Genomic DNA, 72,089 nt, shown 5'->3' with positions numbered 1-72,089 from the left:
TAAAAAAAATAAAAAATTAATTTTTAATGATCCATTTATGATCTTTATTATTTTAACAATTATCCTCAGCAACGTGGTATTTATATCATTCTCAGTGCAACTAACCTCCTATGAAGTAACCATATGGTGTTCTAAGGTAAAAACACCCTACCCAATTAGAAAAAAAAAGAAAGGAAAAAGAAACATAATTTCAATAAAGGGGACTCACGGACTATAATCATAAATCCAATTTAAGTTTTGCTCACATCTCGAATGAATTCAAGGACATTTTCAAAGAAATTCAGATCTCCTGTTAAAATGATTTGTGGATGCTGAACATCTACAATGCAAGAAGTGATAAGCACTTGGACATGGACTTGAAAGTCTCTTAATTTCCTACAGAAATGCTAGCCTACTTTTACACTAGATATATCATACAAACCCTTTAGTATTAGTATGTTGATGGAATATAATAGAATATTACCCCCTTATTCTCATATATATATATATATATATATATATATATATAAAAGCTTATGTGCATCGACGTATAACAAGAAGTAGACAAATGTCCTCAAGGGTGACCATGGTATTTTCGACCGAGCAACTGAGATCTCATGTTAACATTTTTTTTTTTTAATAATTGAAATCCCTTCTCAATAATTATTAAGATTTTAATAATTAAATTGGTGTTTGATTAGTTGTTGAAAGGTAGTTTAAAGTTCTAAAATTTTAATAATTACATCAATTTGTTGATGGCATTAAGAAATCATCAGTTGATGACTGTTTGAGCACTCAATAATTAATTATTCTAAAAATTATATTTTAAGTTTTCTTATGAAATGATAATTACTTTGATTTTATTTTTTATTTATTTTTAAAGATCTATTAAAATTTATTAATGTTATACGCCTAATCATATTAGATCAAACATATTAACCTATAATTAACATTGTGTTACTGGTCTATATTTAATTATATGTTAGCCATGAATTAACATAAAATTTACGGTCTAAATGTACCTGGATTGTAGATAATTCTCAAAGAAATTATAGAGAATAAAACACATAATGAAAACACCTTAATAGAACCAAAATCATACCAAGAAAAAACACGAATATGGAATCATAAACAAAATATCATTTTTCTATATTTTGTGTCACCGAAATTATACCAAAGAATGTAAATCTATTTTTTTTCTCTTTTTTTTTATTTATATATAACTCTATTTTCTTATTTAGTGTGGACTTGTATTGTTCTATTACTACACACAGTAGAAGTGGAGAGAATTACTCCATGTAATTTTTATTCCTATAGGAAATCTACTCATAATGGGCTCTTATGACTATAAAGTTCTAAACCTTACATTTTGGGTTTACTTAAATAGAGCCCATCATTATTGTTCATGCCTTCAATTAATAACAAAATTAAATTTACTTAAAATTTATTTTATATCATAAAATCTGTTCTTACCGTTATGAATAATAAATAATTATTAAATTATTATATATAATTTTTCGAATAATTGTAATAAATAAGTATAAGAAAAATTTTATTTATTACAATATGTAAAAAAAATAAATGTAATTTTTTAATTATCATTTTTAATTTATTATTTTTATTTTAAAAAAAAATATAACGTACACATGTTTCAAAATATATAAATTATATTATTTTGCCAAAAAAATAAATCATGGTATTTATAATCATTTGAAACATCAATACCAACATCAAATGATATTTTATCAAATAATTAATAATTATAAGCTAGTATTAGTTATATTAAGGTTTTGTTGGTTGCGCGAAAAATAACTTTGTACATCAAAAATGTTTTTCATTAAAAAAATATTTTTATAAAATATATTTTTTATTATTTAATTATAATATTAAATTAATGGTATATGTTTATATTATTTATATATAAGTATTTTTATATTTTAATAAGATTATCAAAATTTAAGAAATATAAAATAACTTAATTTTTTTTTTGACAAGAAAAATATTTTCAATTGACCTATTTTTTTTGAACGTCACAAATGCTAAATGCGGAAAATATTTTCCAATAAAATATTTTACCTAAATACTAAATATGTACTACCTTAATCTGCTACTTAAAAAAAAGAAAAAAAAAATTCTAACTACCGCAACAACTATTAATTATCACCACCAAGAAGAACTAAACAAACACATAATAAATATGTCAATTAAATTAATGATACTCTGAATTTCCATTTTTTTAAGAGAAGATTAAAAAAGTAAAAATTCGAATATAAATCTATTAAGTAAATAATATGCTCTTAATCATTGAACCAAGTTAAGCTAAACTTTCAAATAATTACTAATTTAAAATTAAATGAATGAAAAAAAAAAAAACTTCTTGGCTTGTCTCCTTTATGAATATAAAGTAGCAAAAATAAAAAAAAGTATTCGGAAAATTGATTGAACGCGTTGTCTATATATATGGGGATCGTGAATTGCAGCTAATTAAGTAAATCAAGTCAATAACATTAAGGAAGGAATGAAATAAAAATTATAAGTAAAAATTAATAAATGTAATGAAGATTACTTAAGTTACATTGCTTAAAAATTAATTAAATTGGTACAATAAAAGGAGATATTATATAGTATAATAGTGATTTCATGACAAATGGAATGACAAATCGATTATAAAATAACAATTAAATATAAAATGATATTTATCATTTAAAAAAAATATTTTTAACACAAATAAAATTAAATTTTATAAAATTCATTATAATTTAATTGTTACTCTACGTATTCTATATGAATTCACCATTATATAATATAATTTTTCCCAAAAGAGGATGCCATTTTTAAAAGCTTGGAAAGCAAAAGGAATCTTCATCAAGAATGACAAGAACTGACTGGCGAGGACAGCACAGTTGATTTCGTCTCTCCTTTCTTATTTATATTAATCTGTAATATGGACTCAGAATTAATTAAGAGAAGCTTTTTTATAATAAAAAGAAAAGAAAGTTTTGATAATTTAAAAGGAAAAAATATAAATAATTAAAATTTTTTATTCAAAAATATTTAAACAGAGAAAAATAACTTTTCGAAAAGTAATTTGTTTTTTTTTTTATTTAAAACGATTAAAGAAATTTTTTATAATATTATTTTTTTAAAATTTATTATCTTTATAGCCACACAAGAAATTAAATACCAAATATCAATAAAGGAACATGCCAAATTAAGAAAAGCTCCGAAGCTTGTTGCCTTGTTTGTCAATTTTTCATTCTATGGAATATAGCTAGAACTTTTGTTATTTAATCGAATAGGATTATGCTATATAATAAAATCAAGCTGTTGCCTAGCTCAAGAGGTGTATGGATCGAGCCAAATCTAAAATGATTATTTATTATTCATAGGGATTATTAACCTATTTAATTACAACACCCAAATCGATTTTTTTTTTTTTAATAGAATGATGATGACAAAAACAAAAGCTAGCAATGAGGAAATCAGCAAGAAGCTAATAAGAAGAATCCTTCGAAGAAAGAGTGGACCAAAAATAACCAAAACGAGATCAATAGAACGAATCTTATGTGTTAAGAGTATAACAATAAAATTAGTCTTCCGAGGATATTGACCAACTGCACATTCTCAGGCCTTAGCTATAATGCCATAGCAACCTAAAATGACAGACATTAGTAAGTTGAGGAATAATATCACCTGAATTCATCGGTTGACCGATTATAGAGGACAATTATAATATATTTTCGATAAATATAAAAATAGTATTCTTTTTTATAAAAATTATAGATTCTTCATAAATGATATGAAATATAGGCTATATATGATTTCTAAGAGATAATGTATATGCGTCAAAGGCACCTAATAATCTCTAAAAAAAAAAAATAAAGTTTCATAGTAACAAAGCAGAACCACCCTCCGAAGATAAACATAAACCATGACAGATAGCAAGTAATTTTAAATTAATATTATTTTAAATTAAAATTTTAAATTTTTTAAAAAATAATTTTATTTATTCTTTTAAATTATATATATATATATATATATATATTTACGAAAAAAAAAGCATATGAAATTAAAATAGACAATCGAAGCAATTTTCATTTTTCAATTTTGATTGATAATTAAATACAAAGGGTAAGAATTCTACCAAAAAAAAAGAGACAAAGTTAGTCACATTTTATCTCTTTTATTTTTTCTTAATTTTTCTCATCACATATTTCATTATTTTATACTTCCTCACTTTCATTACAGTGTAGTTCCTAATATTCTGACTTTCCGGGGTAAGCATTAGCCATCAGAACAGTAGGACGTACTACTGAACATAGGGGTGTTACAATTCTTCCCCCCCTTAAAATAAATTTCGTTTGTGAAATTTTACCCAATAGTTGTCTTACAATATTCACACGTTTATTTCCTCCTTTCTATATGATCGTATAATCTTCTTTCCTCTGAATTTGTGTAAGACTTTTAACAATCTAATATAACATTTACTTTGTTTATACAACACTAATCTTTTTTTACTATCGTTCCATCTAATATTTCGATTCATGTTCCCTTTTTGAAAGACCATTGAGGTTATATTAGAATTACTTATCTAGTCATGGGTCCTTTGACCATTCTAGTCAACAATCTTACTCATATTCGTAACATTTTTTTGTTATATTTGAATTAGCTATTCAAATTTTTACTTCCACAACTCTTTTATTTATCAATATTCTATAACTTACTTCCTTTTGTACTGAACTATAACCTTTCGATAATCTAATTTTTGAGTTTTAACTCCCTAAGTAGGATTTCCAAACTCATTTCTAACAATAAAATTTTGTCCTAACATAACTATACCAATACAGATGCCATTGGCAACTATTCTCATCTTGGTGTATTATCGAGTAGTACATAGCTCTACACAATAATCTTAAGTCAGTACTGTAATCTGCAGCTTACAGTATAAACATCAAGAACATTGCATAGTTACTATGATACATCCCAATAGATCAAATTTTCCTATATTTTATCCTTTTCGAATTTACTGATATTCGAATCTTATTCTGATTACAATATCCATTAACAATTACTAACAGTAACATCTTTGCCCTCATCTAGAGCAATTCTATTACTGTAATTTACTTTTACGTCCTCTTGCCTTACATTAAGTAGGCTTGCCGTTTAGCTTTATAATTTATGGTGTGTTAGAAAATAACTTTCGCCGATAAACTCTTCCAGAACTAATTTCACTTATTATCACATTCCTTATCTTAAAGGACTAATCACTAATGCATTAAAATTTATTCCCCTGTAAAGGAATAACAATAGAACATATAGTTCTAACACTAACATACAACTAAGTAGTGCTGGGATCAAACAAAAATAATTAATTGTTTCTTTCAAAAATTAATAACTTACCAGCAGCTACATCCAAAGTTTCTGTTCTTTCCCCTTGGCGCATAGTAGACGCTCTAACTAATGCGCTACTATGTTCGGGTTGATTCACTATGTTATGGTTATGAGGAGTACCAACTCTATTTCTATCTCGACCTCTACTGACTGTCTGTGAACTTTTGAGAGTAGATCGAGGTACTCTAGTACAATTTCTAACAAATTGTCCAAGCTTTCCACAATTGTAACAGGCTCCAGAGGCCTTACGACAAATACCTCCATGTAGCTTATCACAAACATGGTAGAAACGAGCAGAATAGGAACTTCTGGTTATTCAATGACTAGATCTGGGTGGTCTCTACCCTGATGATCCGCCTTTGTCATATTCCTGAGCTCGAGGCTCCTCAAATTCTTTTCTCTTCCTCAAATTACTGCTCGTGCTCTGACCCATAGGTTTCTCCCTCTTCTCTATTTCACACTGCCCTTGTGAGGGTTGGGTTTGTGCTTGAGCTTGAGCTGACAGAGTATCAGCCATTTGTTGAAAGAAAGTGGCCATTTGCTTGGTCATTTGTGCAATAATTTGTACCGGTAAAACTGGTACAGTCGGGCCTTCGACACTTTGTGGAGCTGGGGCCTCAACTTGTACTTCTGCCATCACAGAATGTTCTATTGTCTCATCCTTCTCTTCCATATCTTTTCACAGGATTTTCTATTCCTGTACAACCAACACAAGGAGATTTCTCTCCATTAGTTCATATTTATGATGTAAATGCACTATATGTATCAAACATTTGAGCAGTTGTATTTACCAGCAAAAAGATTTCAAATTCACAGTTTGAAATTTACTTTAAAACCATTGCTCTGATACCATAAAACATGTCACACCCTGCTCCTCTGTAAGATGTAACATGATCCCGTAGTACACCTAATGAATTACCGTACTTCACGTACTGGTAACCCATTAAATATACTATAAGGGATTTTAAATCAATTTCCGTAAAATTTAAATCATTGATTAAAATCTGGTATTATAAAAAATTTTTAAAATTTCGATAGAGTGCCAGCTGTATTATGAGAAAACAGTTCTTCAAACCTGAAAAAGAAAACACTCCCAATATGTTTTCTCAAATACAACTCTAATAAACTTCATTTCATCTCACAATTCAATCTCAATAATCAAATCATTTCATTTTCAAACCAACCTCATTATAAAAGAAACATTTCATTGATTACAAGACTCAAAAATTAATATTACAAAATTATACAGGTAAATGAAATCTCAAATTTATATTTACAATAATTTACATTTAATTACATACAAAAATATTTTACAAGAGTTTTTATACAACTACTCAAATAATTTACATAAATATATTTATATGCATACATCAAAACCTACGTACATGGGTATACCTATGATATACCTGGAGCTTATTTGAATGTGTCTTAAAAGAAGCTTACTCAATTTCTCTATGCTCTTCTCACCTGCGACAGCATACAAAGCTATCGCTGAGTGGTGAACTCAGTGGTGCACAACTATAATTTAAAACATAGTACAATATACCTTAACAAAAATTACAGCAAATAATTTGGAAATCTGGATACTCATTAAATTCCAAAACTCAAAATATTCATTGCCAATAATATAAATTATTTGTATAAAATGAATTTGATCACGAAATTCAATTTATCAAATCATAACTAATCATTTAAGGTAATTCCAACAATTTATTAGAAATAAAGATTAATTCCAATAAAATCAATTATACATAAATCCCATTTGAAATCGAAATTCTTTACTATTCAATAACCATTCTTTATTTCGAAAACCATTCTTTATCTCAAAAGCCATTCTTTATCTCAAAAACCATTCTTTATCTCAAAAGCCATTCTTTATCTCACTAACTATGCAAGACTAATCCGAAAGGGCTATCTTCAGGGTGATTCTAACTCCCTATGGTCGGGGAGGTCGAATCATCGTGCACAGTACACATTACAATAATGAATCTTCCGAAAGGGCCATAACATAAAACTTAGATCTAACCTCTAATAAGAGAAGAATATAAGCCTGTGCACGTACCATGGTAATCAAAACACAACTAACTCCATTGTCTTCTCAACAAATGAGAGAGACAGGTAATAACCTAGTCAAGCATCTATAGTGAGATATAAAACAATATCACAATCCTTTTAGTGAGCATAAATCACAATACAATTCGATTCAAAGTCAATTCTAATATCCAAAAATTTTTTTATGCTCATCACAATTCAAATCATAAATTTGCATTTTTCCATGCAAATTGCCCATCACAATTTAAAACATGTTCTATCACAATTTTCCAAAACATAATTTATTCAATCCACAACCATGCTTAATACTTATGAAAATACCATTTCACAAAGCTAAATTCATACATACTATAATAATTTTAATAATCATTGAATTAAATCCAATGCTTGTTAAACATAATACATAAGAAAAATATGTCTTTTAATCATATGAAATATTCAGAACAAAATCAGTTAAAAACTAGTTGTGCACAAACCTGATTTGAGTTGCTCCTAGGCCTTGACTCAATGTTCTTTATGCTTCTCAATATCCTTATCAACTGAAACACACAATTTAAAGTGTTTTAATACTCAATGAATTTGTTTCCAACCATAAAATCTAATATCTAAATTTTCTTGATACTATTCCCTTCAATTCATTTCATTAGTCAACTTATAATGTTGACCCTTGATGCACTCTAAGTGAGTCAATTCTAATGTTACCAATATGTCACATTTTATAGCCCTTTAGTGTTGGTATATGTTACCAATTTCATTTCCAAGTGTATTGCATTTTATTGCAATTTACCAGATTGCGGTGTACTATTTTGACCTAGCCAGACGACCTAGTTTCCTCGGTTTTCGGGTCTCGGTCCAAACTACAAACTTGTAGGTCTATGTCTTATTGCACGCGAGGCAAAATTTCAGGTCATTCTGAGTTGTGTAGACCAAGATATGGTCAATTTACCAATTCTGGACAGAATGCACTAAAATGGTAGACTTAGGTCATTTTTAGATCATTTTCACTTCGGCCAGTTTTGGTACCCGAACTTGTGCAAGCTATTTGGCTTGGTTCTGGCAATTTCTGGGCTTTGGTGTCTTCATAAGAATTGTAGATATATGTCTGAACTATTCATAGTAAAAAGTTCAGGTCAATTGGACTTGTTTTGAGTGAGTTATGGTCAAAACACTAACTACTGCTCAAATGGTCAATTTTCAAGCTTTCAAGTTACTAATCCGGATTTGGTCATTTTTCAAGTCACCTTCTAGGCAGAATTTATGTAAGCTTCCTTCATGAAAGTTGGCACATTTTGTGCCTAGTTTCACCTCCAATTGGTCTCATACCAATTGGAGTCACACACTTAAGGTTCTAAGCTAAAATATACACTGCCCTATTACACATTGTTCATCACTTACCAATTACACATTCTATACTTACCAAGTTAACCTTTCATGCCAATTCTGATTTGGTACCATACCATTAGCACACATTACATCACATTTTGGTTATTTTGAGCAGCTTGTAACCATTCTCAATATACACATTATAACTCAGAATTTTCAAAGTCCAATTACAATAATTTAACCACATGAACATACCTCATTTACATGTCTAAATCCAAACAATTATACACATACACATGCTGTAACCATAAGCACCATAATTCAACAAACCATTCCATGAAACAACCCATTTCTAACCACACTTTAAAGTTGCGAAATTACCCCATTGAACATATCTCCTTCAAATTGTTTCAAACCATAATTTAAATTTCTCAATTTCAATGAATTCAATTCCTATCACTTCCCATACATATATCCATATCAAACATCATCTTTAAACTCATCTACATAATTTAAACACATCAAAATCCCATGAATTTCTTAGCTACCGAAATGAAGGGCTCACCAAATATACATTAATTTATTCAATTTCTTCACAAATCAACTCACCCAAAGCTCAAAACAAGATCTAATGAAAGAAAATGGGGAGATTAAGCACTAACCTCAACTTGAGCTTCACAAATCCATGGAATTTCCTCTTTTTTTTTTTGCTGCTCACATACTGCCCATGGATTTACATGTCTAAATCCAAACAATTATACACATACACATGCTGTCACCATAAGCACCATAATTCAACAAACCATTCCATGAAACAACCTATTTCTAACCACACTTTAAAGTTGCGAAATTACCCCATTGAACATATCTCCTTCAAATTGTTTCAAACCATAATTTAAATTTCTCAATTTCAATCAATTCAATTCCTATCACTTCCCATACATATATCCATATCAAACATCATCTTTAAACTCATCTACATAATTTAAACACATCAAAATCCCATGAATTTCTTGGCTGCCGAAATGAGGGGCTCACCAAATATACATTAATTTATTCAATTTCTTTCACAAATCAACTCACCCAAAGCTCAAAAAAAGATCTAATGAAAGAAAATGGGGAGATTAAGTACTAACCTCAACTTGAGCTTCACAAATCCATGGAATTTACTCTTTTTTTTTTTTGCTACCCACATACTTCCCATGGTGTGAGGACCACTTTTAATGAAGGGAGTTTGAAGAAATATGGCTTGAATCATGGTAGATTTGAGCTTATGCATGAATGGCCATGGAGGAAGCTGGGAGGAAAATCACATTCGGCAAAGAAAAAGAATGAAGAAGAAGATGAATCTTTTAGTGGAAAAAAATCTGTCCTAGTGGTCCTTATATACTCCACTAATGCCCCACTAATCACAATTAAAAATTTGATTAATTTAAGATTTCCTTTAATTGCAATTATGCCCTCTAATTCCCTTAAATTACATGTTATCTTGAATTTCATTTTTCATTAAATTTTCAAAATATAATACCACTTATTTTTCATGGACATTTAGGTCAAAAGTCAACTCTAGGTGTCAAATGACCAAAATGCCCCTCTTTGGGTCAAATTCAGACTTTTTCGGTAACACCGATTTAATCCTTGTCCCGCCGATTTTCTTAAATTTTTGTTTTTATTTTTACTGACTTACTAATTTTTCTTTGACATTTCCAATGTCAATTATACCTCAGTAGACCTTTAATTATGTCTCGAAAATATTTTCCCGAGTTTCCCGCGGTCCAAGGCTAGTCAACGGTCCTCGCCGTAACTTCCCGGTGCGGTCACCCATCGTTACTGGTTTGGCTCATTTAACTTAGTCACATTTTATCTCTTTTATTTTTCCTTAATTTTTCACATCACATATTTCATTATTTTATACTTTCTCACTGTCATTACAGTGTAGTTCCAGACATTATGACTTTCTGGGGTAGGCATTAGCCGTTGGAACAGTAGGACGTACTACCGAACATAGGGGTGTTACAATTACTGTGTTCCTAGCATTTCTGTACCAACTCTTTAGTGTCCTATACTATGGTGCCCCAGAAGAATCGTTGCCTGAATGCTTTCTTAGCAATCGTTCTTGCTCCCTTATGGGCGCCACACAGTCCTTTGTAGATCTTAAGCAAGATTAATAAGCCATCTTCTCTGTTGATGCATTTTAGCCATGGTTAGAGGTAGGATCTTCTGTATAGCCAACCATTGAGTATGTTATACCTTGCTGATCTTTGCACTATCTTTTTGGCTTTAAGTTGATTTTCTACAAGTATACCTTGGTCGAGGTAGCAAAAAATAGGTGTCATCCATATCTCTCCAATTTCAATTAGAAATGTTTCTTCCTTTCTATTTATAATTGGTATTGCTATCTCTTCTAAAGGGATGGGTTAGGAAAAGTGTTGTTTGCCTACTACTACTATAGCCAGACTATCACCTTCTTGATTTTCCTTCCTCGGTATTTGGAGGATGTTTACATCTCCTCCATCTTCTTGGATTTGTGCTAGCATTTCTTGGATATGTAACTCATATCTTCCCAAGTTCTAGTCTCTTACTTGGAAATTTCCCTACAGTTGATTCGTAATGCCATGAAGATGGCTTCGTATTCGGCTACATTATTTATTGCTTGGAATGTTAGCTTTGCTGCATACTTTAACTTTGCTTTGTGTGATCATTCTAATATTACACCTATTCCTATGTCGGAAGAGCTTCATGCTCCATTTGACCATATGTTCCACTATTTCATGAGTTCATCTTCTCTTTCGCGAACTAAAGTTAGCTCAGCCATAAAATTTGCAAGTATTTGTGCCTTTAGTGCTGTCCTTGGCATGTATTTGATGCATATGCTCCAAGAATGACTGACCATGGTGCTAAATGTCCAGACGTCTCTGGTCTGTGTAAGATATTTCGTAATGGTAATTTGTTCGGACTTCTACGGTGTAGGCTTCAAAGTAAGGCTTTAATTTGATTGCTCTGATAAGACTACATAGTGAGCTTTTCCAAGATTGTTTAATATCATCATAGATACTACACTTTAATGGACTCAAGCTCCTTCAAACATGCTCTCTTTCCACTAATTTTACTATAAGGAATACATAGCTTAGCTATAGAAATTAACAATGTATTCAATAATTTTTCAAACAGATTTAAAATGAGCTATAATGAATTAGTTTCCATCACTAAATTTTGCAAAAAAAAAAAAAAAGAAAGAAAAGCAAAATTTTGGATTAGCACCAAAATTTATCAAGTTCAGACATAGGTCTATTTAATTTATTTTTAATTAAGACCTATTGAAGATCGGAAATGATAAGAGATCAGCGCGAATAAATAGAAGGAACTACATACTCAGCAAAACAGAGTTGTTACAAACTAAGAGATTAGGGGATCAACTCTAACTTTTTCATTCACATGTAGGTCTTGAGACCCACAAACCCTTTCATCCTCATTATCACTCTCATCCCCTACTCTAGGAGCTAGTTTTTCCAACCAGGTGAAATCTTCAATGGAATAATGTTTGATCACTGAACCTAAAGATTGAAACTAGGGGAGGGTAGTAATCATATACTTTACTCCAAAATCCAATCTCTAGTAGGTCAAATTCACTAGATCCAAACCCAATCCAAAGTAGATTAGACCTAGCCACAAACTAGCTCAAGCAGGGCATCAGTTCAAGTTTAATCATCTCCAAGCTCATGGAGATCGGTAAGATCATCAGATTATCTCTGAGTTCATAGAGATCGACTAGATTATCTAACTAGGTAGTAGCTTGGATGATTACAAATTGATAAGCAAGAGACTAGTGCTATAGAATTAAGCTCAGAATGACATGGCCTCAAAACAAATGCTATTGAGTATGGTTGACATGATCCTCACTGGGAATAACACAGAACAACTCCATTGTGTATGGCAAAATAAGAACTTGAGATTGACTAATAGAATCCTAGGATTAGCGCTAGCTGTCTCCTATCACTGTATAAACAGGCTTCAATGCCTACTCAGGTATGCTTTACATTCTCTCACAATTCTCCTATTTTATGGTTAAAGCTTTCACTGCACTCTCTAATTTGAACGTCGAAGTGGTTGCCATTAGGCCACCACCTCACTTTCCTTGTGATTTCAGGCAACCCGAGACCCATCTACTAGCATCTGGCAACCCAAGGAACCATGGCAGTATTAGCTATCTTTATGACTCACATAAGAAAGTAAACTATCAAACATCAATGGAGGAAAAGACTGCACTAATAGACTTTATTGATAGAAAATCATTATCTATACTTAAAGATTCAAAAATCTTTCATCAAAAGGAATCAACAATTTATGTTATATTTCAAACTACAAAAGAGCCCATCAAATATAGCAAAAATATAAACAAAATCTCGCTAATGACAATAAAATAGGATCTTGGGGAGTAAGACCCTAATATTAGGGAAGAAAATGTAGATCCATTCCTAATAAATATAGATATGAGGGGATAAACATAAAATTGTGAAAAAAAATTAATAAAAGATAATAAAATAAATAAAGAAAATCAATATGGGTACCCAGTCAAAGAAGAAATTAAAAGAGAAAAGGAAAAGAGAGGATAGGAGGGGAGAGAAGGAAGGGAGAGAGTAAGCCGCTAAATCTTTAAAGCAAGTATATAATTAATGGCTTTTGGGTGGTGAGAATTTTGACTTATTCTTTCATTCAGGGAGATTCTTTACTTAAGAATTAAGTTAAGCTTCTCTGATATTAATATTATACTTACTATTTTTTTTTTTAATATTATCATATGCATCTAAACATATAAATTATTGGATTCTATTTGATTCAAATGATTATTAGCCATCCTGCTTCAGAATTGATGGGAAATTCTCATATTTGTCCGCTTAAGGATCCTATAATTTAAGAATGCATATATTCCTTTTCTTAGCAAATGGACTTGATGCTGAGAGAAAGTAGATAATTCTTTTGTATTATTGTATTTTTATAATTAATTGTTAATTAATCCTCAAACGAAATTCTACCTCTATTTTTCCTTTATTCTTAACTAGTTTTATCGCTATAATTAATGATATTCCTATGATTTTCACTGGTTTTTACTTTCTAAATTATTATCACTTTCTTTTAATAGGTTGGTAAAAAAAATAGTAAAGTAAACCGTGAGTTAATATTATCTTTAATGAATTATTCGAATAAACTTGTAACAAGAGTGCATGAGAAACAGACCCTAAGAGGGAGCAGAGTCTGAAAACACAACATAAGACACTTGTGGGGGAAGTTCCTCCATCCAAATGACTGCTCCGACATCAAAACTAAGAGCCAATTTGGCAAGGTAGTGAGCCACATTATTAGCCTCGTGGTACACATGAGACCAAGAGAACAAGGAGCAACTCTGTGAGAGATCCAATATTTGCAAGATTCGAGTCGCATAATAAGAAGACAATAACGTTTCTGTCTCTCGGACAATGTTTTTGAAACCAGCCTCCAATGCTCTACCGAGACCAACAAGGCTGCTTCTGCTTCGGCATCATCAACAGGGACAGTGAAGCTAGCTTACAACAGCCAGTCATTAAAACATCACCACCAGAATTATGTGCAACCATACCGAAGCCACCGAAACCATCTCCTTGGATTGCTGCATATCTGTGTTAAGTTTCACCATATCAGGCGGTGGTGGCACCCACTTGACATTCTCCCGGGACAGTGTTAAGGCCTTAGAACCACCATTAAACTGCTTGAATACTTGCAATGGCGTTTTATATATTACTGCTATTGTCCTCAAGTGGGATCCCAACATTTCCATTTATTTGAACTTGTGGTGTATCTATATATATATATATATTTATTTATTTATTTATTGAATAACTCCTTTTTTTTATAAATTTAATAATTTTGTTTTATTTGTTGAGAATCGATTTTCATTAAATTTAAAATTACCATTGTAGTACATTAATTGTTTTTCGATCATTGAGCTTTAATTGTATAATAAATAAATAAAAAATAGCCATTTTAAATTCCTCAAGGGGTGGGCCAATTTGAGCCCAATTTTATGATATGACTTTGAACTAGGCCTATTGTGAAGGTATTGGATCAGCTAATGTAATTCTCACCTTTATTGAGAAGAGAAAAAAAAGAAAAAAAATTGGAAGAGCAAGAGTGACCAAATACCCAAAGAGCAAGAGTGACCAAAGTTGGCGCACAAGCTACTCCGCACGCAAATTTCCTTCCCAAATTACACTTTAATAATTTACTCAAAAATAATTATTGACAAAGTAAACTTTACTTTATAAAAACTAAAAATTATGATAGAAAATCCATATCTAAGTTAAAATAACAACAAAAATAAATTGTCTTTTATATATTAATTAGTTGAAAATCTCATCAATATTTTTTAATTTACTTTTTTTAATAAAATTATTAAGAAGGAAAGCATATATATATATAACGTGTATTGCACATTATGTTACTTAATATATAGATTCATGATTTAATTTTTTTTTATATAATTTTTTGCAAATTTTTATATATGATATATAATTTTATTATAGTGTTATAAATATTATATTTAATTATTTAAATTAAAATATGAATTTTAATGTTATTTTAATTAATTATATAAATAAAATATTTATTAATTCAAGAATTATTTTTTTTATTGGAAAGTTATGTGTTATTTTATTAATATATAAAACTAACTTAATTACAAAATTAAATGTAATATATAAAAAATTATAATAAGAAGTTTTAAAAAATAAATATGTGAAAATACTTAAAAATTTTAATTCATTCAAGCTCTATTATTTTAATTTTAAAAAAAAAGTTTGATTTACTAACTTAATTACAAAATTAAATGTAATATATAAAAAAATTATAATAATAAGTTTTAAAAAATAAATGGGTGAAAATACTTAAAACTTATAATTCATTCAAACTCTATTATTTTACTTAAAAAAATTTGATTTACCTATATTTTGTTGCGAAAGAAAATTATTTATATAATTAAAAAAATTATAAGATTTAAAACTTATTTTGTAGTTTAGTACATTATCATTATAAAATTTTTATTTTCATTAAATTGATTTTTATATTATCATATTGTTTAATATAAATAATTTTAAAATTTATTTAATATGTTATATAATATATTTAATAAATATTTTTTTAAATTATAGATTATATTATATATATTATAAATATATTATAGATTAAAACATAAATATAAGTTTAATAATGTATTTTTAATTATTTATAATAATTATAAATTTTATACTCCCATGTAGTGATTTTTTTTCCCTTTTTTATCTTTCTCTCATTTTTATTATTTTAAAAATTTAAAACATAATAACGTAAAATTAATATTGAGAGGAATATAATTTCTTACATAAATATATGTAAAAAAATAATTAAGTTTTCTTATAATCTCATCGTCAAAATCAACAATTTATCTAAGGTTGACTAATTAATTTAAAAAATGAAAAATATGTTTATACACATAAAAACATTAACAATTTATAATTAATCTACATTTAAACTAAATAGAATGAAAAAAATTAAAATCTCATACCATCTCATATAAAATGCACTTTCATGATATTAATCATCCAAACATTATTGGATGTGTCAATATTAAACAAGAAATGGAAAAATAATATATTTTAATTTATATAAATACTATTAAATTTGCAAGGATGTCATTTGATATTGGCAATAATTACAAAATCCTTATAATCATATTCACATATAACTATATTCATAAGAGTAATACCTATGACATACAAAAATTCAAAAAATTTAAAAACTTACAAATAAATTTTGCTCCTCAGATAAAAAAGACACATAAATATAGTGAGAAAAAAATCACATTATAATAAATATTAAGTAAAATTTATCTGTTACTAATTTTTTTTAAGCTACAAATTTATAATGAATAAAATATTTATCACTGAATAAAATTAGAATTTCATATTAACTAATAATAATTTTTATTGGAAGTGAGTTTCTCTCATTTTCTATATATATATATATATATATATATATTTTATCACTCCTTTAAACCAAAAACAGATTTCATGGCTCTCTTTTCCTTTTGTTTCCTCTAATTTACGAGAATTTTTTGCCAACACCAAGGTGTATACACTCATCCAATGAATAAATAACACATTATTAAAATAATGGTGAATCCCACCATAAAACACCCTGGTGCAACTAAGAATTTTCATTCATATATATATGCATATACACAAATTTTTTTTTCTTCCAAAAATAGGCTATAGCAGGTCATAGAGCAAGAACACATCCACACCCAAGTAATAAATCCATTGGAAATGCAAATTATGCACTTATACATCCGTGCCAAAGTCACAAGAAAAAAAAAATCACAAGAGTTAATAATAATATTCTCAAGACTTGATAAATATGTGTATGTGTACAGATAAATCGATCCAACACGATATATAGCAATCCCAAACTCCAACACATGATTATCATTCAAAAGGGGAAGTATCTCAAATTTGCTCATTAAGAAGTGTTGGCTTTGGAAATTTGATCAAGGGTTATTTCTTCAGACAGTACACCCACAACTTCAGACATTGTAGGCCTGAGAGTAGCGGAGTGATTGATGCACGTGATTGCTAAATTTAGCACAGTGATAGCTTGCTTTCTATCATAATTGGATAACTTCTTATCAACCAAATCCAGAATCCTTTTCTTGGTGTGCAAAACCCAAGCCTGTAATCACATAGCGGAATTATTATCTATATTAAATATAACTCACAAATTTGTATGTATATGCATATGTGAAATTTTATATGTATATGTGGCTTTTCCTGCTTTATAATTTTTCAAATAACAGATAAAGAATGAAAGTGACAAAGATTTAATATTAAAATTGTTTTTCTAATAAGTGCTCTTGGGCTACTGATTAAGGAGCAGTTGAATATAAATGATTTTCCAATTGTAATTGAATTATGCTAAGCTTCACTTACCCTGTCAAGGAGGAAATCAATTTCCCCATTTCGCGTATGATCTGCACTGATTTTCCCACTGACAATTTCCAGTAGAACAACTCCAAAGCTGTAGACATCTGCTTTAACGGTGATGACCTCTCCTCTTGCATACTCAGGTGCCATATATACTCTATAATAACATATTACCTCTTAATTAGTCCTTCTCTCTCCCTATATATATAGAGACAGAAATTAACAGATTACCTTGCTGCTCTTGCTTTGATGATAGACATGAATGGATCTTCCTCACGGCAAAGCCTTGCTAATCCGAAGTCCGATAACTTAGCAGTGAAAGATTTGTCAAGCAGAATATTTGTAGCTTTTATGTTTCCATGGACGATATCAAATCTTTTTTCTTCATGCAGATACTTCAAACCTTTTGCTATCCCCAAGCATATATCATATCTCACTTTCCAATCAAGAATGGTTCTTGAATTTGGATCTACAAATTCATCAAGGAAGTATTTATAATCATTTTTGCAACTTAATTAAAGACAAATTTTATATGCTATGCTTTCTTACCGAACAAGGCCTGATGTAGGGAGCCATTATCCATATACTCATATATTAGCAGATAAAGGCCTTTCTTATCACAATAGCCATCCAACAACTGAACCACATTCTCATGCCTCAAAGATTTCAGGCTGAAAATTTCGCTTTTTAATTCATTCTTCTCTTGCTGATTTATGTCAGGAGAAATCTTCTTCACTGCTAATTTAATTTCATCAGGCAGTTCAGCCTGCATGCATACCATATGTAAGTAACATTTCTCTTTCACTAATCTTGAAAAAGAGGCTACCAAATCTTGATGAAGTCATTCATTACCTTGTATACTATCCCATAACGCCCCTTCCCAATCTCCTTTTTGGAGCTAAAATTTCTAGTAGCATCTATTATTTGTTGGAGGGTAACAGATTTGCCTTGGACGTCTATGTGGATTTCTGTTTACACAAAATAAAAGGTAAAAAGAAGGAAATTATTACATGACTCCCTTCAAGGATTTATTGAACATTCATGCATGCAGTGTATAGAGTCTCACTTTGCAGCTCTTTGCTTTCCAACCAGCCCATTTGCCACATGAATGTCAATACAAGCAATGGAGTCAGTACAGCACCTACTGCTATCCCTGCTATTTGTGGAGGAGAGAGTTTCTCTCCGTGTTTGAAGTCTGAAAAAAACAGCGGAAGTAAGCAAGAAGTAAATTTTTTTCATCAACTTTGAAGTTTAAGGAAATGTAATTAAACTTTGATAATTTTATTTAATTATTTACTTGGTGTTACCGCGATGGCTGATATGAGAGGTCCATTTAAGTCGATTTGAGATCCTTTGCCAGCCCAAAAGAGATGAATCTCCAAGATATTATCTTGTATTTCAACAGGCTGAACCTCGGTGACAATTCTGTTTGGACCATTTGCCTCATATTTTATGTTGAAATCCTTTAATCTTCTCTCCCCCTGTAATGAAAAGAGTAATTCCTTAATTAAATACATGTTTGACAAACAGTAATGACATGCAATAGAGCTATAATTTTTTTTTTCTAGAAGGTTAATTATAAAAAAATTTCTTGAATTTTACCCTAAAAAACACTTATATTAATTTCTGCTATTTCAAAATTGGCGCTTTGAAAAGTACAAAATTTTAAACAACTAAAAGGCTTTATCACTATAATTTTATAAAACATCAATGATTATAGAACACTGGAAGGTTCGTAATTTTTTTTTTAAGGAAAAAATTTTGAAGTTTAATTAGCAACATTTTACCGTAGCATAAAAATCTTTAATTTAAATTTTGATTTTTTTTTAATTAATATATTTCTATAAGAGTGTTTGATCGTAGAGTGTTTGATCTAACTTATGAAAATTAATTTTTAAGCATTTAATATTTTTTAATAAGCATCAAAAATTTATCAACAAAAGCATTTTTGTTTTGATGCTGCAACGTATAACATACTTTTGAGAAGAAGTTTACTTGTCAAATTTTTAGAAAATTAGTAAGAAGATATTAGTAAATTTATTTTTACCATTTTATTGTCTCGGTTTATTTGCTTTAATTTACTTCCAAATTAAGTAATACCATTATTAATGTTATGTTCATCAAGATATCAACAAGTATAATGAAATTATTATTACATTATCATTATGCATATGATATAAAAATAACATTTTAATTTTTTAAAGTTTAATTAAAATTTGAAAAAATAGTTTTAAGTGTTTTTCCTTTATAACTGGTTTCCAATTATTTTTCAAATCCAAAACAATCATGATTTTTCTCTATAATATCATGAATAAATTTATATTAATTTTGAAAAAATAGATTCAGTTAAAGATTTTTTTTTTTTTTTGAAAAAATAGATTTTTTATGCAAATGCAATTCTTTCTTTTTAGTACAATGTAGTTGGTTAATTTATATTAATTTTGAAAAATAAATACATCAATAATTTATATAATAAAATATTGAAATTAAAAATTAATATATATATATATATATATAGAGAGAGAGAGAGAGAGAGAAATATAACGATATGTAGTAATGAAATAAAACTAAATAGAGCAGTCTACTGAATATTTACGAAAATAAATTGAATACAAGGATGGAAACATTACCTGAATATAAACATCAAAAATACGTTCCTTTAATTTGCTGTAGTCATCATCATCCATGGCAAAAGTATTTTCAATAAAGTGAAGTTTGACTGTGTAGTTGCCTTTCCTCATACAGAAGCCATGGTAAGAGAGTGACACTGGACAAAGGCGAGCTGTTTTGTACAACATTCCGTCATTTTCAAATATTGAGCTTCCGTTTGTAGTTTCTCTTATGTAATCACTTCTATTGACATAGTTCGAAAGATAGTCCAAGAATCCTCCTGAACAAGCGTAAGCCCATTTTCCATCATGATCTACATTAAAATTCGATCTTGCATTATCTCCATCGTAATCAATCCCCTCAACACGAATTTTCTCGCCGCCGCAATTTATAAATAGATTATTATACTCTGCAAGAAACATATGTAGAAGATTATGTGGGCACAATACAATACCAGCTACTATCGTTGCAATTTGCAGTGTGTCATATACATCTACAAAGTGACTATGAGATAGAGTTTGTTAACCTATCTTATTAAGTGGTTGCAACAAGGTTTGTTACATGGATATCCCTTATCAACATCATCGTTGTTATTAGAAATTATGTGTATTTTTAGATTATAATAATGATTTGGTGTGTGTTGAGTTCAAGTTTAAACAAAATTAGGAAGATAATTAGGGAAAAAAAAAAGAAAAAAAAAAGCTAGTATAATTCTGTGTTGATCGAATTATAATTGTAGTGGGATGTTATCCAATCCTTATTGAACTTGGATTTGGTGAATGAAACTTGTTCTCCTTTAAGGGTTGTACTGAAATGCCGCGATTTGAAAACATAATTGAGAGGTGATTTTTTGTGTATTGTGTTAGCGGTAATGAGATTTATTTTTCGATAATCAAAATTTATTATTAATGAAATAAAGTCAGGAAAACTTAGCAAAGAACCCTCTGGCTAGCAAACCTCCCCAGTACACCCAACTTGAAGGGAAAAAAGCTGAGTGAAAAAACAAACATCAAGAGGCCAATGAGATTAAATTAGCTTATGAGCGAGTTTTTAAGTTATTAATGCTAGTAATTTTTTTACAGCGAATATGTTTGTGAAAATCATTTTAAATTTTATATTTTTTTAGATTTTAGGATATTATTTTTATAATAATATATATGTGAAAACTTATTCATGATATCATCTAAATTAATTTGAGAATACTCCTAAACATAAATATAAATAAAAAAGAAAAATACTCCAACGCGGTTCGGCGGCCAAATCTGACGAAACCACCGACATTGGACTCTAGCAACATAGCTTTTAGATGGGACCGACGGTTCTCCGATTGGTGGCCATTTTCTGCAACGGTGAGGAAAGAGAAACATTGACTTTCGGAGCTGACTCTAATCAATCCAGTCATCACTCAAACAATTTAAGACCACCAATGGATTCACCTCATCATGGGCTTCGATACTTTGATTGGACGTTGATCGGGAACGATGCTCATCAACCAATCAGTGAGATTTTAATCCCCTTCAATTACTGTCTAATTTCTAAAATAATTCTAACTTAATAAAAATAATTTAATTGACTCTGATAAATTAAAGGGCATTAAATTGGACTTCTAGGAATATTTCTAAAATTTTTAGAACTAAATGGATAATCAATTATTGGACTATAGAGGAGCTAGATACCCGAGCTGAATATTTGAGAATTGGATATATAAATAAGATTGCTTGTAGGCCCCACATGAAAATTGTAATACTGTTATGAGCTTGAGGCCATATTGTTAAGTTTTTCTTCCAGAGAGAATAGTTCTAGTTACTGAGAAGACTCTATCAAATTGAGGTTAGAGCCTTAGAATAATAATTCTGTAATTACATGAGTATAATTGGTTAGTGTCTAATAAAGTGTCAGTATGTCTATATAAGTTAGTTGAACTAGCTGTGTTGGTAGTTCCAGCAAAGCTAGTAGTTAATGGGTTAGTCTATGACTGGAAACTACCTTAAACATTTTTATAAATGAATTTGCTTTTAAATGAATAAATGTTTCTTTAAATTAATGTTTCTTATATGTAAATGTTCTTCAATGCATTCATGTGCATCCATGCATTATGACTTATTTTATTAGACATATTCTTGCATTCCTAGGACAATCTATATAAATGTATGCATTTCTAAAATGTCACGGAGGTGCTGCATCTAACATTTACGTATGTAGTAGTTCATGGAAGACCTACCGGCTCCATTAGAAAAGGGAAGAGAAACAATAAATAAAGAAAACAATGAATAAATGAAGGAAAAGAAAGGAATAGAAAGGCATGCATGCAAGATGAGCTCATCAAAATGAAAGTAAAAGGATGTCGGGTAAGGTAATTTTATGCGTCTCTGACATCTGGATACCCAAAGTCCATACCAGCTTCACCAGGTAAGACTAATTTTAGGTCTCTGGCATCTACCAAGTTATGTAAACTCAAGAGAAAGATAAGATAAATTAAAATATTATAAGATACAGGGTAAGGGGAGCCACTAGTGACATGAATAACCCTGGATGTATTGTTTCTTTTATGGAAGTCATGTGAATGCTGGTTTCATGTGCTTGTAAATTTTATTACTGCTTTATTTATAAATCCTCTTATGTAGTTTCTCTACTTATTGGGATTGGTCATCTTAATCCTCATTTTCTATCTCTCCTTCAAGGACAAGAGTTGAAGACGTAGTTAACAAATTTTGACACTAAGTTTAAGTGGTTTGTTGCCTCATTTTGCTTATGGTATATTTTGTATCTTGTGGAACTCCTTTTTTTGTGATGTGTAATTTTGTTGTGCATGCTATTCCACATTTTGAAATATTAAATCATTTTATGATTTATATTATTTAAAATATTTTATGACTCAAATGGGCTCCAAGAAACATGTTCAGGCTTACTACAAGTTTTGGTGTCCTTAAACTTACCTATTCCCTACTGCATGTAGCAATCTTGAATTTGAGTCATTACAAGCTTACCCATTCCTTAGTGTTAGTAACAGTCTTGAATTTGAGCCATTACATATAAAAACATACCTTTTCCTTGACAATGCTTATCTTTCAAATCAAGTATAGTTCTCCTGGGAGAGAAAATTAAAAACCAAACAATCATAAGAACCAATTTATAATCGTATTGATATAGAGTATAGACGACATCAATGATCATATATATTCATACCTGTTTGGCTCGCTAGTTGGCCACAAGCATCCCAACAAGAAAAGAAAATTGTCACATATTGATAATGAGAATTCAACAAAATTGCACAAAAAGAAAATACAATTAATTCCTTACACATTTATCTTAAACCCATCTAACTTTGTCTTTGTGATGTTGGACGATGAATTTGTAAAATTGTTATATGATAAATCCCTGCAACATCAATAGATTTTGGCATTAATTCATCAATAGATTTTGGCATTAATTCACGAAAATGTTTAAAATTCTTGACTTCAATGTGTCTTTATTAATCCAAACCAAAAAGAAATGTAGTTTGAAATTTTAGATTAGTGGAAACGTACGCTTTGTCTAAGCTAGAAATCCAGGAAGGAATCGGCCCACTAAGCATATTTCTCGCGAGAAACCTGAGCAAAAATCAAATGTATCATAGTTTTTCAATTAATTGGCAAAAATCAACTCATCAGAAGATGGATTGATTCACTTACATCATATGTAAATTTTTGCTCTTGATAGTATTTGGGAGGCCACCAATTAAATTGTTGAAGCTCAAATCACTGGAGAGAAAAATAATAATAATAAATAATCTAGAATTTGACAAAGAATTTGATAAAAAAAAAAAAAAAACATAAACTAAAAGAATGATGATCAAAATATTTTCATAATTTTCACCATAAAGATGAAAATGAATAAATAAAGGATTCAAACTTGAGATACTCTAAACTTCTTACAAGTAACAATCTTAAAATTTGTGAGAGCCTCAAAAATAAACAAAATAATCACATGTAATATAAGTCAGGCTATAGAAAGCGACCAACTTAAATACTTAATAGAAAAATGTGTAAGTAAAATTTCTTACCTTTATAAAACTTGTTTTGCAATCATCATTCAAAATATTGTATAAGAGAAAAATGATGATTGCGTTAAAAATGACAGCAGTTTAAAAATGGTTACATCTACCTCCACTATTGTCACATAAAGTGGCAATTGGATAACATTTTTATAGTGAATAAAATTTGTTGCCTTGAATAGGTGTAAATCATTAAGTTTATTAATTTTTATTAAATTTTTTACATAATTTATTAATTTATTTGCAATAGTTTTAAACTATCACAAAATGGTTGTTTTATATATATAAAGACAACACTTTTAGAACTGACGCTAAGGAATCGTTGCCTTAAATCTAATATGCAGCAATGTTGTTTTAAGGGAAAAAAAAAATATGAAGAACTTACAGGTGCTTTAATGAAGGCAAATAAAAAATGTACGGGGGAATTTGACCAGCAATTGAGCAATTCCTCAATGTCCTGAAGGAAACATTAAATAATTATGGATGGGATTCATTTGGCTGCGTTAATATAAGAAATAACCAATTTAACATGAGATGGCTACTTACAGATACTCCATTTGTGTGATATTTGCACGATTAGGAAAAGAGACACTAGAATTTCTTAGGTCACTAATACTCCTGAACGTATAACGGCACTATTTAGAAACGTTCATAAAAAAAATTGTGCACTTTCTAATTGAAATTATAAATAAGAAGCAACAGTTGTTGGAACTGTACTAACAATTGCCGAACATTTGATAAATTAAATATTTCCGAAGGAGGGTCACCCGCAAAATCATTTCCAGAGAGATCCCTGAGACCCAATGCAGTGCAGGTCGATTGAGGATCAATATTGTACAGATTTGACAGGTTGATAGAAGGTCAATATTGTTAGGATTTGAATATCTTAGAAATACCTAACAATATTTGCAAAGAACAAATGAATGCTTACAAGTAAGAGAGACTCGTCCATTTTGCAAAGAAGTTGGGTATTCTGCCAGTGAAACTGTTTCCACCAATTGTACTGCATTTGACAAGCTAAGTTTCCTTTAATATAAAATAGTATAGATCGGAATTTTTTTTCTCAGGCTTAAAGAATAACAAGGGTTTGCACATACAACATCACCAAAGATGTAAGGTTGGCATATTCTTTCGGCAACTCTCCAATTAACCTGTTGGATTCCACGGAACTGCAACAACGAAAAGGCTCTTCTAAATATATTGAGATGAGAATTTACCTAAAACTAGATCTAGGAGTATCAAAATTGAAATAAAAATAAATTTACATAAATTAATTATTCCTTCATTTCATATCTTTATCTGTGCAAAAGCCTAATGTTATTCTTCTGTAGTTATAACGAAAACTTACAGAGTGTCAAGCCTGCTCAAGCTTCCAAGTTCTGGTGGAAGATTGCCGCTAAGATTATTCTGTGATAAGTACCTAATGGAAACATGTAAAATAAATGGCTATTATTCAATTCAAAACTATAAAATTAAATCAGATTAAATTGAATTAAATAATATTTTTAAGTTTAAAGCTTATTTGATAAAATTATCAGGATTTCTGTCTCATGTGTATTCTTAACCAGTTTGATAAAAAAACAGTGTATATAGTTAAAAAATTTTTAATTTTATTAACTTAAAAATTAACCTTTGATATTTATTTCAATTTTAATAACAAGTTATTTATGTGAAATAAATACAAGCACCGACATGGCATATTAATTATGAGAAAAAATTTTAGATTTTATTAATGGGTTTCACATTTCTCATTAAATATATATATTTTTTGTGATTTAAATATTATGTGTGCTAATGACTAGTTTACAGAAACAAAATTCTATTTATCCGTTTCAAAATAATTAAAATATAAAATTATACTTTTTTTTTTGAAAGTCCTTTTATTTCTAAACAATGCATTTGATGTCATTCAATAAAAATAAATTATTTGTTCAGGCGTTCTACACATTTGCCCTACTAATGATTCAGTAATTTTTAATTTAATATAAATTAATGATTATTTATCACCAATAGAGATTATAATTCTTAACAATTTGTTTAACACAAATTTTTACATGCACTAAAAAAAAAAATAGTTCTACAATATTTTTAGCCGACTGAAATTAATTCTATTAGTAATCAATTTTACAACCAATTTGTGATTTTGACCTTTTTTTTTAGTAAAATAGTTAATTTTTAAAAATTTTGTAATTGATTCAAAAATCGGTTAGTAATAGCAATTGATTTATAGTTGCTAAATCGGTTGATAATCAATATTAGAAAAGCCTTGAATATATAATTAGCAACTAATTTTAAAATCGGTTGCTATTCAGTTACTAATAAAATTGATTGTTAAATTAAAGAGTTATTTTAATTAGTTCTAAAATTTAGCAACTGATTTACAATTAGTTGCAAAAATCAGCTACTATTAGCAATCAATTTAAGTCGATTGCAAAAATCTAGTAACCAATTTGCGTATCGATTGCTAATTACAATCTTTTTTTTTAAAAGGCTCCAAATTCGTAATCACTTCTTTATCGATTACTATTAGCAATTAATTTTTGCAAAAAACTTAAATCGGTTGCTAAATTTTCTCCCCAAAAATTTCCTTCCAATTTTTTGTTTTTCTCTTTTATTTATAACTGATTTGAGAATTGATCGCTAATAGTAACCGATTTTTACAACTGAATATTGCTATTAGCAACAGATTTTGTAACCAATATCATTGTAAAAATTTCTTCAAAAATTTTCATCCAATTTTTTGTTTTATTTTTTCGATTTGTAACCGATTTATGAATTAGTTATTAATAATAATTGATTTTACAACCGATTGTGAATTAGTTGCCAAATTTTTCCCTCAAAAATTTCCACCCAAGTTTTTAAAAAAATTAGCAACTAATAATTAATTGCTAAAATCAATTGCTAATCCATTTATATAAACTACTACTCATTTTCTTTCCCTACTACTCATTTCTTTCTCTCCTTTCTTATCTTCTATATCATTTTCTTCATCTTTTTCTTTTTCATCTATTTTATTTATCATATTTTCATTTCTAATATATTTTCTTCATTATCTTTTTCTTTCAATTTTTTTTCTTCTTTATCTTTTTTTTTCATTTTTCTTCTTCATCAATTTTTTCTTTCTCATATATTTTCATCATATTTTTCTTTCTAAATTTTCTTATTCATCTTCTTGTTCTTTCTCATCAAATTTCTTTTTTATCTTCTTTTTTTTTCTTATCTTTTTTATTTAATTTATTTTTATTATAATTTTTTTTCATATATTTTTTGTTAGTAAATTATTTGTAGTAACAATTAAATTTTTCTTAATTTTTTGTTATATATATATATATATATATATATATATATATATATATATATATATATATATATATTCATTTTTTTACTAATTTATCTTATAAATATATTTTTATATTAATTTTATAGTACTAGTTTTTCATTAATAAATTATTATTTTTTAATTTTTAGAATAATTTATTTATGAGAATTTTCATTTGTTATTTAGAAATTTAATTTTTTATCTTTTTTTAAATTAGCATCTGATAACCAGTTGCTAAATCAGTTGCAAATAGCAACCGACTTACAAAATAGTTGTAAACTTGTCAAACTAAAGGCACTGAGTTTTTTGCAATCGATTATGTATCAATTACTATTAGTAACTGATTTCGGTTACTAGTAGCAGCTGATCATTTTTAATTAAAAATTTATTTTTTCCTTTTAATTTGATTTTCAATTTAGTTTTTTGTTGCTATCGGTTGCTACTAGCAACCAATTTATCCGTCGATTGCTAATCTATTAGCAATGTAACAACTTGAATTTTTCTTTTTAAAAATAATAATAATAATAATAATAATAATAATAATAATAAAATATCTTAATTAGATTTTATTTTAACGAAATTATTATTATTTAGAAATTTAAATTAATGTTATTGATTTAATTATAAACATTTCCAAGAATTTATTTAAACATATTATTATTATTATTATTATTATTATTATTATTATTATTATTATTATTATTATTATTATTATTATTATTATTAAATGAAATTAAAGGTGTTTTTGGAATTGAGTTATTTATATTAAATAAAGATTATTTTATCATGTATTTATGTAAGTGGTTGATGATATAATAATTAGCATTATATAATTTTGAATATTTTATTATAGTTGAAATGTTTTAGTTTTTAATTATATTAAGATTGTAAAAAAAAATAAAAATAATAATTTTATTATATGATTAATCTATTACCATTAATTGAAGATTTAAATTAATATTATTAGAATTTCAAACATTTAACTCAACTTTAATATATTATTCAATAAGTTTATTATATATTTTTAATATATAAAAAAATAATTAAAAATTAAAAAAATTAAAAATTTATTACAAAATGAATCTGGGCGTCAACTACGTCCAGATTCAAAGTCAGATCAGTTTAAAAAAAAAAAAAAAAAAAAAAACAATTTTGAAACATTGCAGCCCAAACCACTCTTACACCACAAACCCCCCCCCATTTTTTCTTTCCCTCTCACGTATCTCTCCCTCCTTATTTTGCTTTGGCCAACATCATACTCATGGACGGTGATCGACTGGCGAGTGACAAGACACTTCAGATGACGCCGGCAAGCCAAGGATCAATGGCAATGGGCAGCAGTAGCAGTGGTTTTTTTTTTTTTTTTTTAAAGAGGGAAAATGGATCCCAAATTTTAAATGTTTATATCCGGTGATCCCGATGTCCGATCAGAGTGATTCTAGTAGCTACAAACTCTTAGTGGAGAGCTCTTTCAAATGGGATCAACCACGCTGAAATTGGTGGCTGTTTCCGACGCTGGCAAGGAGAGAGGAAATGGGTAGATTTAAAGCTTTTCGGTTAGATTCCAGATGATCCAACTGTCAGATTGATGATTCGAAGCCACCTTTAAACTCAGCACAGTGAGATCTTCGAGATGGGACTAACCTTGCTCTGATCGGATACAGTTGAAAAAAAGCGATCATCAGACGGTCCAGATTGCACAATGAGATTTTGGAGTTTTTTCGATTCCCATAAATTAAAAATAATTATATAATAATTATTAATAATTTATGGGCTTCGTTTAGGTATGATCAGATTAGCGGCAGCTCACAAGCACTCGGGATCGAGTTTTTGGGCCAATTCGTGCGCTATGTGGGCTGTCCCGAAAAATTGTTGTGTTTATAGTTATTTCCAACATTTTCAGACATTTAAAACATGTTCCAAATAGCAAAATTTACAAAGGTAATCCTGAACTCAAGTTATGTAATTTTTACCTAGGATTAAGCTAGCTAATTAATTTGTGAAATATTCCTAGCATATTAAAAATAATTGAAATAATATGTATGGGCTTTAAGATGATGTGAAGGAATTTCAGGAATATTTTTGGAATTTTTGGAAGGTATTTGATAATTAATTGGACAGTAGTGAAGTATAGGGCCCTGAATTGGATGTGGAGAATTGGATCTATATTAGGTTTCTTGTATGCCCCGGATGGGCATAGTATTTGCTGTTGTGGGCTTGAGGTCCTGAGTGTTGCATTTTAATAAGTTTTCTTGCAGAAAGTTAGGTCCAGTTATAGGAAAGTTTCTGCCAAAATTTTAGCAAGAACCTAGGAATAATTCTTGCTTCTTTAGTTTAAATTAATTAATCATATTGTCAGTAAATTGATGGAGGTCAGTGTGTCTATATTGGTGTTTGGTGCCAGCCATTTTTCTTTCTTTCAACCGGATCAACTGCAGTCGAGTTGACTAGTCTATGAGTTAGATATTGATTATTTTTGTAATTTGAATATTAATTATGTATCTAGCATGCTCATGCATTTTATAAATATTTAATTATGCACATAAATAGTTAATATCTTAAGAGAATTTTAGTTGCTGTATATTTAATTATTATTATTATTATTTATTTGTGATTGCCGCCCTAAGGATAATTTGAAGCCGAGTGTGTTATTTATATATGGATATGAATTAGACGAATAGTTGCAGCTTGAGTTAGTCTCGCCAGAACTTGGTCCTTACGGATATGGAAAGTCGGGGTGAGGTGCGGCTTTGAGTTGATCTCCCTGGCCCCTGCACTTAGATTTAAGCAAAAGTCCATACTGAATTGAGCTCGCTGGCGGGATTCGAATTAAGAGAGCTGTATACGGGATCAGCTCCCATATTTATATATTGATGTGATACATTGGGTGTATGAGTAGCTTCAAATTATCTTACCGTGCAAATATTAGGTGAATTGTTGTAAATGTGTTGGATGTGCATTACATAATAGAGTTGCACTATTTTTAGAAGGTTATAGAAATTACATATATAATCAATGTCTAAACTCTTAGAGTCTAACGCTTATTCCTGTTCAAATATTTTTTTTCAAGTTGCAGGAGGAGTAAGTTTATTTTTGGGTCTAACCTATATTTTTATCCACAGGTTGTGATGCTTTTTAGTTAGTAGTTTTTATAGTTTTTATTAGTTTATCTATTTATTTAATTATTAGAACTCTACTTGATACCATTGTATATATGTATTATATTAATTAATGGAAATTAAGTGGTTTGTGCATGATGGGTATAAGGGCTTAGCTGGGATCTCTTAATTTTTTTTTTTTTATATAGTTATCGGGTTGAGTTTGACCAAATAAGTTTACAATATTTATATTATTTTATTTCCTTTTTGTGCGTTTTTGGCCCTAACTTTGGGTGTGGTTATGGGTTAGTGAACAGTAAAGCTTAGTACAGTCTTCGGGGTTTTTAAGCTGACCCAAGACCTAGTGCCGATCCGGCCCGTAGGACGGGTGGTGACAAGCAATCAGTCTCATTGCAATCGACTAAATCAATTGTAAATCGGTTGTTTAAATTAATTAGCAACTGATTTTAATGGATTAGTAATTAATCTAATTAGTTACAAATTTTTTTAGTGATATATTTTAATAATTTTTTTATAAATTACACAAAAGGTAAACTGAACTAAAAAAATGAACTTACATAATTATAGACTAATTTTTTGAACTGAACATATATATTAAAAAAAAAAAAAACCACAAATCAGGCAGTTCAGAGTCTGTTTGATATTTGATGGAATAAAAATTAAGACTCAATTAAAACTTAAGATGAAAGTTTCAAGGAGTAAGCTGAACATTAAAAAGGAGCAGATAAAATATTTGAACATATGAAAATAGAAGTTAATTCTTAATTAGAGTTTTTTTTTTTTTTTTCATTTTGGTTGCAGGAAAAGTTTTATGATTTTTATGTTTAATTAACGATTTTAAATTTTAATATATTTTCTAAAACCTACTATTAATTATTTTGAAATTATAATTTTAAATATTATGTAAATATATTTTTATTGATATTCGATTTTCTTGGTACTAAAAAATTGCTTTCATGAAATATAATCAAGAAGTATGAGTAATGATTTTACATGGCCCTGAGATTGGAGAGATTGCCCAATGCCCGAGGAATTGGACCTGATAATGAATTGAAACCCAAGTACCTGAAAAATACGAAATTAATTAAAATAATCATAAAATTTTCTACCCTAATAAGTATTTTTTATGATTCTCATGACACTTACAACCCTTCGAGAGATGACAAATTTCCCAAAGATGAAGGGATAGAGCCTGTTAGATAGTTATGGTTCAAATCCCTGAGATAAGAAAACAATGCAGAACTTATTTAGCATAAAATTTGCATTGAGAAGGCCATAATTAAACAAATCAAAGCATGGCAAAACTTACAGTTGTTTCAAAGATGGCAGTTTCCCTAGATTATCTGGGATGGATCCAGTCAACTTATTCCATGAAAAATCTCTGATCATTATAGTCATTGAATTCATTCATCATTCACTATGTTTAGAAATTTAGAAAATAAAGAGGAAAACAAATTAAGAAAACAATAGACAAATAAAAGGAAATGAAGAAAATAGAAGCAAACTAAAATAAATTAGAAAGACAAATAAGCACAACTTTTTTAATATTTATTGTTATTTTTTTTTATTTCATATTAAAGGTATCTCGTTTCAACCTATCCAAAAAATAAATACAATGTAGTATTTTATATAAATAAACACCAAGATTTCCAAATTTGTAAGATAACAATTTAGTGTAAACCATACAAATTTTATTATAGGAAGACGTACATGTATTTCAAAGCCGACAGATCCTCCCAGTTGCCTTGTAGGTCGAACTTCCTCGTGTAACGCATACATCTAATCATTACAGTCAATGATTTAATTTTTCATTAGCTATATGATTCGAAATATAAAAAAAAATAAATAAACAGAAACAGAAAATAAGAAAACAAAAATTTATTTCTAAATGCGTTGAAGGATTAGGCTTTATGATATATTGGTAATAAAATATTAAATATTAGCAACTGATTTTGATCGACAATGATTTTTATATCAGTTGTTAATTAAAAAATAAAAAAAAAATGAGTTTTTAAAAATTTGATGGAAATTTTTTCTCTACAATTTAGCAACTGATTATATTAGTCTATTTTGCAATGCATTTGTAAATCAGTTGTTTACAGTCGATTGCTAATCGTGTATTTAAATATTTTTATAATGTCAATTAGCATCGAATTTTAGAAACTAATTTCTAAATCGGTTGCTATTATAAATCAATTTTGCAGATCGATTGCAAATGTGGCAACAAATTTATTAATCAGTAGTAAATTGTATTTTCAAATATTTTTATAATATCGATTTTTAATCAATTTAGCAATGAATAATATTTTCATTGCTAATCATATTTGTTACTAAAGTGTTGCTCAATACAAATAATATAACGATTACAAAATTTGGATAAAAATCGATTGCAAAATTAGGTTGTAAATTTTTTTTTTTTAAGTGAGTGTCCATTTACTAATGTCGAATCAGCCACCAGAGATGGTGACAGTAAAGGAGGCTCAAGCCACCTCCATATAGCCACCACATGCAACACGGTTGCAAGTTTAGTTCAAGATGAACCAATCACATCATGCTCTTGTCTAACTTCTATGAAGTTTTAAAGATTAGGTAACGTAGGAAGACAAAAATATTGAAGAAATAATAAACGAGAAAGGAGAGATGGAATATATGGGGTGCTCGCAACTGCAGCAAAGGGAGGGAGTTCCATTAGTCATTGATTACATTTATCATTTACTATATGATTGGAAATTAGAGAATAAATAAGGAGAAAAAGAAGAATAATATAACGTAGGCATGGACCGGGTATGAGCTTAAAGTAGTGTAGGATCCTAGTTTAACTTAGTCTTAGTAAAATGATAAAGGTTGAACTTATGATTTTTTTTTTTTTTTTTAAACATGAGAGATTACTTGAGTATTATCTGTAATGTATCGAATTTTTATAATTTATTTTGTTTTAAACAAGAGAACTTTAGATTTAATTATCATTGATTTAAAAAAATTTGTTGAAATTTTATGGATTTAATTGTTTTTATTTTCATGTTAAATCTGGCTGGCATCGTTTTGACAATTTTTAACTTTATTTTAAATATTTGAATGAATTAAACAAAATATTTTTAGGTTTATTTTAAATCATTTCTCAAAAAGGGGGGGGGGGGGAGGGGGGCGCGCGGCGGACGGAGATAGAGAGGGGAAAATGATTGGGACAAAATTGAAGAAACTAAGTTCAGGGGCTTAATTGAAAAGTATTTGGACCTCTTTAAATAAAAGTTTTAGGCGGCACCAAATTGTAATTTTGCACAAGTAAACGTGAAGTTATGAATGGCCCCCTTAGCTTTTTCTTCCCTCTGCCTCCCCCCATGCAGTCTCCCTCCTCCCGATTTCTCCCCCTTTCAGCTTCCGGTTTCCAGCCACACCCATAATCACCCATCATCCTCAATGCACTTCCTCTTCCCCGGCGAGCCTCCCAGACAAGGGCTAAGAAACCCTCCAGAGAACATTGAAATCTTGCGAAACGTGGTAAGTGGACCCTTGGACCTGCTAGGATAAACCAGTCGTTCGACCCATCATCCATCCACGCCACCACTCCCATTCGATGCATCTCGATGTGGGAAATCTTTTTCGACTAGCCTTATCACCAACAGTCTGCTTTTTCGACTAGCCTTATCACCAACAGTCTCTGAAATCATGTAGATCGAAGGGAGAAGAAAAACAGCCTTTGCGAATTTTTGGCTAGATCTTGGCCAAACTAGGAATCCCCAAAACGATCCACTACCACCAATAGATTTCTCATATCAAGAGCTTCAATTTAAGATCAACTAGGATGATTTCTGTCGCCAAAAATGTCAGTCACCCACAAACGTGAGTGAGAGTAACTCTACCTATGAAAGATAAGTTAGAAGTATTCCACCTTAAAATTTTTCGTCTTGCTCCATCGAAGATGTACCTGTATGTTTTCTTATTCATAAGTTTAACGAGGGCATACCCAAATAGTGGTCCAGGTCTAACGAATCCACGCACCATCCCTAACTCACCATAAATATCATTCCTCTCTTGCAGAGGACTATTGATCAAGAAAAAAACTTGAGTTTTCCCCAAACTCACTCGCTAACCTGAGCAATTATAGAACTCTTTCAGGACGCAATTATATAATTCGCTTACTCTTTGATGCTTTCACAAAGAGTTATAAGTCTTTTGTGAAAAACAAATGAGTAAGCAAAGGCCCTACCTTATGCAATCACTCGGCTTCCAATGTCCCTTCTAAAGTACTCTCTCATTGCCATGTGCTAACCACTCTATAATCTAAACAAAAAGATAAGGAGAAAGTGACTCACCCTGCCAAAGAGCTGTCTCCAACTAAAAAACCTTAGAGCACCTCCATTCCATAACAGCTACATCAAGCTCATGGAAATATAATCAAAATTACTTGAGAAAGCTCCAAAGTGATACATGCATCAATGACAGCTTAAAAAAGGAAATTCCATCTCACTTGGTCATAAACTTTTTCTAAGTAATTTAATAACCATGAACCCCCTTTTTATTCCTTTATTCCTTTTCATTGAGTGAGCCACTTTTTAGGTAATAACTATTTTGTCAGTTATATTCCTTCCCAAAACAAAACTAGCCTAGGTAGGACCAACTATGATAGGCAGAATTTTCTTCAACCTGTTTGTAAGAACTTTGGTTATTACCTTATACATGCACTACCATGCACAATTTAATTGGATGCATCTGAGCAAGATTTTTTTGAGCATCTACCTTCGAATAGTGTTTTGTTCATCTCCTCCTCCATTAACCCCCATTACAAACTCTTCAGACCTCTTCCACCAACCTAGGTCTTATTACATTCCACTGGTGTTGGTAAAATCCCACAAGTAAAATGTCATGTCCCAGTGCCTTCTAGGACTTCATCTCAAACAAAGTAGTCTTAACTTCTCTTGAGAATATTGTTGATAATATAAACCATCTATTCAGAAGGGATCATTGGAAACTTACCCCTAATAAGGAAGATAGGACCATTAGAAAACTCTTCAGTAAAAAGAACTTAAAATTTTCATTGCCATTTCCAGAAGCACTTCTAAATCATTAATCTACTCCCCAATATTCGACTTCAGCATCTCAATCTTATTTCTTTTCAGTCAGATTATCGTTTTCATGAGAAAGAAAGAACTATTCTGATCACCAAATTAATCCAATCTACCCTTGACTTCTAAAACAAAACAATTTCCTCTTGAATACAAATGGCATTTAGTTCTGCCAGCAAATCGCTCTTGATACCTATTAGGTTCTTTTAGGAATACAATTTTAATACTCTCCATACCCACCCCCCTTGACCTTAGCAAAAAGACCTTGCTCCTTCTTAAACATGTTCCCATAGACATCCAGATTCCATCTCTTCAAATTTTTCAGCAAACTGATGCATAAATATGCCCTCACTCTTCAAATTTTCTTGCATAAAACTGTTAAACTCAAAATGTGTTAACCACATTATTTGAAACCTAAATGGATGAGTTGGGTTTCTTTTCCATGAACATTTTGAAAACAAAATAGAAGAGGCATGTGATCCAAATTACCTTTTGGTAAATGAAAGACAGTTACTTCAGGAAATTCTAATCTCCACGTCGAGTCGTACGAAGCTCTACCCAAACCCCCACGAAGTGCCAGTCAAGCTCAAAGCAGAATCTCTACATTGATCCATATTACTTAGCCTTATTTAGTTGATTCCACTATTGAAACCACCTTGTGTTATGTTTATCTAAGGTTGTTTCCATTTGCATAACCTTATTTCTATTGAGTGGGCTCAAAGTATTCTCCATGAAATCACCAAGACTTGCCAAATAGGCTTTCCCTTTTAATTATCCTTACTTATATATTTGGTTTTGCTGCCCATATGAGAACCCTCATGAGCCCTTAATGTTTTTCTTATTCACGTTACCTCCTTCTTTCTGCATGCGAGACCTAGATTCTCGTAGGTTTCCTTCACTTGCATGCATAACTTCCTTTTCTGATTACACCACATTAACTGTAAATCCCTCCTCATCATTATTAATACCTTGATATTCAGGCAAAATATTGAATCTAGAGCCCTGTTTGAGCACAACAACATCTCTTCTTAGTGGGTTCTTTTAGCAGTGGCCGGAAGCCACCATCCATGGCCTAAAGTTCTTCTTTGCCCTATGTTGACCCCGTGTAGCTCAAAATGAGCATTGATTTTGATGATAACAAAACTCAAATAGAATCTATCTAACCCAATTTTAAAGTGATGTGTAGATTCTTTGTCTTATTCCTAAAGTATCTTTGAAGTTGCATCTAAGGAGAAAGGATACTCAAAGGCATTTCAAGACAAATCCAAAATGAGAAAAGAACAAGACTATGAAAGCCAAGACTCAAAGAAAATGTATGAAAGGCATAGTGTTAGAGATTGAGTCTTAGGTTTTTTGTGAAAAAATTAGATGAGAATTTAGTCGAATGGAGCTCAAAAATGAAATTTTATTTTCTGAGTACTTTTTCTCATCATGACCTTGGACACTACTATTGGAACATTTTTTTTAAGGTCTAAATCATTTTATATTGCAAGTTGAGACATGCAGCTGTTGACTTAGTTTGCTAACTGGTTTGCTAAAATTTTTAGTTTGCTAATGTGTTTGCTAAAAACATTAGTTTGCTAATTGATCAGAGCTGCTCAACTTCGCACAAAAGGACAAAATAATGGCCATTTTGTCTTGGGCAGTGTGTATAACGTTCCAAAAGGGTTTCAAACGGGCTAAAATTATTTGGAACTATAAATACACCTTCCTTACTTCATTTACATTTGATGAAAGCTTACATTTGAACTCCAACTTTGATTTTTCATTTATTGCTTTCATTCAAGAGCTTTAAAGTCTTTGAGCTACCATTGGCAAATCAACTCATCTCTTCTTTATAGTTTGATTTGTATTGAGTAAGAGTGATTGTTAAAACATTAAGTTGCATTTAAGAGAGGTTGTACAAGCACCTATTGAAGCTTGAGAGAGTAAGTGCTTGAGATAGCACTTGTGAAGGTTTCAAGCTACCTTGGTAAAAGCTTGGTGTTGAAAAGTTGTAAAGGGCTTTTGATCTCTTGACTTCAAAAGAGCAAATAGTGGAGAGAAGACTCAAAGAGGGTTCTTTGAGAAAGTAGATGTAGGCTAGTTAAGCCGAATCACTATAAAAATCATTGTGTTTGATCTCTCTAACCTTGACCTCCTTATTTTTGTGCAATTTAAATTTTTCTTTTTATACATGATATTGAATGTTGGTTGAATAGATTGAATTGATAAACTTGAGGACATATTGAGTGACTTGAGAAATTAGTTGTATATTGTATGATGCATGTTTTGTTAAATATTGCCATAAATATTGATTGAGGCTTGAATTACAACTTAGGAACACATTGTTGAAATACATATTACTTTCATTATATATATAGAGAAGCACTTAGTTGAACAAAGCCACAATTTTTTATTAGGCTACAAGCAAGGGCCGAAAAATTGTTAAAGTCCAATTCACCCCCCTCTTGGACTATTTTGGGACAACACCCTACCATCTTCATGAGCTCGGTTAAGAGCTATCATGTTCTACATATTGTCCCTCATCTTATATGGAAACAGGTCCCCTCTATGCCTATACCGACCACAATCAAAGTATATTTTCAGCAAACCTTCATATTCAACCATTTGTTCTTGCCCATTTAAACTAAATTTAGTAAGATTTTGCCTGTAATTTTAATAATTAAATGGGCCAAAATCAATTGCTTTAATGTGACTTGATATTAATTTATATTTACTTTAATTAAAACGAATCTTAATTGTACAAGGATACTTAATAGATGTACCAGATTATTTACACACATATATATATATAAGCCGGTCGTCTCTCTACCCATAAAGTTACACACTCTCTTTCATGAAGTCAGAGATATTAGAGTCATCATAAGAAAGACTTCTATCACTAAAGTTTTGTGTATGAATCAAGAACGGTTAAGAGAGAGAAATTAGTTTATTGAATCAAATGATTTCTCAATTACTGGTATGGCTTAATCAAACTTCGCATCAGATACGTTTTTTAGATTTGTGAGAATTTAATTTATTTAAGATACATTATTAGGGTAATAGTTAAATCTTATGTTTATAGTTTATTATGATGTATTAAGAAATTTTACAAATTTTGCTAATAGCAGTTCATTCAGATTACCCAACACAACAATCCATGTTAACTTGCCCCTTAGAGCATCACTCGTTAGGCAATCCACCTTCACCATACTCCTAACAACATCTCCCACTACTCTAAGAACCCTATTAGTTATACAAATATAAAGTAAGCCCTGGCAACCGAATCCAAGCCACCACTAAATTGATAGATTTCTCAAACGCATTGAACTCTAGTTACCAGGGTTGAATGATGTGCGACTTATCCGCAAGTATACGGGTCGTCTCAAGTAATAAAGTGATGAATCAAGTATCGTTCCCACGAGGATTTGCTGTTTGATTACTAAACTATGAATGAAGCGATTATTTGGGCTAATGATTTATGAATAAAAGGTAAATGTAAATGAGCAAGGTAAATTGATTAATCTAATTGAAATGGGTAAAGAGCAAACAAATAAATTCTAAATCTAGCTCGCAATTAAACTGAAATTGACAATGGGTAATTTAAACAAAAGTCTAATTATGGTAAAAGTGATCCCAGAGTTGGGGGTTTATGCATAAATTAATTGGGATTTGTCTTGGGCATTCCAATTTTTAGGGAAAAATAGAGTTTGAAGGAAATTGATTCTAAATCCCTTTAATATCTTTTTCAAGCATATCAAAGTGTATTCTAAAATAACCAAACCTACTTTCGTATGTATTTGATTACTTTAAAACCCATTAAGTTTTGTAACCAATAATTAATTCCTCTTAAAGTCCTAGTTTATTTCTAAATCTAGGTGATTTTAAGTTCTAATCCTTGATTAACTATCAATGACTTTCACCTTTCGGTCCTTCAATCAAAGATTAACACAATACCCAATGGGTACCAACATTAGGCAAGTAAATCAAGCACACAAGGAAGGAATCAAAACTCATATTCATATAAAATAAGGAAATACCCAATCCAAATCCACAAATTAATCTAAAACATATTTCCCAACTCTGAAATCTAAAGGAATTACTCACTCATTATGGTATTTACAAGAAATATAGATGGAAGAATAAAGAAAAACATGATAAAAGGACTGAAATGGGAAAACCCAGGTGGAAGAACCAAAGTCTCTGGTTTCTGGAGCTCCAAATGCGTTCAGCAGCTCCTTCTTCCAAGAGAGAATGGCGTCTCCCCTTCTTTCTATTAAATTTTCTTTCCTTTTTGTTTTTCCTCTCCTTCCTCTTGTGGCAAAAATAAGGAAAATGATGAATTTATATGGTCCCTAAAAGTTACCCTAAAAGTAAATAAAAGACAAGGAGTGGATAGGAAATGAGGTGTAAAATTATCCAAGTCAGCAGCACTTTCACGTTCTGGGCATTCTGCTTAGGGTTCGGCTTAACCCTAAGCGGCTTCTTAGCAAATTTAGCCTCTGGACGCACTGTCTGCTTAAGGTTAAGCAGACCTTCAGCAAATCTCGGCAGACTTATAGTAAAATGGACTTTTCTGCTCATGCTTGACTTGTGTTGCACCTTAAGCATTGCCGCTTTACCCTGAGCATGACCTTAAGCAAGGTCTCAAGCAAATTTCGGCTGGTTTGCTCTTTCAAGGCTTGATTTCTTCAACTTTCCTCTGTGCTTAAAGAACTCCAAATTTCTTCAAATCACTTCCTAATGCACTCATTGGTCTTCGATTTGCCACAAAATCCTATCAAAAATAACAAAATTACAAAAATCAAATATAAAGTATCTAAAGTTAACAAATAAGCTAAAATAAAGCTAAAAACATAAAATATACTAAAATATAAGGACAAAATGGATGCAAAACTACCCTAAAATGTCTATATGAAATGAGTGTAACAAATTCCCCCAAACTCAAACCTTTGCTTGTCCTCAAGCAAATTAAAAACAATTAATGCAATTTGGGGTACCTTACCTTAAATTTATGAAAATTACTTATCCAAACTCTTAAGCTTACCTTTAGCCACCAACACACCATATACCCACTTTCAAGGTGCCAAGAATTTAATCCTTACCAAAGTTATCACCGCTTAGCCTTGGGTCAATTATCCATATCATTAAACCCAAACCAATCAATCACAAAGAATAATCATGCCTAAATAGACTATAGGGTAATCCATAAACTAAAGTGTCTCAAATAATAATGGAAGTAAATGAATGGATTAATGATATCACAATCCCATAGGCAATTCTCCTATTCCAATCTCCACTAATGTAGCAAAACACCATCAAAAGATCAAAAGGATTTTCAAGGGTTGTAATGGGGCTAAGGGGGTGATAATGTGGCTAACAAGGAAAGGATAAAGGTAACAAAATATGAGAATAATCAAATTATTAAAAGATCAAGATACACAAAATATTTTTTATTTTATTTTATTTTATTTATTTATTTTTTTTTAAATCAATTGGGAGAAGGAACTTTACAACTTTTCATTAATGCTAGCATATAATTTTGAAGCTTTTAGAGGGACTACATAAATATCATTGACTTGAATTATAATTGTCCCTTTCAATTCACCCCCAAACTCATTTCTTTGTGTACTTGGGTGGTGAATTACTTTGCATACCATAATTGAATTTGCTAGCTTTCTTTTTCTCTCTCTTTTTTTTTTTTTTTTTTTTTTTTTGTCTCTCTTTTTTTTTTTTTTTTTTTTTTTGAATCACTTCTCCCAACTAATTATTATCATTTTTTTATTTTATTTATTATATGTATCTATCACTCAAAGAATTATTCTCATGGAGGGTAGGTAAGTGTTTGGGTTTATGGCTAGGCATTAATGTGGGTTCCAAAGGAATAAGAGGGATAAATGTAGGCTCAAATTGGTTCCAAAGGGAAATTTTTAAGTGAGGTTGGCTAAGGCTAAAATATGGGTTTAAAATTCAAAGAATGCCTAGATCATTTCTTTTTCAAGTGCATGCTATGATTTCGCCTTGAAAGGTTTAGGAAGATTGTTCTAGGATTGGTGAGACATCAATTAGCTACTTCTCACCCTAGAGTTTTCTCTAAGCACTCAAAGTCAATGCAATAGATTGGGTGGCCCTTGGCTAAGAAGATATAAACTAAAGCAAGAATCTAGTAACTTTGCACCTATCTAGAACTTTCAATCCATCAAACCCTTCTAAAAGTAAGCTTAATTGCTCTTCAAAGCAACTCTCAATCCTCTAAGGACAAGGTAAAAATTTGTTTTATGATATGCATGATCCTAAAATGAATGCATAAATCAAATTAAAACTAAATGTAATCTATATGAAAACTATATGCAAATGTATGTGTATGAGTATAGACATGTGTGTGGTATATGTATAAGTGTATGGATTATCTATATATAAATGAATGAAATGCAATAAATGAATAAAAGAAAATTTTAAAAAAAATTTGCAAAAATTTTGCCTTGACCCCCAAACTCAAATGAAACATTGTCCTCAATGTTTAAAATGAATGCAAAGATTGGTAAAACTGTGAGAATTGCTAAATTATTGAAAGTTATACAATTGGGGATTAAATCAATGTAAGCTCAAGTATTCCATAATTAGCTCAAAATGATATTAACAATGAAGCTTTAGAGAGAAAAATGTGAAAAAGTATCCCAAAATGTATAAGTTCACACTGCTTAAGATGTTGCTTAACCTGTTGCGTAGGGTAAAGCGAAAGCATAAGCATTGGCAACATACCATAAGCATAAATGGTAAAAGGGAAGCTGTTACCTCCAACTGATGTGAAACAATTGTGGCTCAAAGAAAGTTTGTGCAACTCATCAATGTCAACAAAATTAGGATTGAAGAAAAGATAAAGTGCTAAAATAATGGTCAAGAAAATGAAATAGTGAAAAGAAATAAAATGTAACAGTTAAATCAAAAATTAAACTAAGAAACATTCACAGAGTATTTATGTCTATATCAGGAAAGAAGTGCAGAGATAATAATAAAAACTAAGTACCAAAATATTACAACCATGACCAAAGTTTGAAAATTAAAATAAACAGATTACAAAATAAACCTAAAACAGAAATTAAAACTGCTGCTACTGATCAAGTTCTGCTATCAAGCCTTTGTTGCTGCATCAGGGTCTGCTGTAGGTTCTGCAGTAGGTTCATTATGATCCGAAGCTTCAGAAGCAGTTTCCAAGTTTTCTGTTAAGTCTTTCATTTCTTGAAACATGGCTTGGCCCCAATGATATAAATTGTTGTAGGATTGGGCCAATTTGTTGTAAAGCTCCAGCATTTGAAGTTGATGTTGCTTCTGTTTCTTTTTAAGAGATAAAAATCTCTTTTTAAGTTTCTTTTCTAGCTTCTTCTTTTGGTTAACCTGCTCTTGACCCATGGCTTCAATTTTGATTTCTAAGTTTTTCAAGGAAGCAAGAATTTCTGTGGTATCAGGTGAGGGAGCAGATGGTTGGACAGTGAAATTTGTTATCCTGGATTCCAAGGATTTTAAGATGGATAACATGTCTGCTGAGAAGTGTGGGGTAGAGGTTGGTTGTGGTTCTGCAGTTGCAAAAGTGGTGGGGTGTTCGATGAGGGTATCGAGTCTTTGTGCAGAGTATATGTATGGCCTATTTTCTCACAAACATCCATATGCAGCAACATGGTGCTGTCTATGTATGATTCCCAGTAGCGGCAATTTATATAGACTAGCATCAAAGCTAAATGATTTTGCTATGGCAGTTATGTACCCCCCAAAAACAATACTACCTTTAGTATGCTTGGTGACAATTTGGTGCCAATGAGCAGCTATGAAATGGGCTGTACTTACTTGTTTTCTCTCCTTCATGCACCACAATAGAAACAAATCCCAAAGACCCACAATCACATTCGTGTCCCCTTCCTAAAAGCAGGTAAGTAATGAACCTATGGAGGTATTTCAATACATGGTCAACTATCCTAGAGGCTTTTGCAGTCCTCTGTCTATAATAACCTCCAAATGGTGCAATATCTTTCCAGAATTGAACAGGGTCATAAACAGTTTGCTGCCACTCAATGTTTTTATACCCCGAATCCTGAAAACCAAAAATGGCATTCAAAGCACCTATATCTAACTCCCTGTCAATTCCAGCACATCGAAAATAAATCATATCTCTATGTTCAGGCACTGTTGGTTTGAAACTCAACTTTAGGGAACTCAAAAATTCGAGGGTTAGATCCTTGTATACTGGTTCCCTAATTTTAGCACAATCACCCAAATTAACAACATCCAAATAGGCAAAGACAGAATTATAAATACCTAATTCTTTCAAAATCTGCTCATCCATATACTTGTTTGCCAAAATGGTTTTAGAAAGTAATTTCTCATAGGCCTTTTTCATATCCATATCCCTAAAAGCCCAAGGCAATGGAGAAATTACCTCCTCTATAGTATCCGCAGATGACGCAGGTGCTGGAGAATGTAAGGGAGACTGGGTTACTGGTGTTTGGACCGCTGGTGCTGGGGTTTGCGAAGAGGACCTGGTCCTTTTGCTAACTGGTTCAGAGGACTGAGGTGGAGAGTTTAAGTCGAAAGGGACAGAGGGTACTCGTTTCCTTTTTCCGACAAGGGTTTCTTTGAGTCTACCTGCGGCCCTTTTTGTTTTCCCTTTTGTTTTTGTTTGGGTAGGAACAGGGTCAGGCGTTGGTTCTGGGGAATGGGTGTCGGTAATTGGTGTTTCATTTGGCGGCTCGGATTGCGGCGAGAGGGGAGTCGGCGGGATGAGAGGTGGTATTTGGCTTGGAGGTGGGGGCGGTGACTGAGGTGGTGGTGATTGCGGTAATGGCGGCGTTTGTGGCGGTGGGGACTGAGGTAATGGCGGACTGGGGCTGGGGTTAGGGTTTGTGGGTAATGAGGATGGAGTGCCCATTTTAGATTTGACAGAATGTCGAAGTCCTCTGAGTTTAGGTTTGTGAGAGGACCACATTTTGGTTCTTGTCATTTTAATGAAAAGGATGAAACCTTTCGGCTTCCTGTAAAAATTTTGCCGGAAAAAATTTTGGACAGCTTAGAGGCAAAGGGACCAGTTATGGTATTTTGATCATAACTTAAGTTCTATAACCCCGAATTGAATGATTCAAAACTAAAATTCAAGTTTAAACATAGAGGATTAATTTTTATGAAGGTAGAGTGACCAAATAGACATCCTAACCTAGCTAAATTCCGAGATAAAGATAATACATCAAAATGAACCTAAAGAAAGGTTCATGGGAAAAATGCTATACATGGTAATTAAAATACTCATAAGGCTAATTAAATATTAAAAATGATATGAATATGTAAATTGGGACTAATGTCCTATTAATATAAAATTAATGATACCACTGAATAGTACCAGAAAATAGTAACAGTGAATAGTACTAAAATAATTAAAATCATGTTTAATTGCCCATAGTATACCTAGACTTATTTATTTAGTTTGGATAAATTGGTATACCAATTAGAGACTACAGATAACAGTACTGCCTACCAAAAAAATCATGAACTGACAATATATGTCTGGTATGATTATTCTACAGGCTATATGCCTACTTATTGGCCATTGTGCCTACTTTATTTCTGGCTTTACAAGCTTGACAGTGGGTCTCGTGCCTGACAGCTGGCCTCGTGCCTGACAGATGTATATAGGGTAGACATATGGCTGTCTAACTCGTATACTCCTGCGTATCCAGCTCTTATAGTCTGTTATAGGTTTCTTGGGCATTGATAATGATTAACTAATACTGAATATACAATAAGTAAACAGAAAGTTCCCAATAATTTTTATTTCAATTTTTATTGTTTCCAAAGTGCAATAAAAATTTAAAAGACCCAGAAATTATGAATTGCAATTATTATTTCAATTGTTAAATTATTGTTGTTATAAAATATGCACCACTAAGCGTTATGCTTAGAGCGTTGGTTTTCCATCGCGTAGGTACTGGAGATCAGTCCCAGCAGCCGCAGCAGCAGTAGTAGTGCTCACACAGAGACCGATCAGATCTGCTAGTGTTTACTAGTCACCTCTACAGTTGTATTTCTTTTTGGTAGGCCTCATGCATATCTAGATTTTGTACTTTTTGTTCATTGTACCTAAAAACATGATGTATTCCTTTTTGAGATTTGTAATGTAAACTTGTAATTTATTATCTATGAATTTTTATATGAATGCAATAGATGATATTTTTGAGATCTCATAAATAATTGTGAATGAAATGATAAAAGAGAATATGATATGGAAATGTGTGAAATGAATATGAACATGTTAACAGGTGATTAGTGGAACCCGCCAGATGCTAATAAAACAGAGGAGGCTCTGTCCAGGTCTCCACAGAAATAAGTTATAGAAAAAAAATTGTCTACACATAGATTACTACTTTTAAATGATATTAAAGGTTTACAATAGATATGATAAAATAAGATAGGGTACTCCGGCACCGAATATGGCACTTCTTCCTCAGCTATACTATAGACGGGTAAGGGGTGTCACAGTATTGCAGCAGTTGCACTGCACCCTAGAGTAGCAGTTAGAGTGTACTCTGTCACTACTACAGGAGGATGCTTATAGATGGTGGGTGACAGTATCGAGAGTGGTACAGCCTGCACAGATCACATGGGGATTCTTTCTGGCTGAATTCAGAAAGAAATACATCAATTATATGTACTTGGAGGCCAAAAGGAGAGAATTCCTAGCATTGAGATACAGATAGCTTACAGTCTCTGAATATGAGCAAGAATTCATGAGACTTAGTGGATATGCATTGGAGTTGTTGCCCACATAAACTGATAAGTGTCAAAGGTTTGAGGACGGACTGAATAACAACATCAGGCTAATAGTGACATCTCACCACTTCACAGATTTCTCTTTGTTGGTAGCATCAGCCCTTGATGTGGAGAGAGTCAGAAATGAAGAACAGTCCAAGAAGGATAGGCAACACAAGAGGGGTTCTGGGTCTGGTCAGTCCGGTTCAGCAGACACGGGTAGTAAGTGGCCCAAGGAGTCTCAGGGTTAGACTCAGAGTCAGGGCAAGAAGCAGAAGTCTCGATTTGCTCCAAGGAGAGGAGGAGGACAGTCTAGTGCATCAGTGGGTAGTTCACCTGGTGCAACTACACGGGGATCAGCCCACTACCTGCTTGTGTATATTGTGGCTGACCCCACAGAAGAGAGTGCAGATTGTTGACTGGTGGGTGTTTCAGATGTGGGTCTACAAATCACTTCCTGAAGGATTGTCCATAGAGAAACACTAGTGTTTCCACTGCTCCACCTTAGATAGAGAGGTCTGCCCCAGCAGCACAGAGGGGTAGGAGACCTGCGAGGCCTGATACAGCTGGTACATCACAGAGGCCTACTGCAGAGACAGTGCAGAAGTAGGAGACTAGAGTAGCACCTCGTGCTTATGCTATGAGAGCTCTAGATGAGTCAGAGCCAGCTAATGTCAATAGAGGTACATTTTCCCTTTATGATCTGCTAGTATGTGCATTGATTGATCCGAGTTCCACACATTCATATGTGTGTATCAAACTGCTAGTTGATAGAGGGGTACAGATAAAGGAGTTAGAGGAGGACATATAAGTCACAAACCCTTTAGGCTATAGTTTCATGATGAAAAATGTCTGCAAGGGTTGTCCTCTGAGGATACAGGTTTATGAGTTTCCAGCTAACTTAATTGAACTACCATTCCATGAGTTCGATGTGATATTGCGTATGGATTAGTTATCACGTCATCAGGCGATGGTAGATCGTTGGCTAAAGAGGATGTCACTACAAACAGCAGAAAGGGATGAGATTACAGTTGTGGGTGAAGGAACGGGTTGTCTTTCTGCTATCATATCAGCCACAACAGCTAGAAGAATGATAAGAAAGGGGTGTGAGGCTTTCTTAGCACATGTGGTTGACACCAGAAAGACTAGCCCAAGCATATAGGAAATCCCCACAGTATGTGAATTTTCGGATGTGTTTCCGGAAGAGTTGCCAGGTTTACCACCTGATAGAGAAGTGAAGTTTGCCATAGAGGTTATGCCGGGTACTGTACTAATGTCCATTGCTCCATATAGGATGGCACCTACTGAACAGAGAGAGTTAAAAGTTCAGTTATAGGAGCTACTAGATAAGGGTTTCATACGCCCTAGTGTGTCACCCTGGGGAGCACCAGTGCTATTTGTGAAGAAGAAGGATGGCACCCTTCGGCTATGTATAGACTACCGGCAGCTGAATAAGGTAACTTTGAAAAACAAATACCCTTTAACTAGGGTAGATGACCTATTTGATCAGTTGAGGGGAGCTAGAGTATTCTTCAAGATAGATATCAGATCTGGCTATCACTAGTTGAGAGTGAAGGAGACAGATATTCCAAAAACTGCTTTCAGGACCCGGTATGGACACTATGAGTTTTTAGTGATGCCATTTGGACTGACAAATGCACCATCAGCTTTTATGAACCTAATGAACCGCATCTTTCATCCCTACTTAGATCGGTTTGTTGTGGTTTTTATAGATGATATCTTGGTGTATTTTAGGAACCGGGAAGAGCATGATGAACACCTGAGAGTAGTACTACAGACACTGCGGGAAAAGCAGTTGTATGCCAAGTTGTCCAAGTGTGACTTCTAGTTGGATGAGATATCTTTTCTTGGACACATTGTGTCGACAGATGGGATGTAACACCCCTAAGTTCGGTAGTGCGTTCTACTGTTCCGGTGACCAGTGTTGTCCGAACAACTAGGATGCCTAGAACTACACTTCAATATAAGTGAGGAGACATAAAATAATGAAATACAAGAAAAGAAAATACAAGAAAAACAAAGGAAAAATAATAGCAAAGAAATGTAACCAAGTTAAGCGAGCCGAGAACCCTAGCGATGGGTGACCACACCGGGAAGTCACAGCGTAGACCATTGACTAGCCCTGGACTGCGGGGAACCCTGGAAAACATTTTTAGGACTTAAATAGACCCTTATTGAAGAATAAATATCATTAGAAAGATCAAAGAAAAATTAAATAATTAGTATAAAGAAAAGTGAGAAATCGAAAAAAATAGACAAAACCCGGTGTTACCGAAAAATTGGGAATGCAACCCGAACAGGGGCATTATGGTCAATCAACATCCCGAATTGTCTTTTGACCTAAATTTCCATTAAAAATAAATAATATTACACTTAGAAAATAAAATGAAAAATTAAATTGGTGGTACCTAAAGTAAATAGCAAGAATTAAGGGTTTAATGTGGAATAAGTGGGAATTAAACTTATAAAATGATTTATTTGTGTGAGTGGGCCACTAATGAATAAACTAAAAGCTAAATGGGGCAGGTGTAAGTCCACTATACCATCTGCACTTCATCTTCTCCAAACTCTCTCAACCTTGCCGAAATGAAGGAAGAGAAGTCCACCATTGCCGTTTTCCTTAAGCTTCATTTAACCTCCTCATTTCACTTCCAATCATTTAGGTTTCTTCATTAAAGATTGTCTACACATCATAAGGAAGAGCTTGATACCAAAATCAAGAAGTATAGTCAAGGTTTAGCAAGTCCCAACCATAGGTAAGTTTACATTTTTGAATATTGCTTTGTTAAACTTTGTATACATGTTATGGGTGTGTGCTTTGTGAAGAAAATTTTCAAGTTTGAAGAGTTCTTGATATATCCAGTTTGGACAGCCATGGAGTTGTGTATTTGATGATTTATTATTACATATATTTGATGTAAATTCATGTTGAGTAGAGGCATTTAATATCCTAGTAAGTTATTTCCATGAATATGTGGTGATTGTGCACTTGACTTGGAGATTGACGAATTGTGAGACACTTTGGTATTGTAGAACATTTCGACAGCCTTGGGACTCTTTGATAAATGTATGAGTTCATGAAGATATTGGCAGAATTATGACATTGAGGATTGATAGGTATGTATATAAATTAGTTGTGTAAATTGTATATAAGAATTAGTAATGTTTATGTGTATATGTGATTGTACTTAGACTTTGTAAATTTGAGTTTTAATTGGTGTATTGAGGATAATTGTAATCTGCCCAAAGTGACTTTAAAGTGAAGTGGTATATGGTTTTGGTAAGGTACCAAAACAGAATTGGTAAGGGAAGTGAACATATAGTAAGGTAAATGTGTAATTGATGTATGTTTAAGCAAGGTAATTAAGGGCAGTATGCATTTTAGTCAATAACTCTAAATGTGTAACTCCAATTGGTATGAGACCAATTGGAGGTAAAACTAGGCACAAAATGTGCCAACTTTCATTAAGAAAGTATACCAAAATTCTGCTTGCAAGGTGACATGAAAAATGACCAATTCGGATTAGGTGCAATTGAAACCTGAAAATTAACCAATTGGGCAGCAGTTAGTTTTTAGGCCATAACTCACTCAAAACAGGTCCAATTGACCTGAAATTTTAACCATGAATAGTTAAGACCCATACCTACAAGTCTTATGAAGACACCAAAGCCCAGAAATGACCAGAAGAAAGTCAAAAAGCTTGCACAAGTTCGGGTCCAAAAACTGGCCGAACCAGAGTTGACCAAATTTGACCTAAAATGACATAATTTGATACCATTTGACCAGCAACAGTAAAATGACCATAACTTGGTCTACATAACTCAGAATGACCTAAAATTTTGCCCTGCGTTCCTTAAGACATAGATCTACAAGTTTGTAGTTTTGACCGAAACCCGAAAACCGAGGGAACTAGGTCGTCCGGCTAGGTCAAACTAGTATCCCGGAATCCAGCAAGTTGCAATAAAATGCACTAAACAAGGAAATGAAATTGGTAACGTGTACCAACCCTAAAATACTATCGAATGTGACATATTAGTATCGTTAAAACCTAAATTACCTAGAACACTTCGAGGGTCGATATATTAGGCTGATTAGGCAAATAATAGAATTCAATGAACTAATTATCAAGCATTATCGATAGAGACCGTTTAATTTAGTACTGAAACACTTCAAATTGTGTTTCTCAGTTAGTAAAGACTCAGGAAAAGGGAAGGAAACACTGAGTCCAGACCAGGAGACAGTCATCAGAGGTTTGTGCACAACAGCTATTTCTTTTGAATTATTTTCAATTGAAATAAATTATGACTATTTGCATATTATTGTTTTAAGTTGTGAAATTATGAAAAATGGTTTGAATGATATTTGATGGATACTTATTGATTGAAAAGCACTGTAATTGGTTTGAAACCACAGCTATTATGTACATTGATTGTATTCCTCACTAGCTTGTCTAGTGGGATGAATTGAATTCCCTCTCTGTCTGAAGTGTTGAGGTGTGTGCCTGTTGAGGACGAATAGAATGAGTACTCATATTTTTGCTAGCTAGCTATGTTATTCCTCATTAGTCATCGACTTTTGGGATGAATTGAACTTTAGAACATGATTAAAGCTGTGTGTGATTTATTGATGCATATTGTAAGATTGTGAAATGAGTTTAAATTCTTATTGACATTCACTGTCTTTTGAATTTAGATATGTTTTGATTAGTGAGATTTATTGTAATATTGTGTTAAATTCCTTATGACATTATTGTCTTGAATTTAACTATGGTTTTAAGTATCCACTATTTACATGACTTATGAATTGTGATTTAAATTTGTATTTGGTTAATGTTGTGCACCACTGAGACATTGTCTCAAATGATAGCTTTATTCTTTATCAGTAGACAGACAGACAGGGCAGCAGACTAGGCTGCTAGTACCTCCAGCGAGAGATTTTTCGGGTATAATGAGTATACCACTTTTTACATTTTGTACTATAATGTATGGCCACTGTATGTACATATTGTTTTGGTTTGAGCAGTTGTAAATTCAAATTGTACCTTGAAGTTGTAAAATAATTATGAGTTATTTTGACTTGTAAAAATTGTATTATATTTCCTGTATTTCAGCTTTTAAAAAATCACTGTGGATTTGAGTTGAGATTTGGAAAATTATTGAAGTGCTTTTTACAGGTTTTCTGAAGAACTATTTTATCCAAAATACAGACAGCATTCTGCCAAAATTTTTACAGAAATTCCAAATAATTCAAATGCATTAGTTCTATCACTTCAGTTCAAAAAGGTTTTTAACACCTGTAAATAGTGCTCACCACTGTAAAAGAGGTAAGAAAAGTTTTTAAAATCCCTTGTAGTATATTTAATAGATTATCAGTAGACGGAGTTGGTAATTCATTAGGTATACTACGGGATCATGTAATGCCTTACAGAGGGGTAGGATGTGACATGGGATCAGTATAGATCCAAAGAAGATTGAAGCAATAGTTGAATGGAAGCCTCCCAAAAATGTAACAGAGGTCAGAAGCTTTTGGGGTTAGCTGGATACTACAGGAAATTTGTGAAGGGATTTTCCCTTATAGCAGCCCCACTGACTAAGTTACTGCATAAGAATGCAAAGTTTGATTGGAATGATAAATGTCAAACCAGCTTTGAGAAATTGAAGGCTATGCTTATAAAAGCTTCAGTGTTGACATAGCTAGAGTCAGGGAAAGACTATGTGATCTTTAATGATACCTCTCACAATGGGCTTGGGTGTGTTCTGATGCAAGAAGGGAAAGCAATTGCCTATGCTTCCAGACAGCTAAGGCCACATGAAAAGAACTACCCAACTCATGATTTGGAATTGGCGGCAATAATATTTGCATTGAAGATATGGAAACATTACCTATATGGTGAGAAATGCTACATCTATAGGGATCACAAGAGTCTGAAGTATTTGCCAACCCAGAAAGAACTCAATCTGAGACAGAACTCAATCTGAGACAGAGGAGATGGATTGAATTCCTTAAGGATTATGACTGTGTGATCGACTATCATCCTGGGAAGGCAAATGTAGTGGCTGACGCACTGAGCAGGAAGTCCATGATGGCTTTGAGAGCATTGAATGCTCAGTTGTCTTTAGCACAGGATGGGGAAATTTTGGCTGAGTTGCTTGTAAAGCCAAACTTGCTATAGCAAGTATAAGAAGCACAGTTAAGGGATGAAAAGTTGCTAACTGTTATGGGCAGAACTCAAGAGGGGAAGGAGACTGACTATGAGTTGAAAGGACATGAATGTCTGTATTATAATGACAGAATATGTGTACCAAGAGATGAGAAATTGAAGAAGAATATCCTGAAAGAGGCACACAGTAGCTTCCATGCTATGCACCCAGGAAGTACCAAGATGTACCAAGACCTGAAAATACATTATTGGTGGCATGAAATGAAGAAAGAGATTGGTGATTTTGTGACTGGATGTTTGACATGCCAGCAGGTTAAGGCTGAGCATCAGGTTCCATCAGGGTTGTTGCAACCTATATCTGTACCAGAGTGGAAATGGGACCGCATCACCATGAATTTTGTCACTAGGCTACCATTGACATAGAGGAATCATGATACTATATGGGTGATTGTGGATAGATTGACCAAGTTAACTCACTTCCTACCAGTTAGAACTGACTACTCATTGGAGAGATTAGTAGAGATTTATATAGATGAGATAGTCCGGCTACATGGAGTGCCAACATCTATCATATCTGACCGAGACTCAAGATTTACTTCAAGGTTTTGGAAGAGGCTACAGGAGTCTTTAGGCACTCAACTACACTTCAGTACGGCTTTTCATCCACAGACGGATGGACAGTCAGAAAGGGTGATTTAGGTAACCCTTAGAACTTAATAAATTACCATAATTGTTAAAGGAATGATAATAATAACCTAATACAAATGACGTGAATTACATGATATGATAGGTATTGGAGGATATGTTGAGAAGCTGCATCATTGATTTTAAAGGAAGTTGGGAGAAGTATCTTCCTTTGGTAGAGTTTGCTCACAACAACAGCTACCAAGCCAGAATAAAAATAGCTCCATATGAAGTATTATATGGGAGGAGATGCAAGACTCCCTTATGCTAGATAGAAATGGGTGAAGAAAAGGTAGTGGGCCCAGATTTGGTGAGACAGACTGAGAAAAAAGTGAAACTCATCAGAGACAATTTGAAAGTCGTCTTAAACAGACAGAAGTCATATGCCGACCTGAGGAGAAAGGATATAGAGTATGAGGTTGGTGATAAGGTATTTCTCAAGGTATCACCTTGGAAGAAAGTGCTGAGATTTGGTAAGAAGGGTAAGTTAAGCCCTAGGTTTATTAGTCCATACAATGTCATTGAGCGTGTGGGTCCAGTAGCCTACAGGCTAGCTTTACCACCTGAGCTGGACAAGATTCACAATGTATTCCATGTGTCGATGCTTAGGAGATACAGATTAGATCCTTCACATGTCATTTCAGCAGAGGAGATAATTGTGGAACCTGATTTGACATATGAAGAAGAACCAATCAGAATCTTAGCACAGGAAGTGAAAGAACTCAGAAATAAGAGGATCCCATTAGTAAAAATCTTGTGGAGACACCACAACACAGAAGAAGCGACATGGGAGAGCGAGGAGATGATGAGGCAGCAGTTCCCTCAGCTCTTCACATCAGGTAAATTTTGAAGACGAAATTTCTATTAGAGGGGAAGAATTGTAACGCCCTCACCATAGATAGTCCGTACATTTTACTGTTCCGACAACTAATGTCTGTTCGGACAGCCAGAATGTCTAGAACTACACTTAAACTATAGAGAGAAGGCATAAATTGAAGAAATAAATGTTCAAAAAATATAGGAAAAATTTTGAGAAAATAAAATATAATTTAGAGAATTTATTAATTGGTATAAAATAATAAAAATAACCCGATATGCACTATGAAGGGTATTTTGGTCATTTCACCCTCAGAGGTGAATTTTGACATAAATGTCAAATTAAAATTTGGAAATAAAATAATTAACATAAATTAAATTTATGAATTTGAATTTGGAAAATGAGAAGAGAAAGAAGAGGAAAAGAAAAGAAAAGAAATAGACTTATGAAATTCAAAAACAATAAAGTACAATAATTATAGAATATATATAAGACACAAGATGACAAAAGCCACCAACTCACCTTCTTCTTCCTCTTCTTTCTCCTTTGTGCCGCCCACTTTGGTCTTCTCTCCACCATTTTTTTCAAGCTTCAAGCTTGAATATTCCTTCATCTACCCATCAAAACCTTTAGCACCCTTCACAAAAAATACTCCCCACTCCATAAGGAAGCCATAGATACCCATAAGAAGCAAGAAAGTTAAAGTTTGGAAAGCTTAAGTGAGGTTAGTGTCGTAATCCATCTTTCCTTCTTTATTAAACATGAAAGGCATGTTTAGCTAAGAATAAATTTCATGAAATGAAAAAGTAAACCTTGAGGGAAGAATCTTTGTTTTTTTTAGCAGCCCTAGGGGAGACATGAAATTGATGGTTTTTGTTGGTTTAAATTAGGTTAGGGAAGTGAACTAACAAGATATTATATATTGGAATTGGTTTGCATCTAAATTTCATGAGATTGAAATTTGTGAGTTAGGGTTTGACCTAACTTTGGTACTTTTGTATTATATCTTGCAATTGGGATTGTTGAGATGTGTTGATGATATATAGAAGTGCTATGAATGTCAAATTGAAGTAAGGGAGTTGAAGGAAATTGATATTGGGAGTGTTTGATTTTCTGCAGGTTGAAACTCAATGAGTCCAGTTCATTTTTTGAACCATAACTGAAAATGTGGGACTATAATTCATATGAGACTAATTGGAGGTGAAATTAGACTCAAAATAGCCCATTTTTCATGTAGACACCATGCCCAAATTTTATCAAAATCATGACCAATTCTCTACCCAAACCCGAATGACCAAACACTGAAACCCAGAAAATGACCAAGGTCATAACTCTCTCTATACTAGTCCAAATGACCTAAACTTTACATCAATGGAAAGCTTAGACATAGGGCTATAGTTTTCATGAAGACCACTTGAACCAGGTTTGCCTTTAACTGTAACACCCTAGGCAAATCCCACATCGGCAAAACACGGGAGAGATGTTGGGTTTATAAGTTGGCGGTTCGTAACCCCTAGTGACGTGTTTTAAAACCGTGAGGGCTTCGGCCTAGAGCGGACAATATCACTAGTGGGTCGGGCCGTTACATTTGTGGTATCAGAGCCGCTCCGCGTGCAACCTTGAGCGATGGTGGGGTAAACCTTAGTGAGGATGCTGAGTCCCATAATGGGGGTGGATTGTAACACCCTAGGCAAATCCCACATCGGTAAAACACGGGAGAGATACTGGGTTTATAAGTTGGCGGTTCGTAACCCCTAGTGACGCATTTTAAAACCGTGAGGGTTTCGGCCCAGAGTGGACAATATCAATAGTGGGATGGGCCGTTACATTAACCAAGTCAAATTATTAGCACAAATTGAGTCACTAAAACTGCCAACCCATAAATTGACCAAAACACTGTTCCTTTGGTATGCTTGACCAGTTTTGGAAAAAATGCCATAACTTGGTCTCCAAAGTTGCAAATTGAGTGAAACTAGTGCCAAAAGTTTTATGAGACATAGCTTAACAATTTTTATGTTTTGAACAAGCTCCAAAATCCATTGCATCCTAGGGAAAATATTAGCCAAAATTAGAAATTAAGATCTGGAAAATGTTAAGTTGAACCCAGAATGCCATTTGATACCTGTGTGTTCATTTGGCCATAACTCCCACTAGGAAATTCCATTTGAGATGTGCTAATATGATCTGGAAATATGATACTTAGGGCTACAACATTGATTTAGACACCTTTGCTAAATTCTAAGTGTAAGGACCCTAAAAAGAGGGTCAAACATACTACCCTGAAGTTTGACTATTGCCTTTATAGTATTAAGAGTCCAGGTCAATACATTGACCATAACTCACTTTACCTAGCTTGAAAAATTATGAAATTGTACCTGGGAGTCCCTAAGACATAGAGGAACAAATCTTATGAAGGAACCTAAGTCTAAAATGACCATAAAATGATCAAATGACTAGTCAAAGTTTATTGACCAGGAATTGCCAATTCTGGACAGCTTAGAGGCAAATGGACCAGTTATGGTATTTTGACCATAACTTGAGTTCTATAACCCTAAATTGAGTGATTCAAAAACTAAAATTCAAGTTTAAACATAGAGGAACAACTTCCATGAAGGAAGTGTGGCCAAACAGTGGCTGCAAACTGATCAAATAGATAGGTAAAGATGAGATACAAAAACTGAAACTAAAGAAAGGTCCATGAGATAAATTATCTTATGGTAGGGAATTTAACCCTAACAAGCTATTGAACACTAAACCATATGAAAGAGGTATGTGGGACCTATTATCCCACTATAAAGTGATCGGAACATTCAAAAAAATATGTAATAATGTGTAATTGCCTATAGTATACCTAGACTTATTGATTTAGTTTGGATCAATTGGTATACCAATTAGGGACTACAGATAGCAGTAATGCCTACCGAGAAAATCATGAACTGATAATATATGTCTGGTATGATTGTTCTACAGGCTATATGCCTACTTATTGGCCATTGTGCCAAACTTTATTCTGGCTTTACAAGCCTGACAGCGGGCCTCGTGCCTGACAGCCGGTCTCGTGCCTGACAGATGTATATTGGATAGACATATGGCTGTCTAACTAGTATACTCCCGTGTATCCACCTTTGATAATTTGTTATAGGTTTCTTGGGCACTGATAATGATTAATTAATACTGAATATACAATAAGTAAACAGAAAAGATCCCAATAATTTCTATTATTTCCAAAGTGCAATAAAAATGTAAAAGACTCAGAAATTATGAATTGCAATTATTATTTCAATTGTTAAATTATTGTTATTATAAATTATGCACCACTATGAGTTATGCTTAGCACATTGGTTTTCTATCGCGTAAGTACTGGAGATCAGTCCTAGCAGCCGCAGCAGTAGCAGTAGTAGTGCTCATACAGAGACCGATCAGATCTACCAGAGATCTGCCAGTGTTTACTAGTCACCTCTACAGTTGTATTTCCTTTTGGTAGGGCCCATGTATGTCTAGATTTTGTACTTTTTGTTCATTGTACATAAACACATGATGTATTCCATTTTGAGATTGTAATGTAAACTTGTAATTTATTATCTATGAATTTCTATATGAATACAATAGATGATATTTTTGAGATCTCATAAATAATTGTGAATGAAATGATAAAAGAGAATATGATATGGAAATGTGTGAAATGGATATAAACATATAAATAGGTGATTAGTGAAACCCGCTAGATGCTAATAAAACAGGGGAGGCTCTGTCCGGGTTTTCGCAGAAATAAGTTATAAAAAAAAAAAAATTCTACACATAGAATACATGTTTTAAATGATATTAAAAGTTTACAGTGGACATGATAAGATAAGATAGGGTGCTCCGACACTGAATGTGGCACTTCTTGCTCGGCTATACAGCAGACGGGTAAGGGGTGTTACATAAACTCTCGGAGTCGAATGCTTATTCCTGTTCAAATATTTTTTTTCCAAGTTACAGGAGGTGTAAGTTTATTTTTGGGTATAACCAGCATTTTTATCCGCAGGTTGTGGTACTTTTTAGTTAGTAGTTTTTATAGTTTTTATTAGTTTATCTATTTGTTTAATTATTAGAACTCTATTGGATACCATTGTATATATGTATTATATTAATTAATGGAAATTAAGTGGTTTGTGCATGATGGATAAAAGGGCTGAGCTGGGCTCTTTTAATTTTGTTTTTCTAATAGTTATCGGGTTGAGTTTAGCCAAATAAATTTATAGAATTTATATTATTTTTTTTCCTTTTTGTGCGTGTTGGGCCCTGACTTTGAGTGTGGTTATGGATCAGTAAAGCTTACTACAGTCTTCGGGGTTTTTAAGTTGACCCAATACCTAGTGTTGATCCGGCCCGTAGAATCGGGTGGTGGCAAGCAATCAGTCTTATTGCAATCGAATAAATCAATTGCTAAATCAGTTGTTAAATTAATTAGCAACTGATTTTAATGGATTAGTAATTGATCTAATTAGTTACTAATTTTTTTAGTGATATATTTTAATAACGTTTTTATAAATTACATAAAAGGTAAACTGAATTAAAAAAATGAACTTACAAAATTATATACTAATTTTTTGAACTGAACATATATATTAAAAAAAAAATAATAAAAAAAAATAAAAAAAACACAAAACAGGCAGTTCAGAGTCTGTTTGATATTTGATGGAATAAAAATTAAGACTCAATTAAAACTTAAGATGAAAGTTTCAAGGAGTAAGCTGAACATTAAAAAGGAGAAGATAAAATATTTGAACATATGAAAATAGAAGTTAATTCTTAATTAGAGTTTTTTTTTTTTTTTTCATTTTGGTTGCGGGAAAAGTTTTATGATTTTTATGTTTATTAATTAACGATTTAAAATTTTAATATATTTTCTAAAACCTACTATTAATTATTTTGAAATTATAATTTTAAATATTATGTAAATATATTTTATTGATATTCGATTTTCTTGGTACTAAAAAATTGCTTTCATGAAATATAATCAAGAAGTATGAGTAATGATTTTACATGGTCCTGAGATTGGAGAGATTGCCCAATGCCCGAGGAATTGGACCTGATAATGAATTGAAACCCAAGTGCCTGAAAAATACGAAATTAATTAAAATAATCATAAAATTTTCTACTCTAATAAGTATTTTTTATGATTCTCATGACACTTACAACCCTTCGAGAGATGACAAATTTCCCAAAGATGAAGGGATAGAGCCTGTTAGATAGTTATGGTTCAAATCCCTGAGATAAGAAAACAATGCAGAACTTATTTAGCATAAAATTTGCATTGAGAAGGCCATAATAAAACAAATCAAAGCATGGCAAAACTTACAGTTTTTTCAAAGATGGCAGTTTCCCTAGATTATCTGGGATGGATCCAGTCAACTTATTCCATGAAAAATCTCTGATCATTATAGTCATTGAATTCATTTATCATTCACTATGTTTAGAAATTTAGAAAATAAAGAGGAAAACAAATTAAGAAAACAATAGACAAATAAAAGGAAATGAAGAAAATAGAAGCAAACTAAAATAAATTAGAAAGACAAATAAGCACAACTTTTTTAATATTTATTGTTATTTTTTTTTTTATTTCATATTAAAGGTATCTCGTTTCAACCTAGCCAAAAAATAAATACAATGTAGTATTTTATATAAATAAACACCAAGATTTCCAAATTTGTAAGATAACAATTTAGTGTAAACCATACAAATTTTATTATAGGAAGACGTACATGTATTTCAAAGCCGACAGATCCTCCCAGTTGCCTTGTAGGTCGAACTTCCTCGTGTAACGCATACATCTAATCATTACAGTCAATGATTTAATTTGTCATTAGCTATATGATTCGAAATATAAAAAAATAAATAAACAGAAACAGAAAATAAGAAAACAAAAATTTATTTCTAAATGCCTTGAAGGATTAGGCTTTATGATATATTGGTAATAAAATATTAAATTAAACTCAATTCAGCCGAGATTTTGATTAAAAATTTTTAAATTCATATTCGGTTCTTGTAAAAAGGACACTGGTTCTGAACTTGCATAAACACGCTCTTTTTTTTTTTCTTTCTTTTTAATTTAAAAAAGTTTATTCATATTCATAAAACTCAAACTAAGCCTTTATCTCAAAAATTTGAGGTCGGCTATATGGATTCGCTTTCTCCACTCTAAACGATTTTGGGTTAAATCCTCAGAAATTTGTAATGCTTCTAAGAAGTCATGTTGTACTACTTTCCTCCAAGTCAATTTAGGTCTACCCCTTTTTTTCTTTCTATCCTCTAACCTAATGTGCTCTACTTGTCTAACTGGAGCCTCCGTATGTCTACGCTTCACATGACCGAACCACCTCAATCTTCCTTCTCTCAACTTATTCTCAATTGGTACCACTCCTACCTTTTCTCTAATACTCTCATTACGGACTTTATTCATATTCATAGTTTGGTTTTAATATTTTTATTTTGAAACGATTTAATTATTCAAATTGAATAAAAAAAAAAGCCCCCTTTCATCTAAACTCTTTAAAAGATATATCTGAAAAAAGAGTTTCTAAAATTTCTCTCCAAAATTTAACAATCATTCATAAATCGATTACTAAATTTAATGCCAATTAAAAAAGCTTGACAATTTAGCAACTGATTTTGATTGACAATAATTTGTGAATCAATTGTTAATTAAAAAATGAAAAAAATGAGCTTTTAAAAATTTGATGGAAATTTTTTCTCTATAATTTAGCAACTGATTATATTAGTCTATTTTGCAATGGATTTGTAAATCAGTTGCTTACAATCGGTTGCTAATTGTATATTCAAATATTTTTATAATGTCAACAAGCATCGAATTTTAGATAGAGAGGGGAAAATGATTGGGACAAAATTGAAGAAACTAAGTTCAGGGGCTTAATTGAAAAGTATTTGGACCTCTTTAAATAAAAGTCTTAGGCGGCACCAAAATGTAATTTTGCACAAATAAACGTGAAGTTATGAATGGCCCCCTTAGCTTTTTCTTCTCTCTGCCTCCCCCCACGCAGTCTCTCTCCTCCAGATTTCTCCCCCTTTCAGCTTTCCCTTTCCAGCCACACCCATAATCACCCATTATCCTCAATGCACTTCCTCTTCCCCGGCGAGCCTCCCAGACAAGGGCTAAGAAACCCGCCAGAGAACATTGAAATCTTGCGAAACGTGGTAAGTGGACCCTTGGAGCTGCTAGGATAAACCAGTCGTTCGAGCCATCATCCATCCACGCCACCACTCCCATTCGATGCATCTCGATGTGGGACATCTTTTTCGACTAGCCTTATCACCAACAGTCTCTGAAATCATGTAGATCGAAGGGAGAAGAAAAACAGCCTTTGCGAATTTTTGGCTAGATCTTGGCCAAACTAGGAATCCCCAAAACGATCCACTACCATCAATAGATTTCTCATATCAAGAGCTTCAATTTAAGATCAACTGGGATGATTTCTGTCGCCAAAAAAGTCAGAGTCACCCACAAACGTGAGCGAGAGTAACTCTACCTATGAAAGATAAGTTAGAAGTATTCCACCTTAAAATTTTTCGTCTTGCTCCATCTAAGATGTACCTGTATGTTTTCTTATTCATAAGTTTAACAAGGGCATACCCAAATAGTGGTCCAGGTCTAACGAATCCACGCACCATCCCTAACTCACCACAAATATCATTCCTCTCTTGCAGAGGACTATTGATCAAGAAAAAAACTTGAGTTTTCCCCAAACTCACTTGCTAACCTGAGCAATTATAGAACTCTTTCAGGACGCAATTATATAATTCGCTTACTCTTTGATGCTTTTACAAAGAGTTATAAGTCTTTTGTGAAAAACAAATGAGTAAGCAAAGGACCTCCCTTATGCAATCACTCGGCTTCCAATGTCCCTTCTAAACTTCTTCTCTCATTGCCATGTGCTAACCACTCTATAATCTAAACAAAAAGATAAGGAGAAAGTGACTCACACTGCCAAAGAGCTGTCTCCAACTAAAAAACCTTAGAGCACCTCCATTCTATAACAGCTACATCGAGCTCATGGAAATACAATCAAAATTACTTGAGAAAGCTCCAAAAAAGATACATGCATCAATGACAGCTTAAAAAAGGAAATTCCATCTCACTTGGTCATAAACTTTTTCTAAGTAATTTAATAACCATGAACCCCCTTTTTATTCCTTTATTCCTTTTCATTGAGTGAGCCACTTTTTAGGTAATAACTATTTTGTCTGTTATATTCCTTCCCAAAACAAAACTAGCCTAGGTAGGACCAACTATGATAGGCAGAATTTTCTTTAACCTGTTTGTAAGAACTTTGGTTATTACCTTATACATGCACTACCATGCACAATTTACTTGGATGCATCTGAGCAAGATTTTTTGGAGCATCTACCTTCGAATAGTGTTTTGTTCATCTCCTCCTCCATTAACCCCCATTACAAACTCTTCAGACCTCTTCCACCACCTAGGTCTTATTACATTCCACTGGTGTTGGTAAAATCCCACAAGTAAAATGTCATGTCCCAGTGCCTTCTAGGACTTCATCTCAAACAAAGTGTCTTAACTTCTCTTGAGAATATTGTTGATAATATAAACCATCTATTCAGAAGGGATCATTGGAAACTTACCCCTAATAAGGAAGATAGGACCATTAGAAAACTCTTCAGTAAAAAGAACTGAAAATTTTCATTGCCATTTCCAGAAGCACTTCTAAATCATTAATCTACTCCCCAATATTCGACTTCTGCATCTCAATCTTATTTCTTTTCAGTCAGATTATCGTTTTCATGAGAAAGAAAGAACTATTCTGATCACCAAATTAATCCAATCTACCCTTGACTTCTAAAACAAAACAATTTCCTCTTGAATACAAATGGCATTTAGTTCTGCCAGCAAATCGCTCTTGATACCTATTAGGTTCTTTGAAGAATACAATTTTAATACTCTCTATACCCACCCCCCTCGACCTTAGCAAAAAGACCATGCTCCTTATACCCACCCCCCTCGACCTTAGCAAAAAGACCATGCTCCTTCTTAAACATGTTCCCATAGACATCCATATCCCATCTCTTCAAAATTTTCAGCAAACTGATGCATAAATATGCCCTCACTCTTCAAATTTTCTTGCATAAAACTGTTAAACTCAAGATATGTTAACCACATTATTTGAAACCTTAATGGATGAGTTGAGTTTCTTTTCCATGAACATTTTGAAAACATAATAGAAGAGGCATGTGATCCAAATTACCTTTTGGTAAATGAAAGACAGTTACTTCAGGAAATTTTAATCTCCACGTCGAGTCGTACGAAGCTCTACCCAAACCCTCACGAAGTGCCAGTCAAGCTCAAAGTAGAATCTCTACATTGATCCATATTACTTAGCCTTATTTAGTTGATTCCACTATTGAAACCACCTTGTGTTATGTTCATGTAAGGTTGTTTCCATTTGCATAACCTTATTTCTATTGAGTGGGCTCAAAGTATTCTCCATGAAATCACCAAGACTTGCCAGATAGGACTTCCCATTTAATTATCCTTACTTATATATTTGGTTTTGCAACCCACATGAGCCCTTAATGTTTTTCTTATTCACGTTACCTCCTTCTTTCTGCATGCGAGACCTAGATTCTCGTAGGTTTCCTTCACTTGCATGCATAACTTCCTTTTCGGATTACACCACATTAACAGTAAATCCCTCCTCATCATTATTAATACCTTGATTTTCAGGCAAAATATTGAATCTAGAGCCCTGTTTGAGTACAACAACATCTCTTCTTAGTGGGTTCTTTTAGCAGTGGCTGGAAGCCACCATCCGTGGCCTAAAGTTCTTCTTTGCCACACCATCTTCATGAGCTCGGTTAAGAGCTATCATCTTCCATCTTATATGGAAACAGGTCCCCTCTATGCCTATACCGACCACAATCAAAGTATATTTTCAGCAAACCTTCATATTCAACCATTTGTTCTTGCCCATTTAAACTAAATTTTGTAAGATTTTGCCTGTAATTTTAATAATTAAATGGGCCAAAATCAATTGCTTTAATGTGACTTGATATTAATTGATATTTACTTTAATTAAAATAAATCCTAATTGTATAAAGATATTTAATAGACGTATCAAATTATTCACACACATATATATATATAAACCGGTTGTCTCTCTACCCATAAAGTTACACACTCTCTTTCATAAAGTCAGAGATATTAAAGTCATCACAAGAAAGGCCTTTTTCATAAAGTCAGAGATATTATAGTCATCACAAGAAAGGTTTCTATCACTAAAATTTTATATATGAATTAAGAACGGTCAAGAGAGAGAAATTAGTTTATTAAATCGAAGGATTTCTCGATTACTGATATGGCTTAATCAAACTTCGCATCAGATACGTTTTTTAAATTTGTGAGAATTTAATTTATTTAAGATCCATTGTTAGAGTAATAGTTAAATCTTATGTTTATAGTTTATTATGATGTATTAAGAAATTTTACAAATTTTGCTAATAGCAGTTCATTCAGATTAACCAACACAACAATCCATGTTAACTTGCCCCTTAGAGCATCACTCGTTAGGTAATCCACCTTCACCATACTCCTAACAACATCTCCCACTACTCTAAGAACCTATTTGTTATACAAATATAAAGTAATCCCTGGCAACCGAATCCAAGCCACCACTAAATTGATAGACTTCTCAAACGCATTAAACTCTAGTTACCAGGGTTGAACCAAAAAATAACTACCCAAAAGCGTCCATGGACCATCAAGTAAGACTCTACAGAACTCCTCCTCAGTCAAGAATTTAACTAGGTAGTAATTATTCCCTAACTCCCAACTATTTCATGCCATTAGGGTTCCAAATAGATTGCAAGCGAGAGCTCAGAGCCTTGACGTCCCGCCATTTTAATATTTTTATATTGTTCTTTTCTTTTAATAAATTGATTGTTAATTTATTATGTTGTTTTTGTAATTATTCACATTAAAGTTTAATAATTAAGGTTATATATATAAATATACACTGTTACTTAATTATTTATTTTAATTAATAAATTAAAATTTGACTATTTATTAATAATTAATAAGTATGAATATTAGTCCTACTCAAGTATGAATAAGTATGAATATTGAACTAAGGGATGTAAGAGTCCTTTAGAAGTAAATGAGGTAGTAAAAGTAAACCTTTTAAGGTGAGTATAAACTGCACTTGAAATTCTTCGACCAATGGTCTCTTTGTGCATACAATCTCTTGCATCATGAAAATTATTTTATACATGTGTGCATGTGTGTGTGCGCGTATGCACAACAACACAAATGTGTTGCATTTATTAATTATGATATGTGATAAATTATGGATGACCCACTAATTCCAAAATGAAAAAGGAAATGAAAGAATGAAATAACAAGTATGCAAATGAGCTTAATGTTACATAAAGTTATGGGATATCAAGGCAAGGCAATCTGTGTCTCCGTCATTCAATATATTATGTGTCGTATAAGAGGAAGTTCTAACGAGCTCCTATAGAATGCTAGGCACATTGAAATAATGGAATGAAATGTTTGAGGAAATCATTGGTGAGATGGCTACCATTTATGAATTGTTTGAATTTGTGTAAACCATGAGTATGCTGCATTTCATGTACTTGAAAATTTCTTTAAATATTATTTTTGCCTCTTTCTTAGTTTCACTACTCATTGAGTTTATATACTCACACCACTACTTCTGTCTACCTCTTCAATGCGAAGAGTAGAAGATTAGGTCAACAGATTTTGGATAAATAAACTCTAAGATTTGATGTGACACTTTTTAAATATTCTTATATTGTATTCTTTTAATGGAGCTTCTTTGAAACATGTGTGATTTTGATCATCTTTTTGTACTGTCCTTGCTAGTATTGATTTTGTATTAATGAGCTACTTTTTATGTTTTGCCCATTTTATTGGTACTATGACTATCGTATGATATACTATGCATAGAGCACTTATTTACCTTGATTCTACTCATAAAAAGGAATGTATAATTAAGCACGCTTATGAAATATGAATGCCCAGTTTAGAAAGTTTATGAATATGTGATAGATGTGAAATCTGGTTGGTAAATATGTGGTTCCATGGAAAAGTGTTATGATAAATGGATCATAGTATCAAATATGTTGTCATATATATATACCTAAACCTTAACCCGTTTTACTCATACCTTATATATATATATATATATATATATATATATAAAAGGTATGAGTAAAACGGGTTAAGGTTTAGGTTTGTTATATGTTCCGGTAGCCTTCAGTCTACACAAACTCGTATTTAAGTCGTTGTAATGATTACCCAATATAAATATAAATATTTGATATAATAATTATTAAATTTATTTTTATATAAAATTAAGTTTATAATAATTATATTTTAATATATTATTATTTTAATTTGATGCACGTGTAATGCACATATTTCAACAACTAAATTACTTATAATAATTAGATTATGTAATATATAATTTTAATGAAATATTATTTAATGAAAGATATGATATTTTCTAATTTTTCTTTAAAAATAATTTTAAATACTAAAAATAATCTTAGATTAATGAATATTTATTTATAATAAAATTAATTAAATTAATATTTATGTATATAAAATAATTATAAATTATTTAATACACAAATAATATATATTTTAAAAATTAGTATAATCTAATAAACACCAAGTGCTATGTAATACTCTATATAGAAGGATTGAAAGAGTAACCTACAACTCCGTGACGTGGCAAACGGTGTTATTCTTATAGGTACAATCGCAATTCACCTCTACGCCGGCACTCCAAAGATTCCTATCGTTGCAATAATTGCCAGATTCGCCGAAGAAGTCTAAGAGAAAAGCCTCTGCAGAATCAACAATTATAAAATTTAAATATATTAGTTTAAAAATTTTATCATTTAAAATTCACACCTATTTAAATAAAATCTAATTTTTTTAATAACAAAAAAGAAAAATTATTTCATATTAAATGATTATTTTCAAATTTATTTTATTTTCACTTAAAATGTTTGTAAGTTTTTTAAGTAAATGTCTATACATATTTCAAAAGAAAATATATAAAATCTAAAATTAATCTTTTATATTTAAGTCTTAATTTTTTTTTTTACAATGAAGTCCTAAATATTTTTAAAATCACTTACTCTGCCAACCATATCAATGATATATTTCATTCATAATGGCATATAGTATTCTAATTTTTCATTTCACTCTTAAACTATTTTTAAAAAAATTATACTTTTTTTCATTTTGCTTCTTTTCTGATTTAAAAATCCCCTTTCTTCTATAATTTTCAAAACAAAGTGCATTAAATTAAATTATATAGAAAATTAAGGATTTTCAATCAAAGAATAACAACAAAAAAAAATTAACGGATAAACAACAAATAAATATATTTTAACGTCTTTTTTTTTTCTTTAATTACCTTTGGGTCTACAAGTTTTATTTAAAATTCAATTTAGAAAATACAAAAAAAAAATTAGCAAAATCAATTCCAAATCAAAATAATAAAAAAAAATTAAGCAAGAATTTTTTGGAAGGAAAAAATTAGTTGCAGATGGCAACCGATTTTAATTAGTTTCAAAAATTAGTTACTATTAGCAACCGATTGGCAAATCAATTATAAATCAAAAAAAGAAAATAAAAAATTGGGCGAAAAATTTTGTGGAAATAAAAATCGGTTGTAAAATTTGTTATAAAAATCGGTTGTTATTAGCAACAATTTACAGATCGGTCTAAAAAAAAATTAGGCAAGAATTTTTTAGGGAAAAAATTTAACAATCGATTTGCAATTGGTTGAAAAATCTGTTTCTATTAGCAACCGACAAGGAGTTGGTTACAAATAACAACTGATTGAAGCAACTGATTGTAAATTCGTTGCTATTAGTAACTAATTTTTGCAATCAACTGCAAATCAGTTATTGTCTTTAGAGCCAATTAAAATAATTCTTTAATTTAACAACCGATTCCCTAAATCGGTTACTATTAATAATAGATTTTAGTAATCGATTTTTTAATTGATTGTAATACCAATTGATTTTAAAATCAGTTACTAATCGTATATTTAATATTTTTCTAATATTGATTAGCAGCCGATTTAGCAACTAATTATAAATTGATTGCTAAATAGCAATCGATTTTAGCAACTAATTATAAATCAGTTATTAATAGCAATCGATTATTGACTTGATTGTCAAATTTTTAAAATTTGACTATTTTATTGAAAAAAAAAACAACAAATAGGTTACAAAATTGATTGTTAGTAACAACCGATTTCAGTTGGTTGCTATAATTAGTTGCAAAATTGATTATTTTTTGTAGTGAGATTATTTTAGATTTATTGGTTTAAATAAAAAATAGTTATATGATGAATTTAAATTGTTGTTTTGTTGGATTATTTTAAAAACTTGATGAATTTTAATTTGTAAGTTTGAGTAATATATCGCACATGATATAAGTTGTCCAACTTAAAACTCAAGTAAAATCTCAGGAAAAAAAATTATAAATCTAGGAAAACTCTTGTTTAGATCCAGTTCATTATATATTTAAAATACAAATATGTGAGACTTGTGTATTTAATAAGTTGGTCATACTATATATTTTGTATCTTAAATTTATGATGAATCAAAGTTAGACAAAAAAATTCATAATTTTAAAGATTATGAGTTACTATTTGAGGAAAGAAAATTTCAAGGCAAAAATTTTAATCAGTGGTTATTGATGTGAAGTTTCTTTATCTCTTTATATGATTTTTGGTGGACTATTAATGTTCTACCTCTTTTACCCCTATGCAAATTAGCGAGGAAAAACAGTTGGAAAAAAAAGAAAGATCTATAATTTTGTTTTTTCAAATTAAGCTTGGAATGAGAAGAAACTATCTTTATCTTTGGGTAATAAAAAAAAATTGACTAATGAGCACGATTATTTGGTGAGTGATGAACTATATACATTTCATATGAAGCACCAGAAATATATTAGAACAAAATGATCTATATGCATATCTCAGATGATTTATACCTTCTTCTTTAGGCAAAGCCGGTTGATGAACTCCAGAGCCCAGTTCAAAGAGTAGAAGCAGAAGGAGGGTGAGGAAAGGAACAAGCTTAGTAGCCATTTTTGTAGCTTATGCTGCTGAGCAATTTTTTTTTTATCTGCAGACTACACACACAAAGCTACAAAAGTTTGGAGGTTGATATATAGGAGAAAAGAGAAAATAAATAAATAAATAACCCACTAGGAAAAGCCACTTTATTCTCTTTCTTTCTTGTTTCAACTTTATATCTTAGGAGCCACAGAGATCACAACATGTGTTTGCTCCGTCATGGATGCTTTATGCTTATGAGTTATCACCATTCATGCTTCTGTTTTCTTTCTTTTCTTCCTTAATTTTAATAAAAATGTTTACTTTAACTACATTTTTATGTGTTTTCAGAAAAAAAAAAAAACTAAATTTTTATGTAAATATATAATTAATAAATTAAAATTATTTAAATATCATATTTCATGTGTTTCATAACTTATAATTTTAATATAAAATACTTAAATAATTTTAATTATATAAATAATGTATTTATATGAAAAAATATATATAATTATTATTTACATGTAGCATTATTCTTATTTTATTTATATTATTTTAAATTGTGAAAAACAAAATTTATTAATTTTAATTTTTTTTTCCTTTTCTAATATTCACAAAAAAGAAGCTATTCGCATATAAGGAATTTTCTTTTTCTCTATCAATCAATCATCATGCATGTTGAACGTTATTAATTGAAATTATTCTAGTTAATAAATTTTATTTACTTTTCATTACTTTTATTTTTTATTGACATTATTATGTTATTATATAAACCATATTATTTTATAATTAAAAAATAATACTTATAATAACCTGTACACTGTGGTTTGATGAACGATGCTTAGCTCATTTCTCTTGCCTTTCTCTTCTTTTTTTTTGTCTCCAACACCTATTATCTCTTCTTTCGTTCCCTTGCCCTTTCCTCTTGGAGTCAATTCAAGGCATATCCAATGCCACTGCTCCAGATCTCACACATCTTAGCCATCTAGGATATCCCCCTTGATCAATATCCAATGGCATGCATGCAAATGGGTTTAATGTTATAAAAAGTTATGAGATGTTGGAAAAAGACAATTTTGTATCTCTGGCATCGACTATGTTATGTGATGAATGAAAGAAAGTTCTTATCAAACACATTGGCAAAGTGAAATAACATGTTAGGAGGGAATCATGGTAACATGACTATCATATTTAAATTATTTGTAGTGTCTAAACTCATGTATATATTGCATTTCATGCGCATGAAGGTTTATTTTATTTCACTTTTTTTGTAGTTTCTCTACCCATTGAGTTTATAGACTCACTCTCCTATTTCTATCCACCCTTTACGAGGACTAAGAGATGCAGTTATCAAATTTGGTAGGTTTTATATCATACTTCTTGGCTATATATGATATATTATATTTCGTTGGAGCTCCCTTTTATGACATGTATAATTTTAGCAATCTTTTTTGTACTTTGCTTGCTGATGTTATTCGGGTATTAATGTACTCTTTTGAGGGTTGTTCCATTTTGTAGATGTTTATGTTATGAATGTTCCACGTTTTACCTTGATTTCACTTAAAAATGAAATGCATGATGCTAATTAACTATATTTGCCTATGATCGATAGCATAAAAGTTATGGCTGTTATGTTATTTTATGTTTATGTGAAACATACTTACGGTAATCCATGGTGATCTTAAGCCTACCTGTTTCCTGGCAGTAAGTGTGCTATCCTCTTTTTGATTGGTCCAAATTTCTTTTCTTTTTTTTTTTCTGAATAAAAATTTCATTTTGATCCTTGGAATTTTCAAGGTTCTTCACTTGCCCCAAACCCTTTTCAATTGAGTCCGTATACATTTTAAATTAATTTTCTTAATCTCTAATTTTATTTTTTTTTAACCATGAAAATATTATTAAAAATTAAATAATTTCAATCAATTATAAATAAATATTTGAAGACTAAAATTTTTGAATATTTAAAATCTAAAAAATTTCTAAATACATATTAAATTTATAATTTTAACCCATTTTGGAAATTTGAAACTAAAACACTCTTCATGTTCTTCATCACACGGCCTGGTCGTGTGGCTTTGGGTGGTACGGCCTGGCGGTATACTTACTATTGATGTAATTGAATCAGGATTTTCTCCACTGAATGGGACAGAAGCAGGCCTTGTGAATGGTCTTTAGGGGTGGCCACGGTCCGGTTTTGAATCGGAACCGAACCTGTTCCGGTTCGGTCAAAACCGGATCAAAACCGGTCAAAACCGAAACCGACTTCGAACCGAACAGAAATCGTCCTTCTGCGGTTTGGTTCAGGTTCATATTTTTTAAGAACCGTGAACCGGCGGTTCCAAACCGGATTGAACCTACGATTTCGAACCGGATTAAACTGGCGATTTAAATATAAAAAAATTCAATAAATATGTTACCTCACTCCTAATTCATTTATATATATTATTAATTATCTACACAATTATTCTCTGCATTTTCTTCAATTCTTAATATTTTTTCAATTTTCTCAAACTCTCTAAATAATTATTTTTTACACTCATTTTAATTTCCAATACTTTCTCAATTTTCCTACTTTATTATTTTATATACTTACTGAAATTTTCAATACTATCTCAATTACTTTGTTATTACT

General features: G+C 31.6%; 1 protein-coding gene across 1 annotated transcript; it reads right to left on the bottom strand.

Annotated features, from left to right (window-relative positions):
- Positions 1–17,049: 17,049 nt before the first annotated feature.
- On the bottom strand, positions 17,050–69,629 carry LOC110665673 (probable LRR receptor-like serine/threonine-protein kinase At1g53440). Its single transcript, XM_058134350.1, has 25 exons — positions 69,394–69,629; positions 67,094–67,223; positions 60,080–60,148; positions 59,677–59,748; positions 59,514–59,585; positions 59,361–59,432; positions 25,724–25,795; positions 25,473–25,544; positions 25,307–25,378; positions 25,097–25,168; positions 24,922–24,993; positions 24,761–24,832; positions 24,014–24,082; positions 23,870–23,932; positions 23,643–23,720; positions 23,529–23,540; positions 23,387–23,430; positions 20,363–20,751; positions 19,030–19,213; positions 18,799–18,927; positions 18,585–18,700; positions 18,282–18,498; positions 17,964–18,201; positions 17,739–17,889; positions 17,050–17,481 (listed from the first exon to the last, which is right to left on the bottom strand). Exons 1-25 carry the CDS (start codon positions 69,488–69,490, stop codon positions 17,272–17,274), a joined length of 2,844 nt encoding a protein of 947 aa, XP_057990333.1. The 5' UTR covers positions 69,491–69,629; the 3' UTR covers positions 17,050–17,271.
- Between the last annotated feature and the right edge of the window lie 2,460 nt (positions 69,630–72,089).

The sequence above is a fragment of the Hevea brasiliensis genome, chromosome 14, assembly GCF_030052815.1.
Source record: "Hevea brasiliensis isolate MT/VB/25A 57/8 chromosome 14, ASM3005281v1, whole genome shotgun sequence".
Classification (NCBI taxonomy): Eukaryota; Viridiplantae; Streptophyta; class Magnoliopsida; order Malpighiales; family Euphorbiaceae; genus Hevea; species Hevea brasiliensis.
Note: the sequence above shows the minus strand (reverse complement) of the source record. Positions and strands in the feature narration are given on the sequence as shown.

Coding starts and splice junctions, on each gene's coding strand:
- LOC110665673 (XM_058134350.1), bottom strand. CDS start 69,490: ATGGCTACTAAGCTTGTTCCTTTCCTCACCCTCCTTCTGCTTCTACTC. Junction 60,149..67,093: donor GTTTGCCACGTCACGGAGTT/GTAGGTTACTCT, acceptor TGTAATGATTAG/ATGTATGCGTTACACGAGGA. Junction 25,169..25,306: donor TGGACGAGTCTCTCTTACTT/GTAAGCATTCAT, acceptor ATTGGGTCTCAG/GGATCTCTCTGGAAATGATT.